Consider the following 72,089-nt stretch of genomic DNA (forward strand, 5'->3'; position numbering starts at 1 on the left):
TTTCCATACCTTCTCATTCTGCCTTTCCATCCCCGAAATGTACTCCCTCCTCACTTCTGCATCTTAGAATCCCTGGTTTTAAATCTTAGCTCAAGGACTAATTACTATGTGAGTCTTTTCCTGACTCCCCCGGGTTTTAATACTCTCTTCCTTCGAAATTCCTTTGCATTTATCTTGTATTTTCTTATCTATATAAATGTTCTTTCCTCTCAATAAATAACAATCAAATGTTTCATTTTTGTTTTTGAATCCCCATGACCTACCATTGTGCTTGGAATATTGGAGGAGATGAAAGAAAAATGAATGAATGAATGAATGAATGAAAAATGAGATAGACAAAACATACTAGGAAAATTTGAGAAAGAAAAGTACCCTTTTAGTATAAGAGATCAGGGATGGCTTCATGAAGAAGGTGTAATCAAAATTGAAAGAAGAGAAGAATTTCAGTAGAAGGAGATGGGGTAAGTGTGGTCTTGGTATGCAGGACAGGTTTGCATAACTCTATGGAGATTAGACATTACAGAATGAATTGGAGAGCAGCTCATCATCCAGTTTATCTAGACCATAGAAAGTATGAAGGGGAGTAGGGGGAAGAAGGGAAGACTGAAAAGGTGAGTTGGAGACATATCTAAGTGGGCTTTAAATGCCAAGCTAAATTTATTTTAACCTCTATTATATAGGATTCCACTAAAGGATTTTTAGCAGAGGAATGTCACGCATTAGGAAAATTAATTTGGTAGCTGTGAGAAGGTTAGACAGGGAAGTGATTGGAGGCAATTGACAAACTATTATAATAATCCAAATGAGAAGTGATGAGGAGCTGAATTACCTCAGAATCTCTGGGTTGGAAGAGATTTCAAGGTCATTTATATCCAAATAGAATCCTTGGACTCAACTCGAAGGTAAGTTCTCCAACCTCTATCCCACAGTGCTTGCTTCTCAGAATAAACTCAACACAAATTACTTAGAACATAATATCATTTTGAATATCTTGAGTATATATATATATATGGGGCAGATAAGTGGCACAGTGGATAGAGCATTGGACTTGGAATCAGGAAGTATCATCTTCATGAGTTCAAATCCAGCCTCAGACATTTACTAGTTGGGTGATTCTGGGAAAGTCACTTAACCTTATTTGCCTTAGTTCCTCATCTGTTTTATGAACTGGAGAAGGAAATGGAAAACCACTCCAGTATCTTTGGCACTACAAATTGGAGGGGGGGGGGTCTGACAAAGAGTCAGACACAATTGAAATGATTAAATAAATACATACATAAGCACACACACACACACACACACACACACACACACACACACACACACATATCTTCCACTAAGGCAACCCTGAAAGGGTTTCCTGGCCTCTCCTAAAGAACTCTAGTCATGAGGAACTTATTTCTTTCTGAAATAGCCTATTCCACTTTTGGAGGGCATTAATTATGCAGTTATGCATTAATTATGAAAGTACTACATTGTTGTTGTTTTAAGACAATCAGTCCCAATTGGTTTTACAGAGAAGTAAGTTGTATTTTCATTCTTATTCAATGTTTCAGTGATTCTATGGCTTCATTGATATGAGTGCTCCTTTGAACAGTACAGATCACAATTCATTCATATCTTCTCATACTGTTCAGTTTTTGTCTATGTCCTCCCATATATCTTCCATAAACAATCTACCCAACACACCACAGGCCTCCCTCTGGGTCCCTTAACATTCTGTGAGTACCAGTTCAGTGTTCAGGTTTTCCATGTGTTATTTCTTGCTCATCCTTCATGAGCACTTCACCTTCATGTCTAATTGTACATATGTGTGTTGATAACTTATTTAGCTATTTTAGTAACAATAACAATAGTTCACATTTAGATAAATCAAAGAACCATTTATGAAGCACCAACTATGTTATGCCAGGCTCTGTGTTAAGTGCTGGGGATACAAATTTTAAAAGAATGAAGTAATTTCTACCCTCAGGGAGTTTATATTCTATCAGGGAGACAGCATGCTCATGTATAAGTACATACAGAATAAATATAAGGAAAATAAATACAAAAATAATAGCTAACAGTTGTACAGCACTCGCTGTGTTCCAGGCACTGTGCTGGGAGGTAGGCACAATTATTGTACCCATTTTACAGATGAGGAAACTGAGCTAAACAGAAATTAATTAACTTGCCATGGGTCACACAACTAGTGTGCATCTGAGACCAGACCTGGTTTTTCCTAACTCCAGGCCTGATGCTCTGCCCACTGCATCACCTAATTGTCCCCTAACAAGGGAATTAAGCACAAGGCAGTCAGGGAGAGAGGAAATAAGCTTTTGAGAAGATCAAGATAGGCTTCAAGTAAAAGGTGGTGCATAAGCTGTGTCTTGAGAAGAGAGAGATTTTATGAGATGGAGGTGAAGAGGAGGGCATTCCTGGTGCTATCATTTACCACAAAAAGCTCCTATGTCATCTAGCTCTCCTTTTCTTCTTTTCTGTGCCTGGTGCCCCAGAGAATCTAAAAATGACAGTGTCTATAATGGATGATTAATTCAGTGTAGAGGTCTTGAAGTTGTTCCTTTCACTTCTTCCGACTCTGTCAGCCTCACAGCCAGGGCAATACTCATTGTATCTGAGAATGGCCTGCAGCCTCACTGTGATTATGGTAGCTCACAGTTGATAATGATGGACTACCCTGCCTCTGGCCAGGATTTTGCTGGCAATGAAGAGCACAAGTAAAATTAAAGTGTGGCTTGAGTTTAATTGCAAAGACTATAAAATACAAATGTCTAACTTAACATCATGGTAGCCATGGATGCTGATTGGCAGCTGAAATTATTATACATGGGCACTGATCACAATCTAAATACAGACGAAAAGTTAGAGATCTCATAGCTGAACTACTTTACTTTTAGTGGTGTTAATTTTTTTTTTCCATTTGTTTTTTGGTTTCCATCAGGATTCTTAAAAATGCATCTGCCTCTGTGAGAGCAGGGATTGTTCCATTCATTGTAATTGTATTCCCAGTGCCTAATGCAATGCCTGACTTATAGCAGAATAACAAATTCTCGATGATTGAATGATTGATTGATCTTGTGAGATAGAAGATTTTAAGTCACACCTATATTCAGTGGCTTAGTGCATATCTTTCTCATATGCTTAATTCAAATACTTGGATGAAAGTTTCCTTCATATTTCATGTATGTATATAAACATACGTATGTATACAGATGTCTTTGTGTGTGTTTTTGGTTTTTTTTTTTTTTGGTCTAGATGCATGATTTCATCAAAGTAGGGACCTCCTGGTCTGGAAACTCCTCCCAAAGCTTTCTGCAGGATAATTAAAGTACAAATGGATTATGATCTATTTACTTGTGAAATCAAGGATTCTTACAAACCTGATGAATTTTTATATAATGACATGTCTTGCCACTGACCCTGGGCTTTGTTACTCTATACAAGTCATTTAACCTGTAAGTACTCTAGGAAATTCTCCAAAATATATAAGTTGTTGAGAAGACACCAACCTATATTAGAAGAGGGAATTCCTCACTACAGAGTGCCAATAAAAGCACAAAATGCCAAAAAGGTTTGAATGTAAATATAGATATTGATGTTTACAATTGTGTATGTACACATGATATACAGTATATATTTTACACATGTATCTATATTTTATAAATATAAATATAAATGTATCATTTGTATAATATATATCATATATATAACCATTAAGTGGTGTTTGGGTAGGGACCTATTGCTGTCCAATCCATGTGATCCAGAGTAAATTGGATTTAAGGCTTGTTCTTTGAGAAAGAAATCTAGCCAATAAACCCCAAGTTAACTAGGTAGCTTTTGGCCATCAAAATTTACCTTCCTTTGCGAAGGTAAGGGAGAAAAGAAGAGAGGAGAGGAGAGGAAAAGAAAGCAGAGGATATGAAAGGAGAGGAAGAGTGAATGTAAATAGTAACTGTTTTTCTTTTGGCCAGCAACCTTGAGGGTCTTCCCCTAATAGTTTGATTTTTTTTTCTTTTAGTTAAAGGGGCCATCCCTTGACTCACTTCTTAAATAGGCCTATTCACTGAATGGACGTTGCCTTACTTAAAGTGAGAACTTGAAAAGACCTGAACTTAAAAGGGCCAAGGTCTCCCACTGCATTCTGGGCCATCTCCAGTTGTCCTGATCGATATCTGGCCACTGGACCCAGATGGCTCTGGAGGAGAAAGTGAGGCTGGTGACCTTGCACAGCCCTCCCTCACTCAAATCAAAGTTGATTGCAAGTCATGTCATCATCTCCCTGGTGTCATGGTCCTCTTCAAGAATGAAGAATAAACCACAACACAATAAATCATGCATATATCTCATATTTATGTACATATTATATATAATATATATCCACTCCTCAGCAGCAAATGGCAGTTGAGTGAACAAAGTATATTTATTCCCTCTAGTCCATTATATGCAAATCAGCTACTGCTGTCTCAGAAAACTCAGCTTTATTCAGAACTGAGACAGACATACCACAGATAAGTACATTGTTCTGTCACACTACATACATATACATACACTACATAAATAGACATACAAACACACACACACATAGGAATATACACATACATTCATATATATGTGTGTATATACAGACACTCACACACACATATATACACATAGGAACATATACATATATTTATATATATGTGTATGTATGTGTGTGTATGCACATATACACACACACACTCACACACACTGTAAATCAGTGGTATTGACCTTTAATAGAAATTAGGGCCACTAGACTAAATAAGGATCCCTAAGAGCTGCGTATTGACTTAGTTTTGAAATATAATGTTATCTGTTTTGTTATACTTTTATTCATTTTATTAAATATTCTCAATTCTGTTTTAATCTGATTTGGGCAACATAATGCAGTATTGTAGCCACATGCAACCCGTACCCACGTGTTTGACAGCTCTGCTGCAGATAGTGTTTCACTAACTGTGTAAGTCTCAAAACATTTCAGAGCCCCTTTAAATAAGATACAAAATTTTAAAAAATGAACAAAAATGAAAACAGCAAACAAAATCATCAAAATAGGCAAAAACAAGTGGTTTTTGTCTGTTCTCCAGAGTATGATGTTCAGTTGAGTTGAAAGGTCATGGAGCTAGTCTATCAGTACCTCTATCTTGGAGCTTTATGGACAAATATCTGGATCTGGAACTGAACAGGACAAAGAGAGCAATCTGGACTGCCTTTGTGCCATTGTGCAATGATTTTAAGGCTCCCAAGCATCTCCATAAAACTAAAACAAAGGCCCATTTTTCAAACAACAATCTGGTGATGCTATAAGACTGCAAAACATGGAACACCAAAATCTCAAAAGCAGCTAAAGAATAATGGAGAGACTCATGGTGGACGGGATCAGGCTATGGAATATTGCCAATAATTACATGGGAGAAGCAGAATAAAGAAACTCCTCAATGAAATATACTATAAAAGGAACTGGGCTGGTCATGTAGCAAGAGTTAGGATAATGAAAGGGAAACCATTGGCATCTCCACAATGTCAGAACAACATCAAGGAGGTTACCAATACATTGGGTGGACCCCTGTAGAAGATTTGCAGAAGGACAACATCAAGTTACATGGGATTCAAAGATATAGATAACATATATTGGCAAGGTAAAAAGTCTATCAAAATATATACTGAGAAAGAGACAGAGACAGGGACAGAGACAGAAAGAGAAAGAGTCAGAGAGACAGAGAGGAAGAAAGTCAATATTTCAGGTGGGAATTTCACTACGTATTATGCAAAAGATACATGATTACATGAACAAAGGTAATGACTTCCACCTTTCACTGTTACTGGTTCATTTCCTTATTAAGTAATTTTCATCTCTCCAGGTTCAAACACAGTCTGGGGTTTTAGAAATTAGGTATTAAGAGACTATTACAAGAGCAGAAATTCATTCTCTAATTGGCTTGTTCCCATCTTTAGCCTGAACTAAGGAAAAATCTCTTCTTCCCTACAGAATTTTTTCCCCTTGTTTCTTTCACTCCCAAACCACACACATGTTGACTTGGACATAAATCACCTCCATCCTCCCCCAAATTGTCATATAATTGATAGAAATTTCAAATACTGTGGAAGTTCAAATGATCTTAAAAACAAACAAACAAAAAACAAAAGGCTTACAATTGCAGGACATGATAGTTTCAGGGAGAAGGGAGTTGAATGTCCCCTCTGACTCCCCCTAAACTTTCTCCCAGTAATTGTACAGGAAAAGGTAAACAAAAGTCACCAAATAGGTAAAGAGGAGCTGGAATTTCCCCCCCACCCACCCAGGTAGCAAAACAGGGAAGAAGAAAGAAAAGTACTATGGAGCAGATTCTAGTAGTCTTAGCAATGATCTGTTTTCAATTTCAGTCTGATATTGATGGCTTCCTCATGGATTTTTCTCCTTGACTTGATACCACATCATTAGATCACAGGTCTCCTTGCTTTCCCTGCTCTCTGTTGCTGAGATAGTTCCTTAATTCCCTGTTGGTTCATCAGGAAAGGCACATGGGACCGGCACATTTCATGCTTGTCCATCCTTCTCCTCTCTCTCTCCACAGGGCTTGTCTCTGCATCCCAGCCTTGTGATTTCCTGGAGGAAAGAAGTTCCTTTTCTAGTCAAAAGCCCTGCAAATTTGGAGAATCCTAGGTAAGATTTCTCACTAGCAGTCATCCTCCATCAAGTTTCTGTGACAATGTTCCTGGGAAATGGGGGAAAGAGAAGGATAAAAACATACTAACATACTTTATCATTTACATGCATACACACATAGATGTGCATGCATACATGCATACACGTGTGTATATACATACATATTTAGGATAAGATTTTTTTTTTATTATTCTTTGGGCCAAGTGGTATGTTTTGTAAATTCTAACAATGTTTCTTTGGTTTCTTCCTTTGCACTATCTCCTTCCTAAATGGAATTGATGGTACCACTTCACTCCCTGAAACAGGAGATTGTGAAATTAGATACATTCTTGGACTCTGTCCCTGGATTGTTCAGTGCTTCCACTTCCATTCAACTCTAATTATTTGTCCATAAAAGTCAAGCTGGGAAATGGGCAGTGTTAAGTCACTAGCACTTTTCAATGGCCCTGTTGCTGAGAGATTAACAAAGGGATGAACACTAGCCGGTTAAAACTCTCGGGACTGAGGGGGTTGGTCCCTGGGTGACCATCTATTACATAGAAGTAATAGCCGACCAACACTCAGAGAAATTGCTAACCCCAGACTGCGTTTACTATATAGAAAGCCATTATCTCTTCATTCCAACCACCAATCTGAAGAGGCACTTGAACTGAATGGGGGAGGAGAAATGTTTCACAGTAGGGGCAGCAGTTGATGTTTGAACATAGAATAGAGAAGGAGATTTAGTTTCCAAGCACTAATTTAAAAAGAAGAGGGATGTCCTAGGTAAATGACAGTCTTTCTTCTCTTCTCCTTCCCTTCCTCCCACTCCACTTAATTGTTATGGTTTATCCAATTCTAGTGGGTTGTGAAAAGAAATCAAAGCTATTAAAGAAATCTAATAACCAAGGATAACTTTTGAGAGTGATGAGAGAGTAGCATTTGTGTTCCCCACTACTTCCAACCCTGAGTTGATCCATCATGTAATAAAGAAAGGCTTCTTCCTGTAAGTCTGTAAGCAAAGTCAGCATGGGCTTAGTACAGTGCCTGAAACTCAGTAAGTATTTAATAAGTGCTTTCTATTCCCTCATTCATTCATGCTGCATTAGAAAGAGTCATGAATTTGGAATCAGAATGTCTTGATTTGAATTCTGGATCTGCTATCTTTCCCGTGTGACATTGGGCAAATCAATCAATTTCTCTGGACTTCAGTTTCCTCATCAGTAAAATGAGAGGGCATACTTGTATAAGGTCCTCCAAAGTTCCTTCCAGTTCGAAATTAATGATTCTGTGAGATAAATGGAAATAAATTTCTTGTTTTTCTGCAATTATTACTCATTGTAGTGTATTACCAATAATAAGTTATGCATAAGAAATGACATAATAGATGTCATCAGTGACTTTTATGACTGGGAAAGGAGTAGGGTCAGTCACGAAGCAATGGGAAAGGATAATAGGCAGACAACCCCCTTGGTTTGGCTTTTGAAATTCTTGGCAATTCAGCCTCTTCCTGCCTTTCTGGTTCCTCCATGTGCTGTGCAAACCATCTAAATTGGATGTCTTGTTCTTTGCACACTATGCTCTATCTCCTGACTGCCTTTTTTTTTTTGCTTTTACAAATTTATTTCTTTTTAGGTTTCAACATTCACTTCCACAAGTTTTTGAGTTCCAAATTTCTCACCCCTCCCCCCACCCCAAGATGGCATGCATTCTGAATATCCCTTCCCCTAGTCTGTCCTCTCTTCTATCTCTCTCCCCTTCTCTTATCCCCTTCCCCTTCTATTTTCCTGTAGGGCAGGATAGACTTCTGTACCCCATTTCCTGTATTTCTTATTTCCCAGTAGCATGTGAAAACATTCTTTTAAACATATGTTTTTAAAACTTTAGGTTTCAAATTTTCTTTCTTCGTCCCTCCCCACCCACCCTCATTGAAAAGGCAAGCAACTCAATATAGGTTGTACATGTGCAGTTATGCAAAACACGTCCATAGTAGACATGCTGTGAAAAACTAACTCTATTTCCCTTAATCCTATCCTGCCCTCCCATTTATTCTATTCTTTCTTTTGACCCTGTCCCTCCTCAGAAGTATTTGCTTCTGATTACCCTCTTTCCCAATCTGCCCTCCTCTCTATCATCCCCCTGCTCTCTTGTCCCCTTCTCCCCCTATTTTCCTGTAGGGTAAGACAGATTTCCATACCCAATTGAATGTGTATGTTATTCTCTCCTTAAGCCAAATCCTATGAGAATAAGATTCCCTCATTCCCTCTCACCTTCCCCTGTTTCCCCTCCACTGTGAGAGACTTTTCTTTTTTTTTTGTGAGATAATTTACCCCATTCTACCTCTCCCTTTCTTCTCTGAGTATCATCCTCTCTCATCCCTTAATTTTATTCTCCAGATATGACCCCTTAATCTTCAACTCACCCTGTGCCCTCTATCTATCTATATATCATACATACATTTTTTTCCTTCAACTACCCTAATACTGACAAAGTTCTCATGAGTTACAAATATCATCTTTCCATGCAGGAATGTAAACAGTTCAATCTTAATAAGTCTCTTATGATTTCTCTTTCCTGTTTACCTCTTCATGTTCCACTGAGTCCTGTATTTGAAAGTCAAATTTTCTTTAGCTCTGGTCTTTTCATCAGGAATGCTTGAAAGTTCTATTTCACTGAATGACCATTTTTTCCCCTGAAGGATTATACTCAGTTTTGCTGGGTAGGTGATTCTTGGTTGTAATCCTATCTCCTTTGCCCTCCGGAATATTATATTCCATGCCCTGCGTCCTTTAATGTAGAAGCTGCTAAATCTTGTGTTATCCTGATTGTGTTTCCACAGTACTTGAATTGTTTCCTTCTGGCAGCTTGTAATATTTTCTCCTTGACCTGGGAACTTTGGAATTTGGCTACAATATTCCTAGGAGTTTTCCTTTGGGGATCTCTTTCAGGAGGAGATCTGTGGATTCTTTCAATTTCTATTTTGCCCTCTGGTTCTAATATATCAGGGCAGTTTTCCTTGATAATTTCTTGAAAGATGATGTCTAGGCTCTTTTTTTGATCATGGCTTTCAGATAGTCCAATAATTTTTAAATTCTCTCTCCTGGATCTATTTTCCAGGTCAGTTGTTTTTCCAATGAGATATTTCACATTGTTTTCTAATTTTTCATTCTTTTGGATTTGTTTTACAGTGTCTTGATTTCTCATAAAGTCACTGTCTTCCAATTGCTCTATTCTAATTTTTAAGGAAGTATTTTCTTCAGTAATCTTTTGGACTTCCTTTTCCATTTGGCCAATTTTTCTTTTTAGGGCATTTTTCTCCTCATTGGCTTTTTGGACCTCTTTTGCCATTTGGGTTAGGCTATTTTTTAAGGTGTTATTTTCTTCAGTATTTTTTTGGGTCTCCTTTAGCAAGCTGTTGACTTGTTTTTCATGATTTTCTTGCATCACTCTCATTTCTCTTCCCAGTTTTTCCTCTACTTCCCTTACTTGCTTCTCAAAATCCCTTTTGAGCTCTTCCAAGGCCTGGGACTGATTCATATTTTTCTTGGAGGCTTTGGATGTAGGAGCTTTGACTTTGTTGTCTTCTTCTGGTTGTATATTTTGATCTTCTTTTTCATCAAAGTAAGATTCTATGGTCTGACTCTTTTGCACTGCTTGCTCATGATCCCAGCCAATTACTTGAGTTTTAAACTCTTGTTAAGGTAAGAGTCTGCTTCCAATGTGGAGAATGTATTGTCCCAAGCTTCAGGTGTTTGTGTAGTTGTTTTCAGAGATACTTGTAGGGACCTGTAAATTTTCAGTTCTTCCAAGGTGGTATAATAAGGAGCGAGGTGTTTACTCCTTTCCTGGCCTGTGACCACAAGTATTCCTTTCTGTCCTGTAACTGTGAGGAGGGATTTCTCTCCCCAGCCACTACAAGCTCCACCAAGCCAGTGCTCCTCCTCACCCCAGCACTGCCACCCAGAACTGTGACTCAGATCCACACGCTGGCAAAGCAAGAGATTCCTGCCTGAGCACTGGCAGAGAGATCCCTGCAGTCCCTCTCTGATCATCCACTGGATTCCCCCTCAGTCTGTGGGCCAGAAGCTCGGGAAGCAGCTGCCCCCCCCCCCCCCCGGCCAGGCTCTTAGGGAATGGTGCTGAGACCCTGCCTTCCTCTCTGACCACCAACAGAAACAGACTTTTTCCACTGACTTTCTAAATTGTCTTTGGCATTCATGGATTGAGGAGTCTGGAAACCTGCCCGTGATTCTGTCCTCTGAGGCCTGCTCCATGTTTGCTGTGCACCCACGCTGCGCTGCGCTCCCAGCCCGGCGCGATAAACCTTTCTGATCAATCATACAGGTTGTCTAGGGCTGGAAATTTGTTTCACTCTGTCTTTTTGTGGGTTCTGCTGCTTCAGAATTTGTTTACAGCCATTTTTTATGCGTATTTGGAGGAGTTTGGGGGAGAGCTCAGCAAGTCACTGCTTTCACTCTGCCATCTTGGCTCCACCCCCCTGACTGCCTTTTCACTACCAGGATTCATTCCATACCTGGAATATCCTTCCTTTTCACCTCTGCCTCCTGGTTTCCCTGGCTTCCTTCAAGGCTCAGCTCAAATCTCACCTATTGTAAGGGGCTGTTCCCTACCCCCATCCCTTCCCCTTCCATCACCAGTGCCTTCCCTCTGATATCAGCTCTCATTTACCCTGTATATATCTTTTATGTGCTTAATTGATTGCAAGCTGTCCCTGCCATCAGGGAGCTGTTTATGCCTTTCTCTGTATCAATCAATCACTAAACACTTATTAAGCAATTACCATGTGCCAGGCACTGTGCTAAGATCTAGGGATACAAAAAGAGGCAAAAGACAGTCCCTATCCTCAATGAATTGACAATTCAATAGGGGAGATAACATGCAAACAGATAAATGCAAAACAAGCTATATACAGGATGCCCAGAACTTAGTTATCACTGTGCCTGGCACATAGTAAGCACTTAATAAATGCTCTTTGACTGACTGCTTAACATTCTGAATGTTGAGAGGCAATGGTATAGCAAAAAACAAACAAACACAAAATACCACCAATAACATGAGCTGTGGCACTAGAAATATATCCCAGTCCTGATACGTACTAGTACTATAATTCTGAGAAATATCTCAGTTCTCAAAGCCTCAGTTTCCTCATCTCTAAAATGAGGGTAGTCATACTTAAGCTATCAAGGCCATGGAATTCTATCACAGAAATCACTTGACAAAGTTGAAAGTGTCATGTAAAAGTATGTTGTTTGCTGCTGTTGCTATCATTATTATTGTCTTACTCTCATCTTTTTGATGGGGCTTAGATAGAAATGATCCTGGGACAATTCTCTATTTTTTTCTTTTATATTTAATGGTCTATAGAGTATTGCCCAGGTGGATAAAATAACTGTTTTTTATAGCTGGATAAAGATATTAGGAAGCAAGCTCATCCTTTTTTGGCTTCCTAAAAGCGTCCTTGGTAAAACACCAATAGCAGACAGGATGATGGGCAAGATTTGTACCTCACCCTGTTTCCACATCTTGTTCTTCTCTACCAGATTTCTATATTTTGAAAGCTTTTCATTCACAATAATGTATGATCATGAGTATTTAGGATGGTGACAGCTATCATTGTTCTGATGGTTTACGAATCAATGTTGATTGTAAGCAACTTCTATATGTGATGACTCCTGGTTCTAGTCCAGTTTAATTGTTTAGTTGTCCAGAATTTTTTGACGTCTTTATTTGTATCACAGGGAATTGTCATCAATCTGGCAGTCAGTGAAAGATAGACAGCCATCAGATCATGTCTTGCTAGGTATTTGTAGGTTCTAAATTTTTATAACTTTTATGTTGTACATTTATTATCATTATCATTATCATTATTATTATTATTTATTATTATTATTATTATTATTACTAAATGACCAAGAGGGAGTCTTCCAGTACATTAAGAAGATTCTCTCTGGAGCACTTATGTAAGGATATAGCTACAAATTCCTCCTCAGGACTCACACAGAATTTCATCCACTGTTTACAAGCAGAAAAGGAATTTACATGAAAATGTTTTTCCTGTTTTCTTGTAATTATTATTTGTTGAAGCATATTTGCATGTTTCCAGTCATGGCTTGTCAAACAGGATGAGAAATCATGGATGGGTTGCCAACTACCAATTAAAAGAGTCACCATAGGTGGCAGGAAGCAGTCAGAGGATATCTGCACCTACTCTGCCTGTGTATTTGGGCAGGGGGTGGGGGTGTGCGGAGAAGGAAGCTGCATTAGGAAGTTGTCTCAGACCCTGAGAGTTTAAATGACTTTCCTAGGGTCACACAGGCAGCACCAGCCAGAAGCAGGACTCAGGTCATTCTATTTTACCAACTGCATTATGCCTATATTTATCATATTCCTTCCAGCTGTGGATTCATATGATCCTAAGTTCTATTTGAATTCTAGTTATTTGTGCACATGCCTGATCTCCCCTATTAAATTACAAACTCCTTGAATATAGCAAATGTATTATTTATCTTTGTACCCCCACTGAGGCTGGTAAAGTTCCCTGCACAGTCAGTGCTCAATAAATTAATGAATTGATGAATTTTCTAAGTTAAAATCCCCTCTCTTCATACTGTTTACAGGTTTTCTTCAGAGAAAAAGCAGAGGGGTAACATGGATTAACTCCAGAATAAATAGCTATATACTTCACCAATTCTTTTTATCAAGACTTGAAGACACCTGGCTCGGTTATTTAAGGGATTCGCATGAGCAAACAATTCCTTTTGCTATTGATGAGAATTCTATTCCCCCAACCACATGTGTTATGATTAAAATAGATTCATTTTCATTAGGGAAAATGCTTGATCCAAATGCATGATGGTCTGAACTCTCCCTCTCTCCTTACTACTATTCTCCACCCCCTACACACACACACACACACACACACCACACACACCCCTCTGAGCACTGGGATCTCTTCATCAGTATGCAGGGCGTTCTCCTCATATAAAAGAGACCACACTTCTCTGGACCATTTTTGGGTGAAAAAAAAATCTCCCTTTAGTATTTAGAAGTCATTCAAGAAAGAGGCAAATTGAGGGTTTATTCTTACATGCAGTTACCTTTTTATTATGATTGTAACCTGGAAATACTGTTTAGCTCTTACTAAACAGAGAAAATAAAACATCCTAATTAATTTTCTGCACCACTGCAATGGGGAGCTCACTTGAGAAGCTTCAATCAAATGGGAAAAACTCACAGGCTGACATCATCCAGATGTCTGTTGGGTAGTAATGATTTACTGGAGGGCAGACGGCACCCTCCAGTGAATGTAACTTTAAAACCAAGCCGAAAGCATTATTTGCAAGCAAAAGGTAAGATATCACAGCATAGCTCAGATAAAGAAAGCAATGCAAATTATAAGAAGGTAGGGGATGAAGGAAGCAAAAAGGCATGTAATTGGCATCACATCTGAAATCTGCTTACTCTTTTCTCTTCATTACCCTGGACCTACTGTAGACTCCCAGCTTCCAAACAGCAGCATTTTAAGTAGGGTGCTGCTGGGTTGCATCTACAGCTCAGGGCCCTTCAGGTTAAAACTATCATGATTGGCTGTCAGTTTTTACATGCCAGGAACTGTTCTTTATCCTCTGTTAGCTAACTCCTGCCTCAGCCAGGTGTCACCAATTACTTCTTCCTTGCTATAAAGCTTAGGGCCAGCTCCCCTAGAATGGCTTCCATTCCCCCAGGCTAACCAAGGAATACCAAGCTGCATTAATAAGCAAGTCTGCCTGGCACTGGCATGTGTTCTTGGTCTATGTGTATGACAATTCTCTCCACAGGAGCATATAGTGACACTTTTGGAACATAGAGTCTTAGTGACTTGCCAGAGTGAGGCTTACTCAAAGAGATTAAGTGATTTGCTTAAGGTCTTGCAACTAGAGTAAGATTTGAACCCAAGCCTTCTTGACTCCAAGTCCAGGGCTCCATCAACTAAAAAAAGAAAATTACTTTACTAACATTAGCTCATAGAAAGAACCAGGCCTTTCTCAATGACATAAAATATTTTTAAAAGCCTTAAGTATAAATATAATAACTACAGTTTTCAAAGAAAACATACAGCACATGGTATGCCAAAAAAACTTTTCCCTTTTCCAAAATGTTATGAAAATAACACTTGATTTTTATTGAAATCAGGTCTGTCCTTGAAAATCTGGGACATAGACGTGCATTAAGTATGAACGGATCTGACTTGTGGACTAAATCTGAAAATGGAGAGGGAACTTAAATTACTTAATCTAATTGCTCACTGTCTATGAAATGTGAAGAAGATAAAGATCATAGATATAGCTCAGAAATAAAATTCAAGCCCCTCATTTTATTTTTATTCTGAGCCTAATAAACACAAAATGAAATGTATATTTCCATATACATTATAGAACAGAAAAGAGGCTTGTACATAGCACCATGACTCTCCATTACATAGAGTTTATCCCCCTCATTTTTCAGATCTTGAAAATGGAACTGTTGTTGTTATGAGCCAGGATTGCAGCCACCTGAATCAAACTCCATTCTTCTTTATCTTGAATCACAATGGGAAGTGTGGTCTAGAATTTTTGTTGCTGTTAAGTCATTTTTCAGTCCTGTCCAACTTTCCATGACCTTATTTGGGGTTTTCTTGACCAAAATACTAGAGTGGCTTGCCGTTTCCTTCTGCAGCTCATTTTACAGATAAGGAAACTGAGGCAAACAGGGTAAGTGACTTTCCCAGGGTCACACAGCCAATAAGTGTCTTAGGCTAAATTTTATCTCAGTTTGGTGAGTCTTCCTGACTCCAGGCCCAGCACTGGACTAGATTATAGTACAGTTAAGTGGGTTCAGAATCAGTTGGCTGAATAAAGCCAAGATGTGCTGATTAATGGATCAGTGTCGATCTGGAGGTACAGCTGTATGAAGAGCCTCAGAGCTGTTTTTTGACCTAGTTCTGTTTAACATCTTTATCAATGACATGGACATATACATATAGCTGGTACCCTTATCAAATTTGCAGAAGACATGAAGTTTCTCCCTCCTTGAGGGATTGCTAATAACTGAGATCTAAAAATATTACACCAAGCTGGAATGATGCACTGAAATTAACAAAATGAAATGTAATGGCAGTGAAAGTAGAGCCTTGCACTTCATTTAAAAGAAAAATCCGTTGTGCTAATATGGAATAGGGGTAATATGGCTAGGAAGTAACTCTTAGGAAAAGGATGAGTTTGAGTATATAGAAAATTCAATAGAAGACAAGAGTGTGATATTACAGTATGAAGAGATAACATCATTTTGTTGTTTTTTGTTCAGTTGTGTCTGACTCTTCATGACCATGTTTGGGGTTTTCTTGGCAAAGATAGTGGAGTTATTTGCCATTTCCTTCTCTAGGTCATTTTACAGATGAAGAAACTGAGGCAAACAGGGTTAAGTGACTTGCCCAGGGTTACACAATCTGAGGCCAGATTTGAACTCAGGTCTTCCTGACTTGAGGCCTGTCACTCTATACACTATACCACTTAGCTTCCCCTAATATAATTTTAGATTGATTCAATAAGATAATAGATCTAGATCAGAAAGAGGGAGGTTAAGTGACCCTAGAGTGCCAAGGGTTATAGAGCTAGGAAATGTTTGAAATGGGATTTGAACCCAATTCTTCTGTACTTCGAGTCTGACACTCTTGTCACTATGCCATGCTGGCTAGGGAAGGTAGTGAGATCACATATGGAAGATTGTGTCCACCTCTGGACACAGAATGCAGGTCAGCACCTGGTAATCTTAGGGAGTGATCCAGGGCATTCAAAGATTGAGTAACCTGCCCATGATCAGATAGCCAGTGTATGTCAGTGGCAGGGCCTGAATCCAGATTATCATGTCTTCAAGGTCAGCCCTCTTTCCAGAATGAAAAGTCAATAAACATTTATTAAACACCTACTGTGTTCCAGGCACTGTGCTAAGTTCTGGGGATGCAAAGAAAGACAAAAAATAGCCCCTGCCCTTGAGGAGGTCATGATCTAAGGAAGATCACACATAAGAATACACTGAAGAGCAGGTGGAGAGGGGCTATGGATGATGTGTGGGGAGGTATGAGTCACAGTGCTGAATTCATCTTGCAGATTGATGAGTTTCTGAAGATCATGATCTGCCCCCTATTTTACCGATAAGAAGAATGAAAAGTGAAGTGGCTTGCTTTAAATCACAATGTACTCAGACTAGATGGCTGCTAAGGACCTTCCCAATTCTATTTGGATTCTGTTTGGAATCTATTTCTACCCTAAATCTCTTTACAATTCCCAAGCCCAAACAGAAGAAGAAATACAAAAAACGACAGAAACTATATGCAATCTGGATTTCTGGCTATCAGCCTTGAGGCACACTATGTGTCATGCTATCAAAGTTTTAAAAATAATTGAATAATTTCAGCAAAATTATAAACATCTACTAACATTAACAGTGAGAGGTTTTTTTCCTTCAAATTGCACAGTTTTAAGTAAAACTTAGCTAAAACAATCTCTCAGAACTCTGGCTTATGTAAATATAGAGAAAATGGAGAACCATCTTAGAAGGTGAATTATAGCAATCCAGAGCTGATTCCAATTATACAATACTTAGTGAAAACAAATAATCATAGCCTTCTCACTAAGCTCTCTGTAATATTATTAGAATTGGATTAGAAGTGATCTGTAAGCAGAAGACTGAATTAGCCTGATGTTACTTATAGAAGTCACCTATATGGAACAGTGGATAGAGCACTGGATCTAGTCAGGAAGACCTGAATTCAAATTTTCCCTCAGAGACTTATTAGCTATATGACCTTGGGCTAGTCATTTAACCTCTAAATATCTCAGTTTCCCTAATGTAAAATGGGGATAATAATAACAACTACCTCTCAGGGTTATTGTCAGGTTCAAATAAGATAATAATTTTAAAGTGCTTAGCAAAGTGCCTGGCCCATAGCAAACTCTGCATAAATGTTATCTGTTAATATTATATCAGTAGTAGACATCAGAAATGTAAATAAAGTGGGATGTAGGGACTTTGCCTCAAAGCAAAGACATTGAAGAAGGCACACTCCATCCCACTATACCTGTGCCTTAAAGTCTTCCTTTTCCCCCTCAGCCTGGCCCCAGTATCAGAGTGTGATCCCTGAAATGTCACCTCATTCTAGGCCATTACTTACTAGAGTAGGAGCTCTTGACTTCAGGTCAGTGAACAAGTATTGTTAAAACACACACACACACACACACACACACACACACATATATATGCACACATATATAACTATTTCAACATAATTTATTTTCTTTGTAATCTTATTTTATTTTATACATTTACATACGTTATTCTGAGAAGGAGGCGGTAGGATTCAGCTGAAGGGCTCCATGACACAAAAACTGAATGAAAACCCCTGCCTCAGGGCAAGGGTTCTGACATTTTTGTACCTCCTTCCCAGTGCCTTCATTTCCCCATTTACATACTCACCTACCTGTTGTTTTCCTTCACTCTTAGAGAATGGCAGAGGTCATTGGGGTGCAGACAGACTCTTTGGGGGCCTATTTGCTATACCCCCAGCAAGACTACATCCTAACAGAGGCAACTGTCCACACCCCCAAATCCCCAGATCAATTTACCCTCAGCTTTGGAATGTCTAATTCTAGCTCTGGTAGGCATCACAAAATTATTATTATTTTTAAAAATCTTTAAATGCTTTATTTGAAAATACAAACATGACTTTAAAACATTTTTAAACTGATCTACATAGCAAAAAAATAGTTTGATATCTTTTTGTACATTTTACATGGAAACATTCAAATAAACTTGTTGAAGACATCCTATACCCAAATTCTTTGCATATTGTTATGTGCATTTCAAGACACTACAACCTTAAGATTTATGAAACTGAAACAAAAATCTCTCATCCATTACATTCTCTCTTGCTATAGAGATAGGCAGGTAAAATGGCAGAATTTCAAGCTGTTGTGACACTCCTATTTATGTATTTATGGAATGTGTCAATAACTAACCTTTCAAAGAGGAAGAAATAGAAGACTTAATGCCCACAATATATTAATGCACATCACAGATCAAATAACAACTCTAGAGAATAAAAATATTCAGCTAGAATATCAAGTATAAGTACTAACCAACTTCAAATGTTAAGGAGTGCTTTTATGGTATACATCAATAAGGTAAACCCGATTTATGGAACTGCATAAACAGGAGGGGAAAACCAGTTTTTAAAAACTTAAATTTTTCCTGTGTGTACCAGGATACTAAATTTTCAAATTAAAGTATGTCAATGACAGCTTTTAAAAATAAAACTACCGCCATAGTTTTTCTTTTTGCCAAGTGTATAAGGTTACTACTAAGATGTTTTTTATTTTTCCCTTTTAGAAGCAAAAGCACTAGAGATCCTGAATAAAGAGCCCCTTACTCTGGGATTGTGGGTATTTTCACAGCTCCAGGATGTCAGTGTACTATGTATTAACTGGAAATAATGACACATACGTATCTTGTAAGATAGTGGAGGCTTTAGAGAACACAAAATTATTCCAATTAGGGAAATATGCACCATCTATAAATAAATATCTATTTTACAAGCTTGAATATTGAATAAATACAAAATTATCATTCCATAAAAATGCACTTAATTTTCTTTAAAAGGTGTTTAGGTAATATTTTGTGCCACAAAACAGCTACTACTGTCTGGAAAAAAAGCCACTGATTGTTTATGTAGTAGTAGACCTGCTGCAGTCTTTCTGTATTGGGTCTTAATTGTAGTATCTCCACATCATCTTCATACTCATCCAAATCTACACCACCTGGAGGCAAAGGCATTTCAAAGAAAGGTTTTTTATCCAACTGAAATTTGAATGCATTGGCCTTCTGATCTATAGGATTCAGTTCTGTTTTGTGACCATCATTCCATTGTTACCAGCTGCTTCTTCAGCTGCTGGAACATTATATTCTTCAGCAGTACATTTCTCTCAGTCAGAGAGCTCTTGGTCTTCACTCTCAGGACTCCTAATTAGAGAAATCTGATCTTTCTGTTTGTGGTCAAAATATTTATTAGTGTTGAAAAATGTATCAAAAAATTTGCCAATTTATATTTCTTTAAATCATGAAGAGTAATCTTTCTTTCACATTTTGGTTTCACAAGATCTAACATCTGACAAAGACAATCTTCAAATATTTAAGACTCAATAGCTATATTATCCAGTTTTGGGTCCTGTTCCTCATAGAAATACTCCAGCTCATGCACTGACTATATTCCATATCCATCAAGATCCATGCAGCGGAGCCAATATTCAATACTGGCTGGAGTTTTTTTTTTTTGTCTTCTTCAAATATCAAAAACCAGACACAATCAGCATAACTTATTTTCCCTTCTTTCTGTACTTTTCTGCCCCTTGTCACAGCTCCTGATAATATTCTCTCAATCATCCTACTGGAGATAGGTCATATGTGGTCATTATGTCGGGCTAAGTCCTTTGGATCAATAAAGGGATCATGGTCAATGTCCAGGTCCCATAATTTATAATAAATGACATAAAAATGTTCTGAAGAGAAGTACTCCGTCAGCTGGTTAATATGAGCTTCCTTTTCCAATAATGTAGCATTCTGCAAAAACTCTTTTTTGTCAGCTCAGTACAAGTGATTCTCCCAGACCAGGACCTATTTACTGTGTAAAAAAATCTGTTGTACAACTGTGGTAATATATCAAGAATGAAATTCAGATGCTTCCTTTAAAAATGACAAACCAGGATGAGTATTCACTACATCTTGTAAAAATGGAATGAAGTCTTCCTTCACCAAATAGCTACATCCAGGCTTCATTGGGCATTATCACGGCCATTCTGAAGGATTTTTCTCTACATTGCAATAAACTTATGAATGGACACATATCCAGTTCACTTTTCCCAGCACCATAAAACAATTGCCCTTCACAGTGAAGCACAGTAAAGCAGACATCCATTGGCTTTTACAACTTTACCCATATCTTCTTAAGTAGCTCTCTCATTTGGAAACTGAGAATAAGTTTTCTCTATCTTGGTAATTATAGTCTCTATATTGACTTTTTTCTTTTGGACATCCTCTAGGAAAATAAAACGTGGGAATGCTTTGGTTCACTGATGATGGCAGATGTTTCTCTTTCTTTGTTTGAATTACTCTCGTCCCCATAGATCCATCGGTCCCTTGAGCATGCGGCCCACTTCTGGTACCTACTTGAAGTACATAGGGGCAGTGCAGTGGAAGCACAAGAAAGACTAGAAAGTGTCCCCAAGGGAACCATCAGATTATCTAATATGTTTTGCTTGGAGTTAGTGATTTTAGTGGTCAAGGAAAGATCACTCTCTCAAATCTCCACTATCAATTTCTACCCTCTCAGTATTCCTGATTCTATTCAAGCAAGCCTTGAGCATCACTTAGGTGTTGGTCTCACTCAACCAACACAGGAATAACTTGTCCACTTTAACGTTTAGGACAGACTGAATTGAGAAGACGTTTATACCCTTCCGGATATATGTGTATTGTTCTCTCTTTAACCCATTCCTAATGACATTAGGTTTCCAGAATTACCAGCCCTCATCCCCCATCTAGTCTCTGTGTCAGTTCTTCCCCTCACACCTCATTTGTATAAGATAATTACTTTTTACCTTTTCCTAAATAGTTGTACTTTAAAATCATATCATGCTGAGGTCTTTCTTTCAAACTACCCAATTACTAATAACAATCTTAGACATACATTTATATTTCATCATACAAAAAGCAAACAATCTGTCCTTATGGAGTCCCTTGTAATTAGTCTTTGATATGTAGCATATATTTCTCTTGGATCTTATATGTAAAATCTTTTTTAAAAATCCTGAAAGTCTGACAATTCACTGAATGTCCATTTTTTTTTCCCATTCAGGATCATGCTTAACTTTGTTGGGTATGATATTTTTAGCCACAACTCCAGTTCTTTTGCTCTTTGATATATAGTGTTTCAAGACCTGTGGTCTTTTACTATAGCCGTTGCTAGGTCTTGTGTGATTCTAATTGTGGCACAACCATATTTAAAATTTTTTTTTCCTTATTGCTCATAATATTTTCTCCTTGAATTGGGGGTTTTGGAATTTAAATATGATATTCTTGTAAGCTTTCCTCATAGGATCTCTTTCAGGTGGTAATTGTTGGATTTTTTTTCTGTTTCTACTTTCCCCTCTTAATCTAATGCTTCAGCACAGTTTTCTTTAATTATTTCTTGTGTCATTGTATCAAAATTCTTTTTTTAATCACAGTTTTCAGATAGTTTGATTATTCTTATGTTTTCTTTTCTTGTTCTATTCTCCAGATCAGTTGTTTTTTTCTTAGATGTTTCACATTCTCTTCTATTTTTTCATTCTTTATATTTTGTTTTATTATTTCTTGATCTCTTATAACTTCACTGGTTTCACTTTGCCCAATTCTAATTTCCAAGGAGTCATTTTCTTCCTTAAGATTCTGGATCTCTTTTTTTAATTGGTTGATATTCTTTTCATAATCTTGTTTTTCTTGGATTGTTCTTTTTTTAAAAAAAATAAATCTTATCTGATTTTTAAAGTTCTATGAATTCTTTTTGGGTAGGTAACAATTTGTTATTACCCTTTGGGGTAAGAGAGGATTTTTTTTTGCTTCAGTATCCTCCTCTGAAGATGAACCCCAGTGTTCTCTATTCCCATAACAACTTTCTATAGTTAGAGTCTTTCTCCTTTGCTTGCTCGTATTTATTTTTTTCTTTATTTGTAGCAACTTGCTATTTGTAATCACTTCTAGTCCTGGGGCATGGTGGGTGGTGCCTCTGGCCTCAGATCCTCTTTCAGTTCTCCTCTCTGGCCTGGAACCTAAACCAAGAACTCCAGCCTCCTATAAGTGGCCACAGCCATCCATGGTCCTGCCCCACTACTTCTGCACTCACTAGGGCCACATCTTGGCAGCACAGCTAGGTCTGATGTACCTTATCAGCAGAGGTTCCCTCAATGTTCCCCAGCTAAGATGCCCAATTCCTCACACTATCCAGGAGGTAAAAGTTTCTGTGGCTAGGACCGAGGATACCTCCCAAGCTAGCTAACCCTGTGGTTCACCACTTGCTGCTTCAGCACAACTAGTCTGGAGGTCTTTACTCTTCACAGGGACGAAACCTCAGTGCTGGTCCTGGGATTTTTCTTTGAATCTTCTCTGATTATCCCAGGGGGACCACTGTTTCGCTCCAACTCTTGTTCACTTTTACCACTCTACATTCACCTTGAAGTGCTATTTTATCTTGTTTGTGGAAGAAATCTGGAGAGCATTGAATTTTCTGACCTACTCCACTGTCATCCTAGAATGCTATCCCCATCCAAATTCTTAAAGGAGAAGTTAGGTAAGTTCATGACCAGACAAGAGATAGAGAAAATTATGACATGTAAAATAGATATTTTTATTATATTAAATTTAAAAACTTTTGCACAAACAAAACCAATGTAACCAAGATGAGAAGGAAAACAGGAAGCTGGGAAATAATTTTTTTACAGCAAGTGTCTCTGATAAAGGCTTCATTTCTCAAATACATGGAGAACTGAGTCAGATTTATAAGACTACAAAGCATTTCCCAATTGATAAACAGTCAAAGGCTATGAATGGGCAGTTTTCAGATGAAGAAATCAAAGCTATCTATAAGCATATGAAGAAGTGCTCTAAATTACTTTTGATTAGAAAAATGCAATTTAAAACAGCTCTGAGGTACCACCTCACACCTATCAGATTGGCTAATATGACAACAAAGAAAAATGAAATTATAAATGTTGTAGTATATGAGGGAAAATTGGGATACTGATGCACTGCTGGTGGAGTTGTGAACTGATCCAACTATTCTGGAAAGCAATTTGGAACTATTACCAAAGGGCTATAAAACTGCATACCCCTTGATCCAGCAATACCACAATAGGTCTTTATCCCAAAGAGATCATAAAAAAGAGAAAAGAGCCCACATGTGCAAAAATATTTGTAGCAGCCCTTTTCATGGCAGCAAAATATTAGAAATTGAGGGGATGCTCATCAATTGGGGAATGGCTGAACAAGCTGTGGCATATGAATGTAATGAAATACTATTGTGCAACAAGAAATGATGAGCAGACAGATTTCAGAAAAACCTGGAAAGATTTATATGAACTGATATTGAATGAAATGAGCAGAACCAGAAAACATCATACATAGTATCAGCAACATTGTGTGATGATCAACTTTGAATGACTAGCTCTTCTCAGTAACACAATGATCCAAGACAAATACAAAGGACTCGCAAAGGAAAAGGCTATCCATATCCAGATAAAAAATGATGGATTCTGAATGCAGATCAAAGCCCACTTTTTCACTTTATTCTTTTTTGTGTTTTTTCCTTTTTGATCTGTTTCTTCTTTTACAGCTATGACTAATATAGAAATGTTTTCCATGATAGCATATACATAACCTTTATCAAATTGCCTACCCTTTTCAGAAGAGAGGAGGGAAATGTGGAACTCAATATCTTGTAAAATTGAATACTAAAAGTTATCTTGACATGTAATTGGGGAAAAAATAAAATACTATTTTTTTTGTGATACAATTGGGGTTAAGTGACCCAGGGTCACAGCTAGTTAGTGTCAAGTGTTTGGTCTGAGACTAGATTTGAACCTCCTCCTGACTCCAGGGCCTGTGCTGTATCCACTGCACCACCTAGCTACCCCTAAAATACTATTTTTAAAGGACAGGTGTCCCCAGCCCCACTCCAGAGGATGTCACCACCATAGGCCACCTCACAGTGCTGACGTTAGCACTGATATCACAGAATTATTAAAGTAATTTTTAGTTCAAGTTTTCTACTTAAGTTTTATCCAAAGTGTTCTATTACAAAAGTGCTGTGTATTTATAAGGCAGGTGAGTCTTTTTAGATGCTAGGATACAAAAAGAAGATTTAGTAGGAGTTGGACCTGACAGTTTGGTTGACACCAAAAGGGTATCAGATCAGAATTTGATGGACTGAGCAAAGTCCTCTTATTCTGGGTATTTCTGCTGTGGAGGAGATGAGAGAGCAGAATACTACAGAACAATGGCACATGATAAGCTACTGCCCAATGGGAAAATGTGGCTGAGTATAACTGAGTGTTATTTATGATAACAAATCCCTCAGAAGGATAAAAGGTGGTGGTCTGTGGGGATCTGTGATTGGCATTCTAACTTTCTTCTTGTGTGTGTGCATATATGTGATAAGGTTAAAGAAGAGATCAGAAATCCTTAATGTGTCAATATATCAGCTAACTTCTTTAGCTATTTTTCAGGCTTTAATGCTTTTTTTTGGAGAGGGGAAGAAGCTGAGCTACTAATATCAATAATTCAATCAATAAACATTTATCAAGTGTCCATTGCTATATTGTTAGGCCCCAGGGAACAAAGACAAAAATGAAACCATTCCTGCCCTCAGAGAATTTATACCATCCCACTCACTACAGCATCTTTTCCAAAATTTTTCATGTTTTCTCAAGCCCTCCCACAATTCCCCTCTTACCCTCTCATCTGAGAACCTTGCCTCATATTTCATTGAAAAAATAGCCAATTGGCATAGGGCTCCCTCTTCTCCCCTCCTCCTCATCTCATCACCCAGATAACTCTATTACTATCTCAGCCTTTACCCTAGTTTCACTTGAAGAGGTGAACCTTACCTTGCTAAGATAAATCTCTCTATATGCACAGGTGAATCCATTCCATCCCATCTCCTCCAGCAGACTGCCCCTCTATAATCCCAACTCTTGAATTTTTAATCTTCATTCTCCTCCTGTCTATTGCTGCTTCCCTAATTTGTACAAATATGCCTGTGTCTCTCCCATTCTGAACAAACCCTCAGTTGATGCATACATCTTCATAGCTGTTGTCTTATATCTCTTCTGCCTTTGATAGTCAAACTCCTTTAGAAGGCCATCTACAATAGGTGCCTCCATTATATACACATTTCCTTTCTCCTTAACTCTTTGCAGTCTAGATTTCAACTTTGTCATTCCACTGAAACTGCTATCTCCAAAGTTACTAGTAATTTTTTTTTTTGGTATAAAGCAAGTTTATTTCTGCAAAGGTGATGCCTTATGTCTGTATGTGGAGCAGAGATATGGGGGAAACCCCAACCATCAATCCCTTGCTTCTGTTGGGGAATTCAGACATTCAGACACCAGCAGCAGAGGGCAGTTCAGGATATTTCCCGGGGACCAAAGATACTGGGGTCAAGAAGAGTCAGGGAAGTCACTAGCCTTTCAAAGTCAACCAGGGTCCAGGGTGGGAGGCACTGGGCTTCATGTCCATGGGCTGGCCTACTCCCAGAGATAGGCTCATTGAAGGTCAGCAGAAGGTCAGTCCCATATTGGGGCAATCGGAACAGGGCCAGGTGTAAGATCACAGCCTTTTCATTTGCCTCATTTTCCTTGGCCATACGCTGCCAACCGCAGAGGACCCAGGCATCCCGGCAGCCCTGAAGGGATGCAGTGTGGGAGGAGAGGGGCTGCACAGCCTCTACCCTAGTAATTTCTTAATTGCCAAAACTAATGGCCTTTTCTCAGTCTTTATTCTTCTTGACATCTCTACAGTATTTAAATGATTGATCACCCTCTTCCTTCTCTATGGTACTCTCTTCTAAGTTTCTATGGAATTACTTTCTCTTGGTTATCCTATTACCTGTATGCCTCTTCTTTCTGTCCCTTTTGCTGGGTTTTCAGTCAGGTCATACCTGCTAAGCATGGCGATTCCTTACGGCTCTGTCCTGGGCCCTCTTTTTTTCATCCTCTATTCATTTCATTTGGTGATCTTATCATCTCCCTTCATTTCAGTGATCATCTTCATGCAGATGACTATCAGATCCAATTGTCTAACCCTAACTTCTCTCCTCATCTTCAGTCTCATATACACCTTGGAGATGTCATATTTCAAAATGAACTCATTATCTTTCCCCTACAACCTTCTACTCTGTCTAACTTCCCCTAGCCACCATCCTTTCAGTTACTCGGGATCAAAGCCTGGGAATCACCCATGACTCCTCACTCTCCCACTTGTAAAATCGAATCAGTAGTCAAGTCCTATTTCCTCCTTTGTAATATATCTCACGTATGTTCCCTTCTCTCTTCCGAAACTTCCATCAATTGATGCAGGCCCTCATGAGCTCATGCCTACATAATTGTAATGGCCAGTTATTAGAAGTATCTCTCCACTCCAATCCATCTTCCAATTTGATCTTTTTCAAATGTAAGTCTAATCCTACCAACCCTCTATTTACTAAATTTCACTGTTTCCCCATTACCTCCAGGATCAAATAGAAATCCTCTGGCTTGCACAGCACTTCATAACCTTGCCTCTTCCAACCTTTCTTGGCTTGTCCACTCCTTATTCCTTTTTACATACTCTTTTATCCAGTGACACTTACCTCCTCACTATTCCCATATTTCTGTACATAGTGGCAGAGTGGAGAGTGTAGGGCCTAGTGTCAGGAAAACCTGAGTTGAAATCCGGTCTCAATCATTTACTATCTGTGTGACCCTGAGCAAGTCACCTAACACTGTTTGCCTCAGTTTCCTGATCAATAAAATGAACCAAAGAGGGAAATGTTAAACCACTCCAGTATCTCTACCAAGAAAACCTTAAATGGATTCATGAAGAGTTGGACATGACTGAAAAATAACCAGATAACAACAAATGTAGTTGTCACCATGTTGTCGCCCTCATTAGATTTTGAATTCCCTGAGAACTTTGTATCCCTAGCACTTAGCATAGTTGTTTCAAACGTAATTTCTATTTTAATCTTCTCCTAATGGGTTTAACTAGTCATTTGCAGAAAAGCTGATGGTTTATAAATCTGATTTATATCCTGCAACTTAGATGAAGTTATTTTTTACTTTTTAGTTGACTCTCTAGAATTCTCTAATCATACGATGTACAAAAGAAATAGTTTTGTTTCTTCTTTGTCTATACTGATTCCCTTCATTTCTTTTTTTTAATTTTATTGCTATTGCCACTAAAGATAGCAAATAGATTGCTATATCAAATAGTGATGCCATTTCATCTCCATCATATTGTAAAGGATTTGAGTTTATCCCAATTAAATATAGTGCTAGCTCTTGGATTTAGATAGATACTATTTTTCTATTAATTAATTAATTAATTTTTCATTTTTAACATTCATTTCCACAAGATTTTGAGTTCCAAATTTCCTCCCCATCCCTCCCTTTACCCAACTCCAAGACAGTGTGCATTCTGATTACCCCTTGCTCTGATCTGCCCTCCCTTCTATCACCCCACCTCCACTTGTCTTATCCTCTTCCCCTCTATTTTCCTGTAGGGCAAGATAGAAATACCCCATTGCCTGTATATCTTATTTCCCATTTGCATGTAAAAACAATTTATAACATTCATTTTTAAAACTGAGTTCCAAATTTTCTTCCCTCCTCCCTCTTCACCTCCCTCATTGAGAAGGCAACCAATTATTATAGGTTATACTTGTGGAATCATGCAAAACACTTCCATAATGATCACGCTGTGAAAGGCTACGTTTCCCTCCATCCTATCCCACTGCCCATTTATTCTGTTCTCTCCTTTGACCCTGTCCCTCCTCAAAAATGTTTGCTTCTGATTACACCCTCCCCCAATATGTCCTCACTTCTATTATACTCCCTTCTGTTATCCCCTTCCTCCCTACTTTCCTGTAGGGTAAGATAGATTTCCATACCCAATTGAATGTGTATGTTATTCCCTTCTTAAGCCAAATCTAATGAGAGTAAAATTCACTCATTCCCTCTTACCTCCCGTTCTTCCCCTCCACTATAAAAGCTTTTTCTTGCCTCTTTTATGTGAGATAATTGACCCCATTCTACCTCTCCCTTTCTTCTCTCAGTATTTTTTATATATCATCCTTTCATATTCAACTCACCCTGTAGTCTCTGTCTATATCTATACCTCTCTGTCTGTCTGTCTGTCTGTCTGTCTATCTATCTTTCCTCCAACTACCCTAATACATAGAAAGGTCTCATGAGCTATAAATATTATCATTCCATCTAGGAATGTGAACAATTCAACTTCAATAAGTCCCTAATGATTTCTCTTTGTTGTTTACCTTTTTATGCTTCTCCTGAGTCTTGCATTTAAAAGTCAAATTTTCCATTCAGCTCTGGTCTTTTCATCAAGAAAGCTTGCAAGTCCTCTATTTCACGGAATGTCCATTTTCCCCCTGAAGGATTATGCTCAGTTTTGCTGGGTAGGGGATTCTTGGTTTTAATCCTATCTCTGTTGACTCCAAAATATCATATTCTAAGCCCTCTGATCCCTTAATGTAGAAGCTGTTAAATCTTGTTATTCTGATTGTGTTTCCCCAATACTTTAATTCTTTTATGCTGCTTGGAATATTTTCTCCTTAACTTGAGAACTCTGGAATTTGCCTATGATATTCCTGGGAGCTTTCCTTTTGGGATCTCTTTCAGGAGGTGATCATTGGATTCTTTCAATTTCTATTGTACCCTGTGGCTCTAGAATATCAGGGCAGTTTTCCTTGATAATTTCTTGGAACATGATGGTTAGGCTCTTTTTTTTGATCATGGCTTTCAGATAGTCCAATAAATTTTAAATTCTCTCTCCTGGATCTATTTTCTAGGTCAGTTGTTTTTCCAATGAAATATTTCAAATTGTCTTCTATTTTTGATTCTTTTGGTTTTATTTTATTGTTTCCTGATTTCTCATAAAATCATTAGCTTCCATTTGCTCCATTCTAATTTTTTAAAGAAATATTTTCCTCAGTGAGGTCCAAAAGGACCTCCTTTTACATCTGGACAATTCTGCTTTTTAAGGCATTCTTCTCCTCATTACCTGTTTGGACCTCCTTTACCATTTGGGCTAGTCTATTTTTTAGGTGTTATTTTTTTTTTTGACAAAAATTATTTTTATTTTGACATCTGAAAAAGTGTTGACTCATCAGGACATGGCCTTTGGCATCTTTTCCAACCTATTCATCAGCTTATTGCACTGTGCCTTTCTCAGAAACATAGATGCCATCCAAAAATTATTTAATATCCTTGTTTTTGACTGTGGTGGCCTGTTGAATCAGAGGATCTGAGTTTGATACAAGTTCAATATCATTTCCTTCAAGAATTAACTCATCATTTTGGGCTTGAGAAACAGCATAAGGAACACCTGGTCTCAATGTGCAGTCTTTGGATACATTTTTTTCCTAAAAAATTCCGATTTCAACAAGTGAGCCATTTTCTTGAATAACAACATTGATGGGGAAATGAGCATACATAGAGCTCATCTTGTAATAAAAACCCAGGGTAACACATCTGATCATGTTTTGTACATGACTACAGATTGTGCATACTGTTGCAAGTTCTTTTCAATTTCCCACCAGTTGTCTACCTGGAGCCTTTTTTCTTCTTTCCAAGGAGACTGAGCTCAACATTAATATGGTTGAAATTCCTGTGGAGGATTCCTTTGGACCCCTTCACAATAACTGTCCAACCCTTAAGAGAGATGTCAACATTTTCTGGAATGTCAATGGTCTGGTTTCTTAGAATGGTCTTTATTCTGATAGTAATGGGCCAAAAAGAGTAAGGTGTCATTTTCTTCAGTATTTTTTTGAGTAAGCTGTTGAATTATTTTTCATGATTTTCTTGCATCACTCACATTTTTCTTCACAGCTTTTCCTCTACTTGATTTTCAAAACCCTTTTTGAACTCTTCCATGGCCTGAGACCAATTTATACTTTTCTTGGAGGCTTTGGAGGTAGGAGCTTTAACTTTGTCATCTTCTGGTTGTATGTTTTGATCTTCTTTGTCACCAAAGTAAGATTCTATAGTCTCAGTATTTTTCCACTGTTTGCTCATTTTCCCAGCCAATTACTTGACTTTTAAACTTTTGATTAAGGTGGGTCTCCTGCTTCCAGTGCAGAGGGTGTACTGTCTCAAGCTTCAGGGGTTTTGTGTGGCTGTTTTCAAAGATACTTCCAGAGACCTATAAATTTTCATTTCTTCCAAGGTGGTATCATCAAAGGAGAGGTATTTACTCCTTACCAGTGCTCTGGTCTTTGAGTGACCACAAGCACTTTTTCTGCCTTGGAACTGTGAGGAAGATTCCCTCTTCACCACTGCCACAAGCTTTGCTATGCCAGCACTCCTCCTCAACCCAGGACCACCCAGGACTGCAACTCAAATCCAAGCATGGGCAAAGTAAGAGAATCCTGCCTCAGTACCCCAAATCCCCCTTTGATCAACCACTTGATCTCTCCACTTTCTGTGGAGAGATCTGCTCCAAAAGCAGCCACTGCTGCTGCCTGTGCCACCTCTGCCACCTCCATCTTACCCACAGCCCTGGGACAGTCCAGGTCTGACAGGCCTTTCCTATTGATCTTCTAAATTGTCTTTGTCATTTGTGGGTTGAGAAGTCTGGAAACTGCCACAGCTGCCAGTGATTCAGTCTCCTAAGGTCTGCTCTGAGTTTACTGGGGCCCAGTCTGTGCTGGTTCATTTTGTGCTGGACTGTGCTCCTCTGTCAGACTTATGCAACAGACCTTTCCTGTTAATCTTCCAGGTCATCTTGGGCTGGAAATTTATTTTACTCTGTCATTTTGTGGGTTCTGCTACTCTAAAAAAATTTAGAGTCATTTTTACAGGTATTTGAAGGGGTTTTGGGGAGAGCTTAAGCAAGTCTCTGCTTTTATTCTGCCGTCTTGACTCCACCCTTAGATGGATGCTATTTACCAGATTAAGAAAGGTCCATTCATTTTTATATTTTCTAGTGTTTTTTGTTCTTGTTGACAGAAAAGGCTATTATATTTTGCTAAAAGTTATTGATGTGGACTTCTACTTCCTTTAGCCAAGATGGTGGAATAAAAAGGTAGTTAACCTCACCCCCCCATCAACCTCTGAAAAACCAGAAAATATCACCCCCCAAAAAAAACCCCCAAAACCTGGAACAGCTGAACTGGAAGAAAGATGGGGAACAGCAGTACAGCAGCCCAGCAAATGGATCTTCCAGTGGCTCAGCAAAAATAAGGGAAGCAGCACTACAAAGGGGCCCAGGTGGATAAGCACCCTGCAACATTCATCATAAAGAAGCTGAAGGAAGCAACCTAGAGTCTTCCTAAAGTCCCAGTTTTGCTGACTTCAACCCAACACCAGGTAAGCTGCCAGAACCCTACAGCCTCCAACTGTTAACCAGGAGGAGATCCTGAAGCCCAGGTGGTAGAGTAGGCAAGCACCAACACCTGGATCTCTCAGTGCCTCAGTGAGGGTGGAAGAACTGGTGGAAACCAGCTCAGAAAACCACCAGGTGCCTAGGTACTATACCTCAAAGGAATCTTCCAGTGCATTAGCAGAAACCAGGGAGGCAGCATTGCAAGGGGCCCCAGGCAGACAAACACCCTGCAGCATCCATCTAAAAGGAGCTGAAGAAAGCTAAAGGAAAAGAAAAGCAGGCAACCTAGAATTGCCTGAAAGTTCCAGCCTTACTGATTCCAGCCCAACACTAGGTAAGCTACCAAAATCCTACAGTCTCCAACTAAGCACAGAAAGCCAGTGACCAAGACCTAGGCTCCCAACAGAAGAAGCTTGAGTCAGTGCCCTCTGTTGCCCAGTAGGACAACAGCTCAATCTCTTTAAAGGCTAGGGAATAAAGAAACCATGAGTAAAAAGAATCATGCCATAGATTCACATTATGAGAAGAGTGAAGATCAAGACAGAAATTCTGAAGAGAACAACATGGTCAACAAACTGACATTTGCAATATCAAAAGGGAATATGAACTGCTCTGAAGCCCAAAAAGCCTTTTTAGAAGAGCTTAAGAAGCATTTTAAAAGTCTAATGAGAGAGGTAGAAGGGTCCTTGAAAAATACAATTGGCCAGTTGGGGAAAAAAAAGTACACTGAAGAAAACAAGTCCCTAATTTGAGAAGCAAGTAAGGGAAGTAGAGGAAACACTGGGAAGAGAAATGAGAGTGATGCAAGAAAATCATGAAAAACAAGTCAACAGCTTGCTAAAGGAGACCCAAAAATATGCTGAAGAAAATAACACCTTAAAAAATAGCCTAACCCAAATGGCAAAAGAGGTCCAAAAAGCCAATGAGGACAAAAATGCCCTAAAAAGAAAAATTGGCCAAATGGAAAAGGAAGTCCAAAAGATTACTGAAGAAAATACTTCCTTAAAAAATAGAATAGAGCAATTGGAAGACAGTGACTTTATGAGAAATCAAGACACTGTAAAACAAATCTAAAACAATGAAAAATTAGAAAACAATATGAAATATCTCATTGGAAAAACAACTGACCTGGAAAACAGACCCAGGAGAGAGAATTTAAAAATTATTGGACTATCTGAAAGCCATGATCAACAAAAGAGCCTAGACATCATCTTTCAAGAAATTATCAAGGAAAACTGCCCTGATATATAAGAACCAGAGGGCAAAATAGAAATTGAAAGAATCCACTGATCTCCTCCTGAAAGAGATCCCCAAAGGAAAACTCCTAGGAATATTATAACCAAATTCCAGAGTTCCCAGGTCAAGGAGAAAATATTACAAGCTGCCAGAAGGAAACAATTCAAGTATTGTGGAAACACAATCAGGATAACACAAGATTTAGCAGCTTCTACATTAAAGGACCGCAGGGCATGGAATATAATATTCCAGAGGGCAAAGGAGATGGGATTACAACCAAGAATCACCTACCCAGCAAAACTGAATGTAATCCTTCAGGGGAAAAATGGCCATTCAGTGAAAAAGAGGACTTTCAAGCATTCTTGATGAAAAGACCAGAGCTGAAAAGAAAATTTGACTTTTAAATACCAGACTCCAATGGAAAGTGAAGAGGTAAAGAGGAAAGAGAAATCATAAAAGACTTATTAAGATTGAACTGTTTGCATTCCTGCATGGAAAGATGATATTTGTAACTCATGAGACCTTTGTCAGTATTAGGATAGTTGGAGGAAAATAATTATATGTATGTATTTATAGATAGATAGATAGATAGATAGATAGATAGATAGATAGATAGATAGATGGATAGATAGATAGATACATAGATAGATACATAGATAGAGGGCACAGGGTGAGTTGAAGATTAAGAGGTCAGATCTGGAGAATAAAATTAAGGGATGAGAGAGGATTCTACTTGGAGAAGAAGAAAGGGAGAGGTAGAATGGGGTAAATTATCTCACAAAAAAAAACAGAAAAGAAAAGGCTCTTACACTGGAGTGGAAATGGGGGAAGGTAAGAGGGAATGAGTGAATCTTATTCTCATAGGATTTGGCTTAAGGAGGGAATAATATACACATTCAATTGGGCATGGAAATCTGTCTTACCCTACAGAAAAATAGGGAGAGAAGGGGACAAGGGAGCAGGGGGATGATAGAGAGGAGGGCAGATTGGGAAAGGGTGTAGTCAGAAGTAAATACTTCTGAGGAGGGACAGGGTCAAAAGAAAGAATAGAATAAATGGGAGGGCAGGATAGGATTAAGGGAAATACAGTTAGTTTTTCACATGTCTACTATGGAAGTGTTTTGCATAACTGCACATGTACAACTTATATGGAGTTGCTTGCCTTTCCAATGAGGGTGGGTGGGGAGGGAGGAAGAGCAAAAATCTGAAACCTAAAGTTTTAAAAACCTATGTTTAAAAAAAAAGTTTTCACATGCTACTGGGAAATAAGAAATACAGGAAATGGGGTACAGAAGTCTATTCTGCCCTACAGGAAAATAGAAGGGGAAGGGGATAAGAGAAAGGGAGAGAGATAGAAGAGAGGACAGACTAGGGGAAGGGATATTCAGAATGCATGCCATCTTGGGGTGGGGGGAGGGGTGAGATGGGTTGAAAATTTAGAACTGAAAAACTTGTGGAAGTGAATGTTGAAAACTAAAAATAAATAAATTTGTATTAAAAAAAAAACAAGTCCCTAAAAACACAATTGGCAGCTGGAAAAAAAGGACACTGAAGAAAACAAATCTCTTTAAAATACAATTGGCCAGTTGGAGAAGGAAGTACAGACACTAACAGAAGAAAACAATCTGTTAAAAACTAGAATTAGGGGCAGCTAGGTGGAGCAGTGGACAGAGCACCGGCCCTGGATTCAGGAGGACCTGAGGTGAAATCCGGCCTCAGACACATAACACTTACTAGCTGTGTGACCTTGGGCAAGTCACTTAACCCCATTGCCCAAAAAAAAAAAACCAAACAAACAAATAAAAAACTAGAATTGGACAAATGGAAACTAATGACTCTATGAGAGACCAAGGATCAGCCAAACAGAAACAAAAAAGTGAAAAAATAGATGAAAACGTAAAATACCTCATTGATACAACAACTGACTTGGAAAATCAATCCAGAAGAGACAATTTTAAAAATCATTGGACTACCTGAAAATCATGATGAAAAAAACAGCCTGGACAGTATCTTTCAGGAAATCATAAAGGAAAACTGCCCTGAAGTCCTAGAAACAGAAGGGAAAATAACCATAAAAGGAATCCGCCGTTCACCACCTGAAAGAGATCTCAAATTGAGAACACCAAGGAATTTAATAGCAAAATTCCAAAATTACCAGATGAAAGAGAAGGTACTGCAAGCAGCTAGAAAGAAACAATTTAAATATCATGGAGCCACAGTCAGGATTACACAGGACCTTGCAGCTTCTATATTAAAAGACCGCAGGGCATGGAACATGATATTGCATAAGGCAAAGGAGCTTGGATTGCAGCCAGGGATCAACTACCCTGCAAAAATGAGCATGATTTTTCAAGGGAGGAGATGGATATTCAGTGAAATAGGGGACTTCCAAACCTTCCTGATAAAAAGACTAGAGCTCAACAAAAACTTTGATCTTCAAGTACAAGATTCAAGAAAGATATAAAAAGGTAAATGGGGCAGAAAGATACAAAATGTTGTTAATAAGGGTGGACTGTTTACATCCCTACAAGGGAAGATGACACTTGAAGCTCTTGAGAACTGCATTTTTATTACACCATGTTAAAAGAGTATACGCAAAGGGGGTGGCTATTAGTTGATTTTGATGTAAAGATAAAACAAATATCTAATCAAGTGGGTTAAATGGATCCAAGTAAGTGGATTAGCCTGATCTTAGAAAATGTACTTGGAAAGGAGGAGGCAGAGAAGGGCAAATTACACTACAGGAAATGACAAAAAATCCTATTACAGCAGAGGGAAGAAGAAGCCGGGTGAGCATTGTTTGAACCTTACTCTCATCACATTTGGCTCAAGAAGGGGATAGCATAATCAGTTAGGTATAGAAATCTAACTTGCCCTATAGGCAGTAGGAGGGAAAAGGGGAAAGAAAAGGGAGGGGGGATAGAAAGCAGGGAAGAAGGAGTAAGGGCAAAAGGGAAGAAAAGGGAAAGGGATAATAGAAGGGAGGAGGGACTGAAGGAGGTGGTAGTCAAAAGCAAAACACTAGTGAGGGAAGAAAAGGAGAAAGGAGAAAGAAAAGCATAGACTGGGGTGAAAAAGGATGGGGAAAAAGACACAGATAGTAATCATAACTGTGAATGTGAATGGGATGAACTCTCCCACAAAACAGAAGCGAATAGCAGAATAGATTAAAAACCACAATCCTACAATACTTTGTTATCTATTATTTGATAAACCCAAAGACCCCAGCTTCTGGGATAAGAACTGACTCATGGATCTAAGACATTGCCAGAGGCCTAGTGATGGAAAATGCTATCCACATCCAAAGAAAGAACTATGGAAGTTGAATCGCTATCTTTTTTTTCCCCCCTTCTGTTGAGTTTTGTTTCCTCTTTGTGATGGTTCCTTCTATTGGTTTCAATTTTTACTTAGAAGACCACTAATGTGAAAATATGTTTAATTGGAATGTAAATGTACAGCCTATATCAGAGTGTGCACCGTCTTGGGGAGGTTTGGGGGGGGAAGGGGGAGAAAACTTTTAAACTCAAAAGCATATAGAAGTGATTGTTGATAAATCAAAATAAATAAATAAAATAATAACAAAAAATAAAAGCTATTGATATGATCATGTGTTTTTCTTATTAATGTGGTCATTATGTTCATAGTTTTCTTGATATTAAACCAATCTTGCATAACTGATACAAAACCAAACTGGACATAATGTGTATTCTTTGTGTTGTGTTGCTATGGTTTCTTTACTAAACTCTTATTTAAAAATTTTACACCAAACTTAGGAGAGCAAGGAATAGTTTACCTGGCAGATTTATGGAGAAAGGAAGAATTTATGAACAAAGGAGAGATTGAAGCATACTGTTTTCACTTTTTGTTTTGTTTTGTTTTTCTTTCTCATGGTTTTTCCCTTTTGTTCTGATTCTTCTTTCACAACATGACTAATGTGGAAATATGTTTAACATGATTGTACATGTACAGATTGCTATCTTAACAAGAGGGGAGGGAAGGAGGGAGGGAAAAAACTTTAGAACTCAAAATCTTATAAAAATAAATGTTGAAAACTGTATTTACATGTAATTGGGAAAAATAAAATACTATTAAGTGGAAAAAATAAAGTGGACAAAAAGACAAAAAAAAATACCAATATTCATTAGGAACAACATTCAATAGTTTTATTTCTTTGTTTTCACATTCCCTGGTTTAGTTATCAAAGTGTGGGAGAGAAGAGATGTTTGACTGCTTATGAAACAGAAAGTCTACAGAGCTGTTGTGTTGACCTTATTGTTGTATGCCTGTGAAATCTGGACAGTATACATGTTCCGTGGTAGGAAACTGAAATGCTTCTATTTGAATTGTCTTAGTAAGATTCTGAAGATTACCTAGCAAGATAAGATATTGGACACTTAGGTCCTTTCTCAAGCATTCAAACTCTATGCAACCCTGATGGGCTGGCCATATTGTTTAATGTCAAAGGTGCCTTTGCTTAAAAGATTATCTTACTGAGAACTCACATAAGACAAACACTTACATAGTGGTCAGAAGAAGTGATACAAGGACATTCTTAAGGTTTCTCTGAAGAACTTGGAATCGAATAGGTGATCAGAGACATTGGCAAAGGATTGTCTAGCAAGTGCCCACTTCAAAGAAGGCCTTGTGCTCTATGAGCAAAACTGAATTGCAGTAGCTCAAAAGAAATCTGAAATGTGCAGATTTAGACATCTCCACTGTAAATGCTCATATGGACCATTTATACCTAACCTGTGGTAGAGCTATCCAAGGTCATATTGGTCTGATTGGCTGCAGCAGGACACACTGTGCTTTGACTCCAACACAGTGATATCATTCTGGTCCTCTGAAGGACAACAAGCAAACCAATCCACCAACATGTCTAGACTTATGGTAGATTGGGAGTGATAGTATTAGGAATGCTTTGATAGGCCCTGAAGGTATTTCAGTTTTCTGCTGCTTTCTCTCTTTTTTCATGCCTTCCCCCTTCACACCTCACCACAGATTTTTCCCATGCCTAGACATCTTTTACAATTTTCAGGAATTCAGAGATTTTAAAATACACAGCCAAATGGTATTTTCCTTCAAAAGGAGAGGGAGGGTCAACAGGACTGGACTACAATATCAGATTTCACCAGCAGGTACTACTAGCTTATGCTTCCTATGCCAAATTCCTTACTGTAGCTTTTGGGTTTTATAATGCACATAGAATTTGTGTGCTTTGTGTCCATGTGTCCATGTATCTAGATGTGGCTCACAAGGAGGCAAGAAGAGATATCTTGAGTGTCTCCTTCACCCTTCTCCCAGGGAGATTTTGATTCATGGCATGAGGAGATGCAGGCAAGAAATTGGAGTCAGAGGCTATATCAGGAATGGACAACCTATGGCCTTGAGACCACATGTGGCCTTCTATATTCTTGTTTGGGGCCTTTTGACAGAGTCCAAGTTTTACAGAACAAATCCTTTTATTAAAAGGATTTTTTCTGTGAAGTTTGGATTCAGTCATAGGGCCACACTTGAGGACCTAGAGGGCTACATGTGACCTCAAGGCTGCAGGGTCCCCACCCCTTGGCTAGACATTCTTCTCTCCTCAGGCAGAGGGGATACATATCTATCTGTATGCCTAAATATTTTTTAGTCCAGGGAAATTTCTTTTAGGTTCAAGCTAGTTCCTTATCACTATCCCTTAATGATGGAGTTCCCAGAACTATATATGTAAGGCCTGACTCCCTTTCTACCAGATGTCAGTTCCACAATGAACATATATGACAAATATCAGATAAACCCATTTATCCAAGCTAATGGCAAATGGAAATCAGAGAAGGTATGCATATGAGAATATATACCAAACAACACACAGAGTAAATGAGCTTTCCCACTGGGAGCAGGATTATAAGTTTTACATGTGGACTACTTCCCAAAGTCATTCTTCCATTTAAATTCACAGTGTGTATATCTCCAGATCTTCTGCCTCAAAGCTTTCTCATCCCCTCATCAACTCCACCTCTCACAAAGGGATACAACATCAAGCAATCAATCTCCATCAATGATAAGAGTCCCGTGTAAATGTACATTGAAGCATGGGTTACAAATATGAATCAGTGTCCCATTTTTTCCAGCAAATTAAAAATTTTACTGATAAAAAGGGTACCTAACTAAACTACTTATTGCTTCTTTGGGCTGTTTGATAAGTAACCACTTTAACCATAGTTTATTATGATCTAGACCTCTAAATAGTAGGGCAGGAAGAGGAGAACTATAACTAACAGATATTTTTTCAAACCTGGAGCAAGAGGGAAGATTGGAGAAGAAAGATCACCTGGAGAGAAGCTCCTGTGGGGAGGAAGCATGACTTGAGATAAGACCATTGACATCTTTGGGGGCTGGATGAAGCATGAGAAAAGTTCATTATGGAAACTCTGAATACTGCTATTTTCATTTTCTGAATTTTCCAGCCACAAAGGTGGAGGAGAAGAGGGAGAAATGTGTCCTGGTCAAAGCCTCCATTAAGGATGACTGAAGATTTCTTGGAGGGGGAAGAATGTTTCCTTCATGGTGCTGTTGGTATCTTCTAAATTTTTTTTCCCAAGGGCATACAGATTATTAGGTGAGATTAAGTTAAGTTACCCTAAATGGGTTAGAGATATGGAGAGATGAGAGCAGTGATTATTCATATCTAGGTAAAAGAGTTCATCAGGTGAAGTCAATGTGCATTTGTCCTTCCAAAGAGGGCCATGAGGATCCCAATTCTAGAAGCCAGGCTCTGGCTGCCTGGAAAGCAAAGAGGTAAGTTTTTACCTGCCATACAAGTGACTGCTTATATTAGTTAAGCTGCTTTTCAAGTAGCATCTGGACTAATCTCTAATATCCCAAATGCCTTTTTTGTGATGCTTCAATGAGCTGTCTGTTTGGTCAGATTTATCTTGGCTTCTTCTATATGGGCATGATTGAAGTGGGCACTGATAGTCTCAGCTCATGTGGTATTCCACCTAATTCCAGATGTTCAGCTGAGGCTGTAAGACACTGGTGTTGCTTGTCAAAATGGCCAGATGTCAGGGAACTGCAAAGGGGGAATGAGAGGAGATCATTACCCCATTGACAACTGAAAATCTCCAGAGTGTAATAGCAAATTAGGCCATAAGGGATCGAAGGTCTCTTTAAAGCTCTGCCTCTAACTTGCTGTTTGATTCAATTAAACTCTCTAGAATTCAATTTCTTCATCTATAAAATGCAAAAAGCTCAGCCTAATTATTTTTTAGAGACCTATACTGTTTTTTTCTCCCTGGGATTTCATTTTTATAAATAAAAGATCACTTAAATGGTTAGTTTTCCCTTTGCTTTAAACACACATTCCTCAAAATTAGCATCTCTGCACTAAAATCAGAGCATTAGATTCCATTCTGGGCCTTCATGCAAAATTCTTTGACAAATCCCTTTATTCTTTGTTGATTAAAAGCCACCTAAAATGGAAGCCCGGATGGGAAAGGACCTAAAGACATTTCTTAAACTTTAGGCTTCTTTAGGGTAGAAATTTGTAGACGGCATTCCCCTCTCAACTTCATGCAAGAGACCTTTCCTGTTGACCTTTCAGGTTGTCTTGGACTGGAAATTTGTTTCAGTCCATCTTTTTGTGGGTTCTGCTGTTCTAGAATTTGTTTAGAGTCATTTTTACATGTATTTGGAGGAGTTTGGGAGAGAGTTCAAATGAGTTCCTTTTTTTACTCTGCCATCTTGGCTCTGCCTGAACAATATTTTTGATTGCAGAATGAATGGGCAGATGTGATTTCTAAGCAATTACTAGTGATATCTGAAAAAAAAAATTTGGAGATTGAGAAAGTTTCTTCAGGATTGGAAAACAGAAAATATTCTAATTTAAAAAAAAAAATTGGAGAGAATGTAGCCTGCAAACTATAGGGCATTTAGCTTGACTTGGATTCATGGGACAATACTAGAAGACACACATAAAGAGATGGTTAGTGAAAATCTACAAGGGAAAGTAGTATTTATAGAGACTCATCACGGCTTCATCAAGACCAGTTCGTGAAAGTCTAAATTTATTTTATATTTTTTCTTGGTTATTGACTTGGTAAGTCAAAGAGACAATACAGATGGTACAGATTTTAGAGTTTAGCTAGATTTTAGTGAAAGATTTGATCGTGTGTTTCATGTTAATTTTATCCAAAAAAAATGGGGATATGGGTTGGATTCTAACACAGTTAGATGAATTTGAAATAAGTTAAGTGGCTAGACTCAAAAAGTGTTCATCAGTGGATCACTGTCTGGTAGACAAGAGGACTCTAGTGCAGTGCCTAGGAATTTGTGCTTGGACCTGTAATATTTCATATTTTTATCAGCAAAAATGACATGCTTATCACATTCACCAATGACACAACACTAGGAGGTCTAGTTAAACCAATACATGGCAGAGTCAGCATCCAAAAATATCTTTGCAGACTAGAGAATTGGTTTGAATCTAAGATGGCACTCAAAAGAGATAAATCTGTTTATTAGTAGAAAATAAACAATTATTCCAGTTTCAAGTTTAAAAAAAAAGAGATAAATCTGGGTTCCAAAATCAACCATATAAATACAGGCAATAATTTGTCTGGGAAAAAAACCCCTGTATTTTTAATCCATTGCCATTTCAATATGAGTCAGCAGTGTGATGCAGCAGCCAAAAAAAGCTAGTATAATGTTAGACTACAATTAGAGAGGAATACCTTCCAGAAATAAGGAAGTGGTAACCCTCATCTAGACCTCATCTAGAGCATTGAGTTCAGTTCTGGGTACCATAGTTTAAGGAAAATATTGATTGATAAATCAGAGAGTATCTATAGCAGGGCAGTCAGAAAAGTAAAAAGCCTTGTAGCCATATCCAGTGAAGATAAGTTGAAAGAACTGGGGTTTCTTAGTGTGGAGAAGAGTAGATTTAGAGAGCACATGAAAGCTGTGTTGAAATATTTGAAGGGCTATTGTAGTAAAGGGCAAGTACTTGTTCTGTTTGGTCCTACAGAGGAGAACCAGGAACAATGGGTAAGTTGGAAAGTGGCAAATTTAGGCTTGATGTTAAGAGAGATTTCTTCTTTTTTAATTCATTTTGTTTCAGTTCTAAATTGTTTCCCTTACCTCTACCACTCCCACAGAGAAGACAAGAAAAATGAAACATTACAAATACCTATAGTCACATAAAATGAATTAGTCATGTTCCAAAAGAGCAATGACAACAAAAGAGAAAAAGAAAGTGCAAAAGTATATTCAATTTGTACTCTGAGTCCATCAGTTCTCTATCTAGAGACAGATAGTATGTTTTATCATGAGTTCTTTAGAATTGTGAAGGGTCATTGTGTTGCTTAGAATCACCTAGTATTCAAAGTTGATTATGTTTGCAAATAGCTGCTATTCTCTAGATTTTTTTCTCTAAGTTCTGCTCATTTTAATTTGCATCAATTAATAAAGATCTTCCCAGGTTTTTCTGAAACCATTCCCTTCATCATTTCTTACTGCACAAAACTATTCATTACATTCATTTACCACAAACAATTAATCCTTTCTTGAGTTGATCGGCATCCCCTCAGTTTCCAATTCTTTGTTATTGCAAAAAGAGCTAATTACAAATACTTTTGTATATATGGATCTTTTTTCCTTTTTCTTCAATCTCTTTGGGGCAGACACCCAAGAGAAGTATTATTTGGTCAAAGGATATGCTCATTTATGGTGTTCAGTTATCTTTACCTAAGGTAAAGTTATCTAAGTATTCTATTTCCTACTCTGTTCATCTGAGGAATTTATATTTTTTAATAAATATTTATCTTTTATTTAGATCATCAGTTTTATTGTCAAGCTGCTAATGATTGCTTCTGTATCTACTTCATTGGCTGTGAATTCACTTTTTCACATTTCTTATACTTAATTTGGCTTTATTCATTCTTTTTAAAAACCAAATTAACTAATGTTTCTTTTATTAAAAAAACAGCTCCTGGTTTTACTTTTTCTTTTTTTTTTTTAGTTTTGGCTTTTCTAATCTTTCCTTTGGTCTCCAGAATTTCTATTTTGGTGTTAATTTAGGGCTTTTTAATTTGTTATTTTCCAGATTTTTTTAGTTGTATACCCGACTCATTCATCTGATCTTTTCTTTTTTTAATTGACGTAAGAATTTAGAGACTAAAATTTTTCTCCTAAGTACTGATTTAGTTACATTCCTAAATTTTGATATATTATCTCTTTGTTGTAATTATCTCTAATGGATAGAACACCAGTCTATGGAGTCAGGAAGACGTGAGTTCAAATCCAGTCTCAGACACTTGATACTAGCTGTGTCACCTTGAAGTCACTTAACCCCATTGCCTAGCCCCCTCCCCCTCAAAAAAAGTAATTATCTCTAGTGAAATTATTGATTATTTTCATGATTTGTGTTTTGGCCCACCTATTCTTTAAAATTAGGTTATGTATTTCCAATTAATTTTTAATCTATGCTTCAGAAGCCATATTTCTGCTTTCCTGCATTTATTTGTGACATTTTTATGCCCCAATATGTGATCAATTTTTGTGAAAGTGTCATACACAGCTGACAATAGCTATACTCCTTTCTATTATCATTCAATATTCTTCAGAAGGCTATTATATCTAATTTTTCTAAAAGTCTATTTGTTTCCTTAACTTCTTCCTTATTTATTTTAAGGTTAGATTATTTGTGTCTGAGAGGGGTAAATGAATGCCCTCCACTAATATAGTTTTTCCTCCTGTATAATATTTCCTCTTGCAACTCATTTAATTTTTTCTTCAAGAATTTGAATGCTAGGTCATTTGGTGCACATATGTACAATGTTAATGTTAATTCATTATTTAAGGTACTTTTTAGCAAAATGTAGTCTTTTTCTCTTTTAATTAGGTCACTTTTTACTTTTGCTTTATCTGAGATGATGATTAATACCCTGTCTTTTTTTTACTTCATTTGAAGCATAATAGATTCTGCCCCAGTATCTTATTTTAACTCTATGCTTTTCTGTTTCAAATGTGTTTCTTGTAAACAACATATTGTTGGATTCTAATTTCTAATTTTGTCTGCTATCATCTTCCCTTTTATGGGTGAGTTCATTTCATTCACATTTACAGTTCTGATTGCTAACTACATCTCTCCTCCATTCTATTCTTTTATACTTATCTTTCTGTTTTTAACTTCCCCACTTCTCAAGAGTCTGTTTTGCTTCTGACCACTGCTTCCCTTAAGCTATCTGTGCTTTTATCTTCCCAACCCTTTTTTCTTAACTTCTTTGCCTTTTACTTCCCTGTTGGATAAGATGGATTTCTCTACCCAGCTGTAGGTGTATGTTTATTTTTCCATTATTGAACCAATTCAGATGAGAGTGAGGTTCGAGTGTTGCCCAATCTCCCCCACATCCACATTGTATAAAGTTTTCCTTGCATGATCTATTGATGTAGGTTAATTTTCCACATTTTTCCTGTCCCTTTCCCCTTGTCTCAATGCTTTTTGAGATCAGTTCAACATAGTATAAACACACTCAAATCCTTCATCTAATTGGATTTGCTCTAAGACCTTTGGTGATGATAAAGTTCTGGGTGGCTACACGTACTCACTCCCTATGTACAAATGTAATCTTTAACTCCTCCAAGAATTTTTTTTTTAATCTTATGCCCAAACTGTGTGTTTTTCTTTGAGGCTTTGCTTAGAGATGCTTTTAAGTCATTGTCTTCTTCTGTGTTTGTGTCTTGAGTTTCCCGTCAGCACAGTAGCTCTTTATAGTCAGTTTCTTTCTTTTTCTTTCTTTCTTTCTTTCTTTCTTTCTTTTTCTTTCTTTCTTTCTTTCTTTCTTTCTTTCTTTCTTTCTTTCTCTCTCTCTCTCTCCCTCCCTCCCTCCCCCCTGTTTCTCCCTTCCTTCCTTCCTTCCTTCCTTCCTTCCTTCCTTCCTTCCTTCCTTCCTTCCTTCCTTCCTTCTTTCCTTCCTTCCTTCCTTCCTTCCTTCTTTCCTTTCTTTCTTTCTTTCTTTCTTTCTTTCTTTCTTTCTTTCTTTCTTTCTTTCTTTCTTTCTTTCTTTCTTTCTTTCTTGTTTTGTTTGTTCATTCTTCCAGCCTACTTCTTGATTTTGGACTTTATGTTTGTATTTGGTTCTTTTCACTTCAGAGAGGGAGGAACGTCTGGACTGATTTTTGTCTTTTTATGTTCTTCATAAAAGTTTTCATAACTCAGTCTGTGGCCCTGGAAGTTTTCAGTTCTTCCAAGGTGGTGTGATCTGTGAAGATGTTTGTCACTGCCCTTTTGGTCAGAACTCTTCAAGTTCCTGACCCATGTTTGGGTCTGTTGGATTATATGTGGCTGAGTTTCAGTAGACTGTGCTGAACTCAGATACAGTTACCCTGTTGAGAAGTTCTGAAAGTTCAGAGTTATTGTACTGCTTGACTCTCCCTTGGTCTTCATTCCTGCCATGATTATTCCACTGTATGCTTATGTTCAAGGCTAAAGATTAGGACTGAGTCCCCTCTCTGCTCTTGGGCTAAGATTTTGGAACTTGTTTCTTGCTTCATACAAAGCTAGGGCTTTTCTCACTCACCACTGCTCCTCTCAACTCTGGAACTGTGACTTGGCTTTGTGTAACAAGTGACAGAGCTGCCAGATGGCTGTCCCTAGCACTGGTTCTTGGGTCCCTTGGAATATTTTTATTTCCTCAATGCTTCCATCTGTAGTTAAATCTCTGTCCCTTTACTGTCCCTGTGCACTAATATACTTCCCACCTCTGCTATTGCTGTTGCTACTACTGGGCTGAACTCCTGGCCAGTCCCCGCCAAGCTGCCCTGGGTTGGAAAAATAACCCACTCTGATTTTTTCATGGATTTTACAATCAAAATTCTACCTGACACATTTTATAGGTTGTTGTGTTGGGTGAGTTGGGCAAAAATTCTGACTCTCCACTATCTTGACTTTGCCTGTCAAGATAAATTTCTTAAAAATTGGAGCTGTCTAAAAGGGACTAGGCTATCTCAGGACAGAAAGAGTTTCCACCTTAATGGAGGTCTTCATGTAGATTTTTGGATATATTAAAGTGAAAATTCCAGCCTATAGTGAGTTGGACCATAAGGCTACCAGATCCCTTCCAACTCTTCAATTTGGTGAATTCATGATTCTGTTTCTATGTGAAGAAAAAGTTTTGTACACAGATAAGTAGATGAAAATACAAATGCAAAGTATGTGGTGATGAAGGTAGACAGGAGAGCATTAATAATTTGAGAAATCAAGGAAGATCTTGGGGAAAAGGTGGTACTTGAGCAAAATCTTGAAGGGAGCAAGTGCTTACAAGAGATAGAAGTGAGAAAGGAAAACATTCCAGGCACAAGGAACACTGCCTGTGCAAAATCATGGAGGCTGGAGGTAGAATGTCATGTTCAAAGAATTGCAAATAGGCACATTTTATTGGCTTGGAAGATGTGCAAGGAGTACAAATGAGAAATCAGTTGAGAAACAGTTCAAAACAGAGAGTGAAGGGCTTTAAATGGCTAAGATAGGAGTTTGTCTTTTATTTGGGAATCTAGAAGGAGTCACCAAAACTTCCTAAGCAAAGGATTAACATAGTCATATATGTGCTTTAGAAGTATTAATTTTGGAGCAGCTAGGTGGAGCAGTGAATAGAGCTCTGACCCTGGAGTCAGGAGGACCTGAGTTCAAATTTGGCCTCAGACACTTACTAGCTGTGTGACCCTACACAATCCACTTAACTTTAACTGCCTAGATAGGTAGATAGATAGATAGATAGATAGATAGATAGATAGATAGATAGATGATAAAATAAGTAAATAAGAAATATGAATTTGGCAGCCATGTGAAGGATGGATGGGAGATAGAAGAGACTAAAAAAAAAACCATTTGGGAGGTTGTTACAATGAGCTTAGTGGAAAAGAGACCTCAACTGGGGTTTTAGATTTGCCAGTGATGTGCAATTGGATGTGCAATGAAGAAAATGGGGACATACAAAACATGTTGTGGAGGTAGAAGTGAGAAGACTTTAGAACTAATTGAATATGGGGGTGGTGAGGGAGAGTAAAGAAATGATAACAAAAGATTTGGAACTGAATGAGATTACAAAGAAATAAAGAGAGACAGAGAGGTAGAAACAAGTAAATACAGGGACAGAAACAGAGACAGAAAGACAGATAAAAAGAGAGAGAAAGAGAGACAAAAACAAACAGAAAGAGAAGATAAAAAAAGCCATGAATAGGGGAGTATAAAATGTTTACATGTAAATAAACATACTTGCTTATTTTAGATTTACATTTCTTACTGATGGGAACATTTTACACCTGGAAGTTTCTGTGAAGCTGAAGCATCTTTTCCACTGGGAAGATTTTCTCTTTTCTTCCCTACCTCAGACATTCGCCTCTAACCCAGCTGAAAGCTCATGACCTACTAGGTCCAATGTCTGTGTCTCACATTAATGCCTCTGAATTCTGCTGATTTGCTTGAAAGAAGAAAGGGTTAGTAGTGTCCCAGAGGTGAAGCTATCTATTACATAGCAGTAACACATTCCTCAGTTCACCCTCATGGCCTTGGCCACCCAGAGGAGTGAGAGGAAAAGGAGGTAGAAGTGATATCTGAGATTACTGTGCCAAGAGAATGCTAAATATCGTAGTCTCCCCACACACACACCAAACACAGCTCCCACTCCTCTGAGTGACTGACAACAGAAGCAATTATCCTGAAAGTCTTACTAGGGAGAGAGGTCAGTCTATGAGAAATTCAAGCCTCTTGGGATCCTTAGTTCAGATTGCTATGAAAGATTTGTTCTATGAGAAAAAAATAAGATAAAACATTGAGAACAAAACTCTGGTTCATGGCTAAATGTAGGTATTGAACACTAGGCTATGGTATTCACCTATGCACACCTGTTACTAAGGTAGAGTGACAGAGGCAAAGCCAGGGTGCCAAATTTATAGGTGTTTAATAGCATTTGCAGTCATTCAGCTGCATGGAAAAAAAATAATGTCTAGTTAGGAAAGGAAGTGAGTCAAGGTAGGTCACTCATAGATATTAATTTGGGAGTGATTTCCCAAACCCAGACCCCATCTGAGGATGCACTTCATGATCTTTTCCCCCAGATGCAACAATTCCTAGTTAAATCTTTGCTCTTTAGTACTTTACAGAGATCCATGGAGACTTAGTCTTCGACCAATAAAAGACACAAAAAAGGGATTTTTTTTTTGGTGAGGCTATTGGGGTTAAGTGACTTGCCCAGGGTCACATAGCTAGTACATGTTAAGTGTCTGAGGCTGAATTTGAACTCAGGTTCTCCTGACTCTAAGGCCAGAGCTCTATTCACTGTGCCACCTTGCTGCCCCATAAAAGGCTTTTTCTTAAGGTTAATGATGGATTGCATATTTTTAAATTTACATATATATATATATATATAAAATATAAATGTATATATATGCATATATATATATATATTGATTTTGATTTTGATTTATCAACAATCACTTCCATAAGCTTTTGAGTTTCAAATTTTCCTCCCCCTCTGTCCCTACTTCCCTCCCCAACACAGCATGCAATCTGATATAGGCTATACATATACATTCCTATTAAACATATTTTCATATCAGTGATGTTATAAGTGAGAATTAGAACCAGTAGGAGAAACCACCAGGAAGAGGAAATAAAATGCAACAGAAGAGAAAAATGTAGCAAATAGTATACTTCAATCTGCATTCAAACTCCATAGCTCTTTCTTTGGATGTGAATAGCATTTTCTATCATGATACCTTTGGATATGTCTTAGATCCTTGTATTGCTGAGAAGGGGTAAGTCTATCAGTATTAGTCACAGCATTACATGACTGTTTACTGTGTACAACATTCTCCTGGTTCTGCTCACTTCACTCAGCATCAAACCATACAAGTCTTTTGAGGATTTTCTGAAGTCTGCCTGTTCGTCATTTCTTATAGCACAATAGTACTCCATTTTATTCATATATCACATTCACAGTTATGATTACTTTCTGTGTCTTTCCCTCCATCCTCCTCGCCCATTTATGCTTTTCTTTCTCCTTTCTCCTTTTCTCTCCTCCCTAATGTTTTGCTTTTGACCACCACCTCACTCAGTCCCTCCTCCCTTCTATTAGCTCCCTCCCTTTTCTCCCCCTTTACCTTTACTACTTCTTCCCTCCCTTCTATCCTTCCTCCCTTTTCTTTCCCCTTTTCCCTCCTACTGCCTATAGGGCATGTTAGATTTCTATACCTAACTGATTTTGTTATTCCCCTCTTGAGCCAAATCCGATGAGAGTAAGGTTCAAACAATGCTAACCCCCCTCCAGTCTTTCCCTCTGCTAGAATAGGTTTTTGTGCCTTTTCCCATAATGTAATTTACAAGGGTAAATTAAAAGGTAAAGACAAGGGTCTGCATCCTCCTTTCCTTTTCTCCCAGTGCATTCCCTTAGTTAGATCATATTAATCCACTTACTTGGATCCATCTAACCCACTTGATCAGATTTTTTTCACCAAAGTCAATTTATACCCAACCCCTTTATGTATACCCCTTTAGCATGGTATAATAAGAATACAATTCTCAAGAGTTACAAGTGTCATCTTCCCTTGTAGGGATGTAAACAGTTTACCCTTGTTAATAACTTGTTGTTTCTCTCTGTCCCATTTACCTTTTTATGTCTTTCTTGAGTCTTGTATTTGAAGATCAAATTTTCTGTTGAGCTCTGCTCTTTTTATCAGGAAGATATGGAAGTCCCCTATTTCACTGAATATCCATCTCTTCCCTTGAAAAATCATGCTTATTTTGCAGGGTAGTTGATCCTTGGCTGCAATCCAAGCTCCTTTGCCTTATAGAATATCATGTTCCATGCCCTGCAGTCTTTTAATGTAGAAGCTGCAAGGTCCTGTGTAATCCTGACTGTGGTTCCATGATATTTAAGTTGTTTCTTTCTGGCTGCTTGAAGTATTTTCTCTTTGACCTGGTAATTTTGGAATTTGGCTACTATAGTCCTTGGTGTTCTCAATTTGAGATCTCTTTCAGGAGGTGGTCGGTGGATTCTTTCTATAGCTATTTTACCCTCTGGTTCTAGGACTTCAGGGCAGTTTTCTTTTATGATTTCCTGAACGATACCATTCAGACTCATTTTTCTATCATGATTTTTCAGGTAGTCCAATAATTTTTAAGTTGTCTCTTCTGGATTGATTTTCCAGGTCAGTTGTTTTACCAATAAGGTATTTTACATTTTCATCTTTTTTTTTTCATTTTTTTTTTCTGTTTGACTGATTCTTGCTCTTGTATAGAGTCCTTAGCTTCCATTTGCCCAATTCTAATTTTTAACAAATTGTTTTCTTCTATTAGATTTTGCACCTCCTTCCTCATTTGACCAATTGTATTTTTTAGTGACTTGTTTTGTTCAGTGTACTTTTTTTTTTCCCAATTGGCCGATTGTATTTTCTAAGGACTTGTTTTCTACAGTTAATTGTTGTCCTTCCTTTTCTAAGCTATTGACTCTCTCTTGCATACCTCTCATTTCTTTTCCCATTTTTTCTTCTACTTCTCTCATTTGACTTGTTTTTTGGGGGGTGCTAGGCAATGGGGTTAAGTGACTTGCCCAAAGTCACACAGCTAGTAAGTATTATGTGTCTGAGGTGGGATTTGAACTCAGGTCCTCCTGAATCCAGGATCCACTGCGCCCCATAGCTGCTCTCATTTGATATTTAAAATCCTTCTTGAGCTCTTCTAAGAAGGCTTTTTGGGCTTCAGACCAGTTCATATTCCCTTTTGAGATTCCATATGTGGGTTTGTTGGCAATGTTGTCCTCTTCAGAATTTCTGCATTGATCTTCACTGTTTTCATAATAAGAATCTATAGTATGTTTCTTTTTTGCTCATGGGGTTTGCTTCTTTCCTGACCTTTAAAGAGATTGAGCTCTCCTGCTGGGAAGCAGAGGGCACTGACCCAAGCTTCTTGTGCTGGGAGCCCAGGGCCTGGTCATTGGCTTTGTGTTCTGGGGCCTCTGATGTTGGCAGTTGGAGGCTGTAGGATTTTGGCAGCTTACCTGGTATTGGGCTGGAATCAGCAGCACTGGAACTCTAATGGTAGGATTGTTTAGTCTGGCCCCTGGATGTTGACTGCTTTTCCTTTCCTTTCACTTTCTTCAGCTCCTTTCAGATGGATGTTTGGAGGGTTTATCTGCCTGGGGCCCCTTGAAGTGCTGTAGAATACCCAGGCACCTGGTGGTTTTCGAAGCTTTTTTCCACCAGTTTCCCCTCCCTCAGTGAGGCACTTGGGGATCCAGGTGTTGGTGTTTGCCTGCTGCACCACCTGGGCTTCAGGATCTCCTCCTGGTGTGCTAAAGTGGGGCTTTCCACTAGCTTGCTGGGACACCTCCCATTCTGTACTACTCCCCTTCCCCTAGGGTAAGAGGGGCCTTTCCTTGTATTCCTCAAGCTACCTGGGCTATTGGACTACTGCACCCCATCTTTCTTCTGGTTCAGCTGTTTCAGGGTTTTTCCTGGGGTGATATTTTCTGGGCTTTCAGACGTTAATAAGGGAGGGAAGAGGGACTCACCTCCTACTCCCAGGCTGCATATTTTAACCACTCATTTTCTGCCTTTCCCATTTGTCAATCATCAATAAATTCTAATCCTCTAGATTCTGTTCTGGACTTATTTATCTTCTCTTTCTGCCTCTGTTTTTGTCTCTCTCTTTTTTCTCTTTTTGTCTCTGTTTCTATTTCTGTCCTTCTCTTTCCACCTCTGGTTGTACCTCTGTCTCTCTGTGTTTCTTTGTAATCACATTCAGTTCCAAATCTTTGGTTATCATCTTTTTACTCTGCCTTACTCCTCCAATATTCAATTAGTTCTAAGTCTTCCCACTCCTGCCTCCATGACATGTCTTATATGTCCCCATTTTCTTCATTTGCACATCCAAAACCCCAGTTGAGGCCTTTCCTTCTTCTCTCACTTGGGTCATTGTAACAACCTCCTAAATGGCCTTTATTTCTGTCTCTTCCATCTGTGGGGGGCAGGGACCATCTATCTGCTTTTGTATTTGAGCCTCAGTACCTTGCAAAGTGCCTGACACATAGTAAGCATTTAATAGATGCTCATTGATTGACATGTAATTACAATTTGGCTTGTCATTGAGTTGTTCAGTAGGGATTGGACATAATGCTACTTTGTAGAAGGGATTATGGGTGTGGCAACCTCAGGGCTCTAAGGGAAAAAGTGGGGGGAGGTGATAAAATAGGGGAAAATGCAAAGGACAATAAATTAACTTTGCAAAGCATTTATTGAACACTCATTATGTGCCAAGCGCATAGGGAAGTTTGGGGGATAAAAAAAAAACCAGGCAGTTCCTGTCAGACGTAACTAGGTGGCACATCCCTGGACTTGCAGTGAAGCAGACCTGAATTCAAATTTGGACTCACACTTTCTATCTGTGTGACCCTGGGCAAGTCACTTAAACCTGTGTTTGCTTTAGTTTCCTCATCTGTGGAATGGGGATAATAATAGCACCTACTTCACAGGGTTGTTGTGAATATCCAATGAGATCATATATTTGTAAAGTGCTTAGCTTAGTGCCTGACACACAGTGCTTGATAAATATTTGTTAAATTTAAATCTGCTCTCACGCAGCATAGATAGTCCGAAGGTTCCAGAGTTAATACAAATGCAGAGGTAGGCTGGATGGAGCTCATCAGAGTAGATGATAAGGTTTAAAAGACTTTAGGAGTCACTAGCAGGGCAAATGTTAAGCCTCAATGGTGTTCTATCTCCCTGGAGGGATTGTAGTTGGTGTTTCCTAGTACATCCAAGTATTTATAAGCAGCCCCACTGCTATTCCTTCCCAGCAGCCGTGACTGAGCCGGTGTGACCTGGGGTCAGGGGAGGGATTGGGGGAAGGTAAGCATTCCCCCATTGCCTGTTCTTTCTTCCCAGCTGTCCTGGGTGAGGCAGAAAAATATTTTAGCAATCTGATAAGGCACACCATGCATCAAGGTGATGCCAGATGCTCTGGTCTGGACAATAAAACAATTGTTGGACTTCCTTTGAATTTTCCTAAGTTTACTTCAGCATTTCAAAGGTCCTTGTTTTCATCAATGTGAATGATCTCTCCACTGACATAGATAGAAGGCATTTCCTACTTTACTTGACAGTTTCATTTGTTGCTGGACCAAAAAAGAAATCATTGTATGGTGAACCTCTCTAAACTCCACTAGAGTGACTCTTGCAAGATATATACATAAGCCCTTTCCAGCTTAGTTGGACATGCCAGAGCTTATGCACAAAAGGTCATTTCCTTTGAGATTCCAGTGCCACCTTTACACCAGAATGAAGTATTAGAGTGTATATGTTGGAGGATGGGATGGGGCTAGGAGGAGGACTGAACTTTTTATACTTTGAGAGATCTGTGATCCAGATGTGTACTCTCTCCACTTGATACAAATCATAACTCTACATTTCTTTCCCCTTGTTTACTACCCAGAAGTTTTAAAATTTAATTTTATGATTTTTCCTATTAACAAGCATTCATCTCCTCTCTGACTTCCTCCCTCTAATTGAACAATAAAAATAAATAAAACCCTCATAACAAATATTCATAGTCAAGAAAAATATATTCTCTCTTTGGTCACGTTTAAAAGCATATACTTATTCTGTATCTTAAAGTCCTTCACCTTCAGGCTTCTGGAATCATGATTTCTCATTGTTCTAAAGTAATCAAAGGCTTTCAGAGTTGTTTCATATTTTAAAAATAATGTCATGTTGTATATTCCCTTCCCCCCTGGTTCTCATCACTTCTATCTGCATCAGCTCATAAAGGTCTGACCGTTTTCTTCTGAAAATGTGAATTTCATCATTTTCTTTGGCACAATAAAATTCCATTAAATTCATATGCCATAATTAGCCATTCCAGGAATGTGTTGGTAAAAAAAAAAGAAAAATTAACAACTGGCTTTCTGGAAAAAAAAGACATTAAAATTTAATATTTATTATTAACTTATTCTCCATCACTTTCTTAAGTCTAGACAATCAACAAAACAATAAATCAAGCCCTGATCTGTAGCATTTGTCTATTTCCTAGGTGTAAATGCTCATACTGAAAATTTAACTATCAGCTCTCCAGAACCTGTTCTAGGTGTCCACCAGTACACCCCTACGCCACTCTCTAATAGGTGTCACCTTAGTTCCCATTTTTTTTTGCTTCTGTGAACAGGACTTTTACAAATATTTTGTACACTTGGGTCCTTTTCTTCTTCCTTTGATCTCTATGGGGAGTACACTTGGTGCTGGTATTGCTGGGTTTTGACTTTATGGGCATGGTTGCAAATTGCTTTCCAGAATGCCTGGACCAATTCACACCTCCACTTACAGGGCTTGAAAATATATTTATTTCCCTAATTAGAGCACAAGCTTCTGCAGGGCAGGGACCCAGTCTTCTACTTCTTTGCCTCCTTCAAAGCTCAGTTCAAATATTGATCAAAAAACAAGCATGCATTAATTCCTTCCTATATGTCAGGAAATATGCTAAATGTTATGGATCCATATACAAAAAAAAAATCCCCTCTATTTGCAAAGAGTTTACATTCTAATGGAGGAGATAACATGTACACATATTTGAGCTGGCTGCAAGACGACCCTGGGTTCCATCTTCTGCAGTATGCCAGGCACCAGGAGGGAACTGTAGTCACTTTTTCTCTACTGCTATGATCTTGAGCCCTCTGAAATTTCAGATTCCTTTCAGTTGTCATGGGTCCAGCGACATACTTTAGTTCCACTTAACCACATACATAAATTAGCTGTTAGAAAAGGATATTTTCTTCAAAGATGTAACCAAACAAACATATAAACATTTTGCCCAATGCCTCCTGGGCATTGGAGGAATAGGAAGGAACACTGGGGAAGTATGCTCAATTTAGGTCAGATTAACAGTAGCTGAAGCTGAATACTTCTCCAGCCAATCAAAATACTTCCTCATCAACATGTTATTGTTTGTTGTATAGTCATTTCCAGTTGTGCCCAACTTCATGACCCCATTGGGGTATTATTATTATTATTATTATTGGTGAGGTAATGGGTTAAGTGACCTGCCCAGGGTCACAAGGCTAGTATCATGTGTCTGAGGCTGGATTTGAACTCAGGTCCTCCTGACTCCAGGGCCAGTGCTCTTTCCACTGTGCCACCAAGCTGCCCTCCCCCCCATTTGGGGTTTTCTTGAGAAAGATACTGGAATAGTCTGCTATTTCTTTCTCCAGCTCATTTTACAGATGAGGAAACTGAGGAAAACAGGGGTAAGTGACTTTCTCAGGGTCACTTAGCTAGTGAGTGTCTGAGGCTGGATTTGAACTCTGGAAGAGGAGTCTTCTTGACTCCAGGCCTGGCATTCTATGCTGCACCACTTAGCTTCCCTCAACAGATGGTTAACCAACCACAACCAGTTACAGAATGCCTGCACGTCGTGCTCCATAGCTCCAAGACACTCCCTTTACACTTCATCACAATTCTTTGGAAAGAAGACTTTCCAGGTTCTCCTCAGGGACAGATGCCCTTCCAGGTGCCCTGCACATAAGCCACACCCCCATTGTAATTTTTTTTTTTACAGTAGCAGTCTACAGAATCATTACTTATCTAAAAAAGTATTATTGGTCCAAGAAGATTCTGCTGTGTATTAGTAAGTAGATATTAGTAAGTAGTTAGTAAGTAGAAAATAAGCGTTAAAGCATCATGGTTCTCAGAGGCAAACCCTAGTGGGATCAAATATGCCCAAGTACTTTCACTCCACCCCCACCCCACTCAGGTGAAGGAGGGAGGAAGGCAATGGAAAGATTTCCTAGCATGCTACAATCAGTTAGCAAGCTTCTATTAAGTGCCCTACTACATGTCAGGCACTGTGTTAAGCACTGGGGATATAAAAAAAGGCAAAAAACAAATAGTCCCTGCTCTTAGGGTATTCACAGTCTAGAGGAGGAGACAACATTCAAACAACTTTGCACAAACCATATAAAGAGTATAAGGTGAGGGTAGTCTCAAAAAAAAAAAGATTAGGACTGGGAAAGTCTTTATGATTCCAACGAAGGAATTTAGGGGGCACTTAGTTTCTTTAAACAAGTTGCCTTTTATGACCCAAAGTGTGGAGTTGGAAACAGATACTTTGTGTCCATGGGAACTCCCAGTGATGCCCATGTTATTTCTGATGTTCTTGCATAATGAGAGATCTCAGGGAAAATGGACCACTGAAATATGTGCTGAGAGCGGTAATAGTAAGCTGAAAACTCTGACTGTTAGGCAACAGTTCAGCTCTGGGGACAGATTTCGTTTAATTCAAGATTGAAATGGATGCCAGTGAACAGTGAGCAAAGAGATGAATCACACTACTTGGTCTCTAGTGGAATAAAAGATTTCTTCTCAAATGTTTCTTCCACCACAACCCCTTCCCTACCATGCCCAATGCACATGACTCTTTGCAGCCCATTCTTAAGTATCAGCTTGGAAGTGAACTTGTTACACAAATGACCTCAACAATAATCTGGTGTTCCCTCACCAAGTCACTGAACAATTGTGAGTACATCTAATCATTAAGCTCCTCCACATCAAATAGCACAAAATTGATCTATTTCCATGTTTAATTTACAAAGGGGCTTCATCTCATAAATTATGATTGGGTTGTAGGGGAAGGAAAGGACAGTTCAAAATTGAAGTAAACAGCTCCATTGAGATTTCCAAAAACAGGGATGCTGGCAATTGAAAATGGCCCAAGTAAACTAGACAGTCATCCTTGGGCAACTGCAGATCCAGCCTTAAGTAAACCCTGTCACTTGCTGGGTCTTGCAGACTCTTACTATTTTAAAAATAAATGCTGTAATTGCTTTATCAGCATGGTATTGTGTTCCATGAAGGAAGATGCAAATGAGCTTTTTGCCTCACCATTGGAGGGCCTGGGGGATTGTTTCTGAGCTGTGCTGTGGAGAGATGGAAAAATAAAATGGGAGGCCAATGTAAATGTGAACAAAGACAAAATCTCAAGGTTTTGTCCCATTTGCATCAGTAATAATCCCAGCAATCCGACTGCAATCAGCTAAACCATGTTTGATTGGAACAGGTGCACTCCGAGATTTACTGCTTAGAATAAACAAGCATTTAATAATATTCCTACATTTATATATAGTACTTTTCATCCCCTGGTGTCTACCTGTGGCAGCCTCAGTACCTCAGGGGTTAGGTTCAATAGCCCCTCTAAGGAAGACTAGGGAATGAACAAGTTTGCAGAAAGAATACTAGGCTAAGAATCAAGACATCAGGACTACAAACTTGCCTCTGTCACCCATGTCACCTTAGGCCAAAACTTTTCCCCCATGCCTCAGTTTCTCTATCTGAAAAATGAGGGGGTATATAATAAAGAAAAAGATAACAATATCAAAAAAAAATGGAACTCCAGAACTCTTGTAGCTAGGAATCTCTGGAATGTTAGACTTGAAAGTCAGGAAGATCTTTGAGTTGCCATCCCATGCCTTACTAGCCATGAGACCATGGGCAAGTCACTACAGTTCTCTCAGCCTAACTTTTCTCATCTGTAAAATGACAAGGTTGGACATGAAATCTTCTTTGGTCTTTTCTAGCTCTGAATCTATAATCGTATTATCTAATCAATGTGGTGAATATTTATGACTTCAGAAGACTAACAGTGAAGCACGCCTCCTACTTTTAAATAATGAAGCAGTGGACTATAGGGGCAGAGTAAGGCATGCATCATTAGACAAGTGTGTTGATTTATTTTACTTAATAGATTATTATCGGTGGATTTATTTTATTTCTTAGGTACAAGGAAGGGTTGGAGGGAATTGTTTGGAAATGATAGCAATGTAAAAAAGAAATGAACAAAATATTTTTTATTAAAAACTAAACAAGTGGGTCATGCCAGATGACCTCTAAGGTCCATTCTAGCTTTTGCAAGGAAAATCACCCTAGAACAACTGCTTTAGAATTCTGGTCTGGAAATCCCTTAATGTAAATGTATGCTAACACACTTCACCCTGGAGGCTGGAACCTCATCTGCTGTTAGTTCTTCCCTCCTTCCACAAGCAAAGCATATGGAAAAGGTTAAGGGTATTAGCTGGTAAGGAGGAGCTATGGATTCAATTAGATCACCAAGAGAGCTCCATTTTCCCACCTCCCACGGAAACTTTTATTTTTTAGTTGGAATATACCATATATTCCAAAATAAGCCTACCAAGTGTCGAATTCAATCTCTTTCCCCCCTTTATATCTGTCACGTTGTTCAACTCTGGCCCTGCCCCTGGAGTTACTCTGAGTCCTGGCAACCATTAACCTGCCTACCTGTAACTTCACTATAATGAGAAATCATACCAGCCAAGTTACTGCTCCCCGTGTGAGGAAAAGGAGCAAAGCTCTTAATAACCTTCCCCCACACACACACACCACTTTCTAGTTTCCTTACACCTTTCACCTTCCCACCCTGACATGCAGTAATTACTGGATTACACTGGCATCTTTGATATTCTTCAAAATACTCCATCCTGTCATGTTGATCATTTTTTCTTGGCTATCATTTTTGGAATTCTTCTCTCTGCTCACCTCTGCCTTTTTTACTTCTCTAGCTTTTTTAAAATCCCAAATAAAATCTCACCTTCTACAGGAAACCTTTCCCAGCCCCTCTTAATTGTAGTGCCTTCCCTCTGTTGATATGTCCAATTTAACTTTTATATAGCTTATTTGTACATAGTTATTTATATGTTATCTCCTCCCATTAGACTGTGAGCAACCCTGTGATAGCCCCCATGATCAGGAACTATCTTTGACTTTTCTGTGCTTAGCACAGTTCTTGGCCCTTAGTGAATGTTTATTGACTAACAGGAGGAATCACCAGTCATTGCAACCCATTTACTCAGTCTGATATGAGTAGTACCTTTAGGCAAGTGTTGTGGGGAGAGGGGAAGGAAGCACTGTGCTTGGAAGGCCTCTCCCCAATAAAGCTTGGAACTTTTACCCTCCAATCTGGGGCTTTCCCTGGGCTAATGTTCCACTAACCAGCTTTCCCAACCTAAGGGTTTAAACCATATACATGTAGAAGAAAGGATTGCAGGGAACTCAGAGGTAGGGAAGAGTTGGCATAGTGGTTATTTATGTGAGTTGACTGAGAGATGAAATATTCGTGTTGTCAATATCCCTATTAGACTTTAGGGGCTATGTTTCATTAACATCAATTTAGAGTTATAGCAAGAAAAGATGGGGAGCCCCTACACTAGGTGATCTTAAAATTTCCTCTCACAACCAAAATTCTCATCTCTCATTCTGTGCGGTGGCGGGCATAATGAAAAGTACATTGGTTTTGAGGCAGAAGACTTGAATTTTAAGTCTTAAACAAATCAAGCACAAATAAGAATGAGGCACTTATCTTTTTGGGCCTTAGTTGGTTCTTATGTTAAATGAATATTTTTTAAAGGTAGATATTTGTAGTATCTACCTCACATTATAACCATGCTTTGAATTCTGCAATGTTCTATATAACTGAACTTTGTAATCACTAAGGCTCTCCTACCATTATCTTTCCTCCCCCTTTAGAGCTCATAGTAATTTGAAACTTTAAAAAAATTGTTTCCTTTACAAATGTTTGATTGATGTACTTTTCTTTTTTTTACAGCATCACTATAACTTCACAACTCCCTCCCTAAAAGGCCACCCCCAATAGAGCATTCACTTGTAACAAATAAGTTCAGACAACCAAAACAAATCAATACATTGATTATGTCTAAATACAAGAGCCTCATTCCACACCTGTTATCCATCACTTCTTTTCCAAGAATTGGGAGGCAATCTTTATTGTCAAGTCCTCTGAAGTTACAAGTAGTAAGCTATGTCAGCTGTGTGGCACCGTGGATAGAGTGCAGAAGTTGGGGTGAAAAGACCTGAATTTGAATTCTATTCCAGATACTTACTACTTGTATGATCTTGGCAAGTCCATTAATTTCTGTGTCTCAGTTTCCTCATTTGTAAAAATGTAGATAATAATAGCACCTCCTTCACAGGATTGTTGGGAGGATCAAGTGAGTTAACATACAGAACACTTTGCAAACCTTAAAGTGATATGTATACATACATAAATATGTGTATATGTACATATATTTACATATATACATATATACACATACATACATATACATACACATGCATATATATGCTTACATATTCTAGCTATTATTATTATTATCATCAGATTTGTGGAGTCTTTTAACGTTGTTTTCATTTCAATCACTGTATTCATCACATACATTTTTCTCCTGGTTCTCTTCACTTCACCCTGGAACAGTTCACGTAAGCCTTCCAAGTTTTTCTGAATTCTTATTTTCCTTTTTTTATGGCACAATAACTTTCCATTATATGCATATAACATAATTTGTTCAGCCATTCCCCCAGCTGACAGGAACCCACTTCCCTTCTACCTCTTTGATGTTTTAGAAGATAATACTTTAAACATTTTTGTACATACGGGACCTTTTCCTTACTGACTGACTGACTAACTGATCTCCTTGGGTCTATGCTGGATGGTGAATCATTTCACTAAAGGGGATATAGTAAATACTTATCAGGTACCAAGTTAAAAATAAAACAAAACAAAAGACTCTTTTTTTTCATCTTCAGAGCAAGAGTAAGAAGCATTATATGTAAAATAAACTACCATTCCCTCACCAAAGGATAAAACAGAAGGCACAAAAATAAAACTCTGGGTAAAAGAGCAGAAAATTTTAAGTAAATCAATGTAGTTTTTGGGAAAAAAAATAACTCCAGAATTTACTTTTCAATTTTCAGTCACTAAGATGCCTAGGAAGGTCCCAGAAACTATAATTTGGCACCCAAAAGTGGACTATCTCTACATCTTTAACTTAAAACTGTGATAATAAACCTTTAGACTTCTACTGGCAGATATGTTTTTGCTGAAATGAATACTCTTGATGACAAAGGTTAATGGACAATGATGTTTATAGCATAATTTAAAATTGTCTTCCAAATTTGGTGAGGCCAACTCATAGACCCAGCAACATAGTTTTAGTGTACCTACTTTCCCACAGACCCACCAATGTTAACCATTTTACAATTTTCCCCATTCATTATCTTTGCCAGTCCCATGGGTATGAAGTGAAATGGTAAAGCTGTTTTTATTTTACATCTCTTTTTATTAGTGATATAAAACATCCTTCCAAGTGATTGTTGAAAACTTGCAAGTCTTTCAAAAACTGTCATATCCTTTGGTTATATTCTTTGGCCACTTATCAATTGGAGAATCACTCTTGTTCTGATATATTTTTATCAACTCCCTATAAGTCTTGGAGAGCAGACCTTTACCAGAAAAGAACTCTACCAAGATTATTTACCAATTAGCCAATTCCCTCCTAATTCTAGCTGCTTTGATTTTGTTCATACTGAAGTTTTTTGTTTCTTATAATTAGAAATCATCCATTTTATCTTCTATGATCACCTTGTGTAATTAAAAATTTTTCCCTAGACATAGTGACCAAGACACTTTCTTCAATTCTCTGTCTTTATTACCATTAATTTTAGGGCCATTAATATTTAGGGCATATATTCAGTTGGAACTTATTTTGGTATGTGCTATAAGATGCAGTTCTAAGGCTAATCTGCCAGAACTGCTTTCCATTTTGAGTCATTTTTGTTGTTGTTAAAGAAGGAGCTATTACACCATCAGTTGATACTTTTAATTGTGAAAAGGGCTCAGTTTACATCTATCTCTAGTTAACCTCTGGCCTCTTTGTAGCTGAGATAAACTTCAGTTTTCTGGAAGTTCTTTGGTAATGAAACAGAAAATTAGGTTATGGTATCTGTAGATAGGCATCAGGAAAGGGAGTTGGGGAAATAACTAAACTACTCTTAAGATTTCCCCAGCCTGGCTGGCTGGTTGTGGAGCCAGTGATTCTTCTTGATATCTCCCATCTCCACCTCTGTCTTCTCTTTGTCCCATTGTTCCAGTCTCTGAACTCCAATGTCTCAACCTTAAATGCTCAGAATCTCTTTTTCTTCAATTCCGAAATAACTTCTCCCTTTTATACAAATTGATTAGGGCATGACCCAGTCACTCACACAATGGCTCTGACTGATTCAAAAAGGTACGCAGTCCCTGCTCACATTCAGTTCTTCTGATTGTTCAATCAAAAATGGTTTTTCACCCAGTCACGCCACTGGAGCCAAGTAGGGTGGTTTTGACCCCACTCTTTACTGAAGTATTTATTCAGTAGCATTAGAACATCTAATTCCCTCTCCCACTCAACTGCATTTATTTTAATTATCATTTATATTATTTTCACATCATGAATTACAAAGTTAACTTAAGGAAGAATTAATGATGTTTGCCATGGGTATATTTTATTCTGCCCCCAGTGAATTTCTTGCTGTTTATATCAAGCACCAAAATTGCTAGTCTCAGCTCTGAATGCAAGCTGTTATTAGTATCGCTGTTCTTACTTCTGCTTATGCTCTAGCCATTCATAGCTCAGGACATGAGACGTGAAGAATGGACTTTCCATGATTATAATAAAAGACTATAAATGGAAGCAAAATAAAAATAAGAGTCTCCATTTGAGATGGCAGCACTGACACTGGGGATTTGGGTTAGTGCCTTAACCAAGCAACCTTGTGTGAGTGTTCTTCCTGAAAGGCTTTGGAGTCAAGTGTTTACTGTGGTGTGACCATCAATCCAATCCATTGCAAATGGGCAGCCATTGGGAACATTTAGAAGGGTTGTTGGCCTGCCAGCCTGCCTTTCATCAGGGGTGATTTGTTTCCTTTAATCCAGAGCATTTTAGCATTTTTACATTTGGGTTCTGAAGGAGCGGATTTATTGCTCTCTTGTTCCGCCAAATGCAGCCGGGATCATTTGTAGCAATAACTTCTCTCCCTCTCTCCATGCCACTTGAATTTTAGTAACCCAATTTGCTCTGCTCTAGTTTAAGTCATGTCAGCACTTGCAGCAAAACGTCCACATTTCAAAGGCTTTCCCAAATGTGGCCTCCCTCCTCACTTAGCATATGCAATCACTTACCCACCAAGGATTTTACACAGGCACATTAAAACAGCAAAATCCAAAATACTTTAGACATATTTGCTAAAAACATACTGACAACATACTGAAAATATTCTCCCTACTTCTCCTTTTTTTCCCTTTCCACTTGAAATTCAACAAGGCCCACCTTTTCCCTGAAGCCTTTCCTGACTACTCTCTCTATGATCCAGCCTATAGCTCTAACTGTACATCACATTTTTTGCACTGTTACATATTATTTTTAATTGTTCAATGTATGAGAAGCAGTCTGGCTTGTATGTAATACCAAAATTGTAATAACAACGAAAATTTGAGAAACAGCATGAAGTAACAGAACCAGCATTGGAGTCCAAAAGACCTGAGTTCAAGTCCCACTGATACATACTGACCATATGACCCTGGACACATTGCTTAAACCTCAGCGCTCGAGACAAGTCTCTATGGGTATAAATTGCAGAGAAGGTGGTGACCTACATAGGGAGAGGGAATTTCCTTATTCAGAAGTTCCCTATACCAATGAAACTATTCCTTTGTATGGTATACTGGAGAGGGTTCTAAACTTGGACTCAGGAAGACTCAGAAAGACTCAGGTTCAGCTTTAAACTGCACCAAAATTTTGGATATCTTGTATATGTAAAACATTCTACAGAAGATATCCGTGTGCCTATAACACATGACCCTTCCACCTTCACCTCTCAGAATCCTTAGCTTCTTTCAGGGACCAATTCAAGTGCCATCTATTCCAATGAGATCTTTTCCCAATAAATGCTACCAGCCCACTTTCCAAATCACTCTATATTTACTACATATATGTTATATTTAATCTTTTGTTTAGGTACTGTTTCACTTGATAAAATGTAAGCTTCCAGGGGTCGGGGACTGTTTCATTTTTATACCCTCAGCATCTTGCTCTAATGGCTAACACATAAGAAACACTTAATAGTACTTACTGTTTGGTTGTTTGCTGGATGGAACGATTGAATAAGACAAAATGTTCTTTGGTGGCTGTTTGGAGCAGACAGGGCAATGTTAACAAAAGGCAGAGAGAAAACTGAACTAGGCAACCTATTTTCATTGGAATCACAGGATCATAAGTTTCAAGATGGAAGGGACCTCAGAGGCCATGTAATCCAACCCCTTCATTGCACGTACAAGACCACGGAAGTTCAGAGAAGTTGGTCAACTTGATCAAGGGCATAGGAATAGTAAGTGGAAGAGATGAAATTTAAACTCAGGTACATCTGATTCTAAATCCGATATGCATCATGCTGCTGCCATCATCTATTGCAGCAATGGTAACCTGCTTTTATTGCAAAACCCTTTATGTATATTATTTCATTTGATCCTCATAACAACATGGTAAAGTAAGTATAGTAGGTATTATTATCCCCATTTTACAAATGAGGAGCCTGAAACTCAGAGGAATTGTCTGACTTGGAATGCAACTTAATATAATATGGAGTTTTGGAGTTGGAGTCAAAGGATCTAGGTTCAAATCTTGCCTCAGCCATTTTCTACCCGAATGACCAGGGCATATGAGGTGTCCAAGGAGCACTAGCACCTCTGCTGTGACGGCTTGCTGAGCCCTTTTCAGGGCTGTTCATCCATCTTTAATGTCTACCTGGCACCCAGCTCTCACAAGTGGCTCTAAGAAGCTGTAGCACACCTAGCAGTCACACTCCAGTAAAACTGTTGCACCAGACAGGCTAATCCAGGTTGAGGGGAACTGAAAGGCCTTAAACCCATTAGTGGGTTGGGGGGGGTTCTATAGCAAGCATGTTGATACTTCCCCCAGTGAAATAAGCAGATGAGAACAATTTAGAGCTTGGACAGACATCAAAGACACCAAGATCATCTGCTGCTTCCCAGGCCATCACCAGTCATCTTGGCTTTTATATTGCCTTTGGACTTTGATGATTCCGGAAGAGAGAGTGAGGCTGCCAATTCTGTGCAAAATCCAATCATGCAAGCATGAAGACATCACCCTGTGATGTAATTGGTCCACTTAGAAAATGAAGGACAAACAACAACAGCAACAACCTGTATGACCCTGGATGAATCCTCTAACTTTTGGGACCTTCAGTTTTTTCAAATGTAAAATTAGGTAGTTGCACTAGACAGCCTGGAAGATCCCTTCTATCTCTCACATCTATGCTCTATCCATAGTCATAAAGGCTTTAAGTGTCAGAGTCAGGATTCGAACCCAGATTTGAATGAACATACCACTTCACTCTACTTCCTCTCTAATGAAAGCAATGGGAGAATCATCTTCAGACAGAGAGAGTAGAGAGGAAATGGTTAATAGGAAATCAAGATCCATAATAAATGAGGAACTATTAAGATATCACCAATTATTTAGGATATTCTAGATGGCATATATGATTTGGGGAGTTGGATTAGATGACCTCTAAAGTTACTTGGGCAGCTAGGTGGCTTAGTGAATAGAGTGTTGGACTTGGAATCAGGAAGATTCATCTTCATGAGTTCAAATCTTACCTCAGACACTTACTAGCTATGTGACCCAGGGCAAGTCACTTCACATGGTTTGTATCAGCTTTTTCATCTGTAAAATGAACTGGAGAAGTACATGGCAAACCACTCCAGTATCTCTGCCAAGAAAACACCAAACAGGATCATGAAAAGTCAGACATGACTGGAAAATAACTGAAAAAACAAGGTCCCTTCCTCTTCTAAAGTTTTGTGGTTTTTTGATTCTCTTGACTTCTTGGAATGAGTTCAAGTCATCTGACACAGTTGCATTACATCTCAGAGTATTGAAGTAATATGTGCATGTGATTATTAAATAACTGTCTGTGATCTTTGAAGGATGGCAGGAAATGTGAGAGATACAGTGTCCCAATGAAGATATCAAAAGAATAAATTGACAGACTTCCCAATTTGTTTTTTAAGGGCAAATTCTGCAAAGAAACTAGAGAACTTAGTGCCCATTCCCTTCAAAATTCATATAGATGGCTTGTGAGTAACTGAATTCATGCTGGTTTTTGGTGGTCTCCACTTTCCTTTCTAAGAAAGATCATGTCAATCCAATCCTATTTCTTTATTTGAAAAGGTGATAAGACTGATAAATGAGGGAAATGCTAGAGATGCCATATATCTTGATTTAGGCACAGAAGTTGACATGTTTTTCATGATATCCTTGAGGAACACAAAGAAAAAATATGGGCTCGGTGATATTACAATTAGGTGCATTTGTAACTGGCAGAACAACTGGAGACAATGAATGTTTAATTAATGGATCAACACCCTCCAGGGTGGTCTCTGGAGGAATGCCAGAAGCCTATTAGCTCATGATTATTCTGTTCAACATTTCTTTCAATGGCTTGAAGACACAGTTGGCATGCTTATCTAATTTGTAGATGACCTGAAGCTGGAAGGAATAAAAGAACTGAGATTCCCAAGAGATTTCCAAGTGCTGTAATAATGGGCTGAATCAAAAAGGAGGAAATTTAATAGAGGTAAATATAAATCCCTGAATTTAGATTCAACAAGTATATATAAGTACAGGATGGATAAGGCTTATAAAAATATTTGGGGATTTTAATTAATTGTAATTTCAATGATTCAAAGTTCTTTCTTCATAACAAAACCTAGATAAACTGTATAAACATTATTTCCATTTTATTGGATTTGAATGCTAAATTTTGAATCAAAGAGTTTGAATCCTAGCTCTATCCACTGTGCTATTTTGGATAATCTTTATAGCTTCTCTGGGCCTCAGTTTTTTCAGATACTTTTTAGTTGTATCACCTTGGGCAAATCACTTCTTACCCTCAATTTCCTTATATGTAAAATGGGGATATAGTAACACCTACATCCAAAAGTTGTTGTGAGGATCAAATAGGATAAAATATATAAAGCATCTTGTAAACCTGGAGTCAGGAAGACATGAGTTCCAATCCAGCCACAGATACTTGCTGGCTGTATAATCCTGATTAAATTATTTGATTTCTATCTACCTCAGTTTCTTCACCTATAAAGTGGGGATAAAAAATATCACTCATCTCTCAAGGTTATTGTGAAGATAAAATGAAATAATATCTGCAAAATATTGCAAGCCTTAGAACATCCTATAAATGCTCTTGTTACCGTTATCATTATTATTGCTAGTAATCAGCCACAAATCTAACTCCAAACCGCTGCTACTTTGCTGTACCCATGTTCTTTCTCATCATTCTTCACCTTTGCTTTTATTTTCCAATACTTGTCCAGGGATTTGGAATACTATAAGCATTCAATGCTTCCTGAGTTGATCTGCATTTTAATTCCTGGCAAAACACAAATCACATTTTTCCATTGTCAACGTTGCAAAAATCAGCTTTTGGGGGGCTGAGGGCACTGGTTAGGGCTCTGTTCCTTAAAACCTCCCAGTACGATCACACTTTTTTTCTTCATTGCCTCCTGTAATGGTTCATGTGTATTTAAGGAGAGACAACACAGTGCATGTTCACAGAGAACTTATCTAGTTATAACTTATTGATGCTAAAATAAAGGATGTGAAGGAGATCAAAGGTAAAAAGATCTCAGATGTTGTTAAAATCGATTATCTGAAATAAAAATAAAACTGAGGACAAATTTACTGAGCCATCTATGATTTAATCTGCAAATCTAGCATTTGTATATCAAACCAGGTCATCTGACTCCTCAGAGGTCAGAGATAAGGAGTGATTTGCAGAGATGGTTTTTATAATGAAAAAGAAGAATTAGAAAAATTACAGAAACTATTTTGAACATAATTCAACTGGACAAGGCAGGTCACCTGACTAGTTAGCCAGACTTTCTTAATCCTATGCCAGACACTCTTTCCTCCAGGTGGTACATTTTGTAATCAGAAAATGTGCTTGGAAAGAGGAACTTGTGGTCAGTGGTTAGCAGTCACATTTCCATCTTTCTTAGAATAGTCCATTACTCAGCTTGAGATTCCAGCTCAAGAAAAAAGGGCTTAACCTTTGACTAACTTTTTTTTTCCAGCTGCCAGAAAGGGAAACTTAGCCTTCAGTCATCCTACCCCACCTTTCTGTTAGAAAAAGGAAATTTAGCCTTCTGAAAAAAATCTCATAATCTTATTTTATGCTTCTAAATTATCTGCTACTAAATGTTAAAGTTTTTTCAATCTATCTATTCACTTAAATCTGTAGGTAAACTACATTTAAGAGACTATCTATGTTAGTCTGGCTTAGCTCAGGCTAAACTCTTCCCAAAGAAGGAACCTAATCCTATAATCAAACTAAAAATAAATCAAAATTATCAAAAATAGTGGCTATTTTTTTCACTATGCCAAAATCCTCATAGCAGCATTTTTTTTTTTAGTAGCAAAGTGACTTTACCTAAGCAAAACTCATTGCCTGGGATATAGATAAACCTCATACTTAAGTACTTGAATGTATTGAATGATGAAATGAAGAGTAAAGTGGATTTTGGAAAGACAATCAACTGATGCAAAGTGGTTTACACAGAATCAGGAAAACAATATACATGATTACTGCAATAGTATAAATGAAAGCAACAACAGAACCTATGTAAGTAAAATAACCAAGCCTAGTACCAAAGAAGAGCTATGAGAATGTATCTTCCTCCCTTCTTTGCAGAGTTGGAGAACTATAGAAATAGAACTTTGTATCTACTCTATGCCATTGCTCATATGCTGATTAATTTTGTTGAGCTGATCTCTTTTTTTTTATTTTTTACTTTTTGTAATCAGGGTGATTATGTGGTTTGGTATAGGAGAGAGGAACATATATGGGAAAAAAGTAGTATAAAAGTAAAAGATATAAATAAGTTTAAAAAGCAAAATAAAAGATACAGGAAATATATATGCCAGTCTTCTATATAGACATTTGCTTCTCTTCTGTTGCCATTCAGTGCATCGCATGCAACGTATGAGACCAAACCAGTGATTAGACAGTTCCATGAGAATATCAGACTAACTTGAAAAGCTCCTGAACATTATAATTTATACTATTGTTTCATACCAGGGGATACAAAGGGAACTGGCACCATTTACAAATCCACCAGCCTAAGATAAATTTATCCTATACTCATTTTAATTCACCAGTCATAAGTAAGTTAAATAAATATGCACGCAGAAGTTGATAAAAATTCCTTTGGTATTCAATGATCACATCTACTCACTCTAGAGTATCTGTCTATATATTTCCCACCTTGGTCCTACTCTGATTACATTACCTGACTCTGCATTTCAAAAGGGAAGAATCATCATTGTTTGCCAATAGTCCAGAGTTCATACCTCAAAACCCCTCCAGATCTTCATCCTCTTTTATTCCTGACTTTGAAGAAACGGTATTCCAACTCCTTGCCAAAGCCAAACCCTCTACCTGTGCCCTGGATCTCAACACCTCCTTTTTCCTACAAGAGCCAGCACCATTGATCATTCCTTCTCTTCCTAACCTTCAATATTCACTTTTTTCTTCACTCTTTCCCCACCACCTACAACATGGTGTCTCAATGCAGTTTGAGGTGGGGTTTCGGATTCTAATTTATAGTACAAAAAAGACAAAAAATACAAGACCTTAGCAGTAGACAGAAAGTAAAATAAGCCAGCTTTATTGAGAAGAAATGTTCACAATAACAAGGGGCAGTCAAGGAAGGTTACTTCCAGATTGCTACATCCAGTTCTAATCTATCTCTTGGATTGCAGTCATGCATTATTAACTGTCTCCTAGATATATTTCTTCCTGGATGTCCCATCGAGCATCTAAAACTCAACAAATCCAAAACAAAACTCATTATCTCCCAACAAAATTCTACCCTATCGCTGTTCTGTATTCTGTGTTTACTACTGAGGACAATATTCCGTGCCCCACGCTCAGCTCCTCAGGTACCCAGGTTGTAACCTGACAGACCGGATTTTTCCCGCTTTTCATCATCCATATCCAAGAAGTTGTCAAGTTTTATTGATTCTGTTTCTGTAAGCCATTGTATAATATATGCCTAGAATCTGTCCCTTCTGTCCACTCACACAACCATGACTCTCTAGGTCAAACCCTAATTACCTTTTGACTGTACCATTACACTAGGCTGCACTATAATATTTCTATATAATTGGGCTAATTCGTCTCCCTGCTACCAATTTCTCCTCTCTCAGATTTGTCTTCCATACAGCTGCCAAAACAATCTTCTTAAGCCATAGGTCAGATCATGTGAGTTCTCCTGCTCAGAAACTTATATTATTTCCCTATTGCCCTATGAGATGAAATACATAATTTGGTATTTAAAACTCGATGCTTCATCTCCTATATTTATTTCCAGCTTTATTTCATTCTACTACCTTCCATAAACCATATATTCTGTACAATTGATCATTCTCTGAACTCATTATTCCATTTCCCACCTCCATGCATTCACCTAAGCCAATCTCTAAGAAATTCAGTCTGTCCTTATCTCCTCCACCTCTCAGAAACTTTGTCATCCTTCAAGCCTTAACTCAGGCACCACCTCTTTTGTAAAGACTTCTCTAATTCCATTAATTTATAATGTTCTCTCCCACATCAATTTTCCTTTGCTCCATTTATTTGTGTACGTATTGTGCCCTTTAGTAGTAAGATCCTTAAGCACAGGGGACTAGGATATTTCTGTATCACCAGAAGAAAGACATTTATATAATAAATGACCATTTAATAACTGTTCATTAACATTGAATTTAATCCCTCTACCTATAACCTTTACTCTATCTTTTGACCTTCCTCTGTGGAAATTATCCTCCAGAATGGAGAAGAGAGCAATCTTTAGTACCCCCACTCCTCTCTGTCTGTCTATCTCTGTCTGTCTCTGTCTCTTTGTCTGTCTGTCTCTCTGTCTCCTTGTCTCTGTCTGTCTATCTCTCTATCTCATGTTTCTTCAGTCTCTTCTTTAATAGCCCCTTCTCATCTGTCTGAAAACATGTTCAGGTCTCCTAAACACTCACTGAAAAATCTTCCCATATCCCTTCCAATCCATCCATCTATAATGTCATCCCTCTGCCCTTTACCACTTTTTTGGTAATTAAAAAATGTTACTAATATGTTTTGGGTTTTATACAACCCTAATTCTTGAATATATTACTGCTCCATCTAGTGAACAATCTGTTATAGCAAAGGAAAAAACAAGAGGGGAAAATCAGCTCAATAAAACTAACCAACATATCAACAGAGTCTTAAAGTATACGCTATATTCCATACTCACTTAACTCTTCAAAGAAGGAAAAGAAGCATAACCAAACTTCTTAAAAAAAATTTTATCCCTAGTGATTTCATTTTCTCACCACCAGATCTCTCCTCAATAACTTGCCATCTGGCTTCCTTTTGTTTCACACACCAGGAGGGGGTCGAGCTAAGATGGTGGAATAAAGGCAGGAACTCAACTTAGCTCCCCCTCAAACTCCTCTAAATACCTTTGAAAATGACTCTAAACAAATTCCAGAGCAGCAGAACCCACAAAAAGACGTAATGAAATGAATTTTCAGCCCAAGACTACCTGGAAGGTCAACAGGAAAGGTCTATTGCACCAGGCTGAGAGGACAGCAGTCCAGTGGAGGTCACTCCAGCACAGACCAGGCCCCAGCAAACATGGAGCAGGCCTCAGTGGACTGGATCACTGGCAGCAGTGGCAGTTTCCAGACTTCTCAGCCCACAAATGCCAAAGACAAATTAGAAGGCCAGCAGGAAAGGTCAATCGGACCTGAGTGAGAGAGGAGTGCAGTCCAGACCTGACCCCGGCACAGCCTCAGCCCCAGCAAACCAGGAGCAGGCCTTGAGAATGACTGCAGCAGCAGCAGCAGCAGCAGCATCAGGGGCTGCTTCCAGAGCTCTCAGCCCACAGATGGTAAAAGGGTCGAACATCTAGACAGAAGGAGATTACAGGTGTCTCTTTTGCTAGCACTGAGGCAAGACTCTGTCACTT

The 72,089-nt window shown here is 38.2% G+C and overlaps 2 pseudogenes; both read right to left on the reverse strand.

The window, feature by feature from the left end:
• Positions 1-19,680: 19,680 nt before the first annotated feature.
• LOC110193494 (serine/threonine-protein phosphatase 2A regulatory subunit B'' subunit beta pseudogene) lies at positions 19,681-20,530 on the reverse strand (annotated as a pseudogene).
• A 9,169-nt stretch (positions 20,531-29,699) lies between these two features.
• LOC110193493 (large ribosomal subunit protein uL6 pseudogene) lies at positions 29,700-30,312 on the reverse strand (annotated as a pseudogene).
• Between the last annotated feature and the right edge of the window lie 41,777 nt (positions 30,313-72,089).

This window comes from Phascolarctos cinereus, unplaced genomic scaffold, assembly GCF_003287225.1.
Source record: "Phascolarctos cinereus isolate Bilbo 61053 unplaced genomic scaffold, phaCin_HiC Scaffold_4;HRSCAF=312, whole genome shotgun sequence".
Lineage (NCBI taxonomy): Eukaryota > Metazoa > Chordata > Mammalia > Diprotodontia > Phascolarctidae > Phascolarctos > Phascolarctos cinereus.